The following is a 69,931-nucleotide window of genomic DNA, read 5'->3' as shown; positions in this document are numbered from 1 at the left end:
GTTGTGTTGTTTGTTAGTTAAGTGGGGTTGCATGTGCTTAATGTGTTATTTTCTGCTGGGTGTGGCTTTAGTTGAGCGGGTTAAAGTGAGGTGTGAAAGTCCATGGCTTTAAGTGACCTTCTTCCTGTATGTGCTATATTTCAAGTAGGTTTTCTGCCGTGTTTGGAATAAATTTTTGCATATTTCAAACCGAAACTATGGCCTTTCCTGACTCTTCTTCACTTTGCTGTTGCAATATGTACATTCAAGTTATTAAAGAGCAAAAAACCAAGAAATGTCAATACGAAATCACCTTCAAGGTGACTTTGATGATATATCTGTCTCTTTGGTCAGTCATGGCTTCCTCCAGCAGTCTCCTGTCTGAAGATCAGCTCCAGTGCTCCATCTGTCTGGATGTGTTCACTGATCCAGTCTCTACTCCCTGTGGACACAACTTCTGCAGGGTCTGTCTCAAAGAGTGCTGGGACAGCAGTTCAGCCTACCATTGTCGTGTTTGTAAGACAGAATTCCCAACAAGACCTGAACTGTCTGTGAACACGTTCATCTCTGGACTGGCTGCTCAGTTCAAGAAGTCAGTTCAGGTCAAATCCAGCAGAGCTCCAGAGAAACCTGGCAAATCTCAGGTGCTCTGTGACTTTTGCTGTGACACGAAAAATGCAGCTCTGAAGTCCTGCCTGATCTGTATGGCCTCTTGCTGCGACACTCATCTGGAACTTCATCAGACAGTTGCTTCATTCAAAAAACACAAACTGATGGACCCAGTGGAGAACCTGGAGGACTACATCTGCCAGAAACATGAGAGACCCCTGGAGCTGTTCTGTAGAGACGACCAGACGAGTGTGTGTCAGTTCTGCACTGAAGGAGACCACAAGACTCACAGCACTGTTCCTATAGAGGAGGAGATTCAAGTGAAGAAGGTGAGAGACATTCAGACAGAGAAATAATGACTCGTCTTCTTTTCACATAGTAAAATGTGTCTTGTTTTCATAGATTCAAATGGAAACGACACAGGCAGAAGTTCATCAGATGATCCAGGACCGATTAAATAAGATTGAGGAAATCAAACAATCTGTAGAGCTCAATAAAGTGAGTCTTAACTAAATTTCAATGTTTTTTATCAAAAATAAAAAGGATGTCAGGTCATAAAACAGAAACCGAATAAGTAAACGTTGCCAGTGACCTTTGACCTAATACTGATTTCCCCATGAACATGCTGCATTTCACCCGGTAAATCAACAAAGATCATAAATAAGATTGGACTGTCTAGAAATGCTATGAAGTGGTTTTACATGTGTGTAGCAGACAAAATACTTTGCTATTCTTACTAAGTTTGTATCTGGAAGGAATGATATTTATCATAGAGTACCTCAGGGGTTTATCCTTGGGCCACTTTTATTTTGCTTATACATGCGACTCACCTATATTATGAACGATCATGGAGTCAACTCCGTAGCTATGCAGATTATAGGCCAAATTATGCTTCTGTTGCACCTGTTGAAATGAGTGCTGAAGACCTTAAGTCTCACATAGATTGGTATAACTAAAACAGCATCACGACATAAAACTGTGGATCGTCTGAACACCAACTTTTTACAACAGTCTTCTATCCGTTATTATTTATTACTTTCTTCACTTTGTCCAATGTCCAATATTTTACTCATTCTATTATTATCAATTTGCTTTTCTCTAATGCTTGATTTAATGTAATATAAAGCACATTGAGCTGCATTTTAATGCAGTGAAAGCTGCTGTCAATATCATCATTGTTAGAAAAGCACAGAGAAGGAGAAAGCAGACAGTGTGGAGGTCTTCAGAGCTCTGCTGCGCTGCATTGAGAGAAGCCAGGCGGAGCTGCTTGAGGTGATGGAGGAGAAGCAGAAAGCAGCAGAGAGGCAGGCTGTAGAGTTCATTAAAGAGCTGGAGCAGGAAATCACTGAGCTAAAGAGGAGAGACACTGAGCTGGAGCAGCTCTCCCACACTGAGGACCACCTCCACCTCCTACAGGTCAGAGTCCCTCTGTTTCTCCATAGTAATGCAGTCCATCACAGGACAGCGCTGCCCATGCTGAGGGGTTTCTCCTCTCTCCTGCTGGACTGTAGGTTTACCCGTCCCTCTGCAGCCCTCCACCCACCAAGAACTGGACTGAGGTCAGGATTAACTCTCATCTGAGGGTGGAGCCTCTGAGGAGAGCTCTGTCACAGCTTCAGGAAGCACTCAATAATGAGAAGGACAAGCTTCCTGACATAAGTAAGTATTTAAAACAATTGGATGTTCAGCCGAAATGAGTTTGGAATAAAATGTGATTGTATGAAGTCATTAAGATCCTGATACTGGACAGTGTTTGTGGTTTATAGTAATGAAGTATTGGATTAAGAACATTTTGAACAAATGATCTTGTCTATTCTTTTCCAAACAGAACTGAAGAGAGTGCCAGAGTATGCAGGTCTGTGGGCTCTTATTGATCATATGACTAAATATGTGAGTCTGCGCTATTACATTCTGTTAAATGGGTTAAACTGTGTGTTTCTCTCTCAGTGGACGTGACTCTGGATCCTGATTCAGCTCATCCTAAACTCATCCTGTCTGATGATGGAAAACAAGTGGCACTTGTAAAAAAACAAAAGAATCTCCCCGAAAACCCAGAGAGGTTTGATCGTTGTGCCTGTGTGCTGGGAAAGGAGGGGTTCTCCTCAGGGAGATTTTACTATGAGGTTCAGGTCAGCGGAAAAACTGCGTGGGATTTAGGAGTGACCAGAGAGTCCAGTAACAGGAAGGGACAGATTATACTGAGTCCTAAGAATGGATATTGGACTGTGTGGCTGAGAAATGAGACTGAATATAAAGCTCTGGACTCTCCTCGTGTTCCCCTCTCCCTGAAAGAGGCTCCCCAGAAGGTGGGGGTGTTTGTGGATTATGAGGAGGGTCTGGTCTCCTTCTGTGATGTTGAGTCCAGGTCTCATATCTACTCTTTCACCGGTCAGTCTTTCACTGAGAAACTCTATCCGTATTTCAGCCCCTCTGACAATAAAGGTAAAAATTCAGCATCACTGATCATCACACCTGTTGAACATTAAAAATGAGGTTTATTTCAAGCATTACTGTGACAGAAGAACGTGTGCTGTGGCGCTGTAGACCATAATTAATAATAGGCCTTTTTATTGCAGATCTTCTTTTAATGAGATAATGAAATAATTTGCCTACATAGGAGTCACAGCTTTTTATACACAGATAATGTATCACTTTAGGCTCAGATAAAAATTCTGTTTCATCGATTTCTTTTTCATTAGCATATGCTGAATGTAAATATTCATGATGTTTATATTTTAGTTTGTTACACATTTCTAAAGTGTACATGTCAATATTTCAAATGAGCACAATGTAATTATGTGTTAAAATGAATCAAAATAAACTCGAATATCTCTTTATAATGTAAAAGCTACTTATCTAATTCTGTTCTTTTTCTCTCCGAGTGACACACAATGCAGCTGTGGGCATTTTAAACACGTCCACTTTGTAGTTCTACAGTTACAGACTGTAGTCCATCTGTTTCTCTGCACACACACACACACACACACACACACACACACACACATATATATATATATATATATGTGACCCTTCCTATTGGGTGTTCGTCTGCCCTTGGTCAGTGATGGACACCGGATTGGGATGATGCAGTTTTTATTAGCCTGTAATGAGTATGGCAACCACAGTATAAATTTCTCTTCATACTTCGGTCAGCGTACAACACGGCAGCATGCAACCATTCTACTGCCGAGACTGCAGTAGTCTAGATACATCTCCACAATAAACCAATGACCAAGACATATAATTCATGAAAATAATACAATTACCTTTACAAATTGCTACGATCGTATAGTGGTAGAAGTGCTTGTGTTTCCATATTATGTTCAGTTTTTTTTAAAGATTTATACAAGTCTACATTTTACATTCACATCAGGGTCAATTGTCACAGTATCAATATGAACTATATTTTACAGCTACATCATCCCTTTTTAAATTAGTGGAACATCAACAAAAAGGTAAAATATGAAATAGTGCCATCTGGTGGCGAACACAAAATATGGCACCCAAACCACATGGTGAAACTAAAAATAAGCTAGTTAAACCAGCTAGCATTGCTGTGCTCATTCATACCATGAAAATACATAAAAACATGAATAGAACATGTAGAACCTGTAATGAGTATGGCAACCACAGTATAAGTTTCTTTTCATACTTCGGTCAGCGTACAACTAAGGAAAGCTATTGTTAGCACAGTTCAGTTCAGGTTTAGCTTCGAATTTATAACTCTTTAAATAAAGCATTTTGGAAGAGCCCAACTAAGTATACTGGTCTCTGTGACATGTATTTCAACACAATAGGGACAAAAGTCGAGCACTACAACGCTTTACATAGCTTTTGCAGTTTTGCTGAGCTGAACATACAAGGCTGTACTCACCACTGCAGCATGCAACCATTCTACTGCCGAGACTGCACTGAATCACCTATATATACAGAAACTGTAATACGCTGACCAACCAGCGGGTGGTGCCAAAACCCATTTAGCAGGAATTTCATAACATAACATTAATACAACTATTGTACACCGTTACATATATATATATATATTTGTTACAGCTGTGCCTATATGTGTATATTGTACTTTGTGTTTCTTGTTCTTTGTGTCTTTGTATCCCTCCATGTCCCTAGGTGGAGCTGTCCCTAATTCTGCCAGAGACGTCCCTCCATTAAACCTAATAAAAAGGTGGCAAAAACCCAGACGAGGGAGCGAGAGAGTAAGCAGAGTGTGGAGAGAGAAACCTCTGATTTATGGCTGTTTTGTTGGCTGTGTGCTGCGTGGGTGCTGCGTGGGTGTTTGCTGTGGTTTTGTAACCTGAGTTCTGGGTGTTCAGCTCAGGTAGACTGTGTGTATAAGTAGTTTCTCTGTTCATTGTGTCTGTGCCAAAAGGGAGTAAGTGCCATTTTCGTTGCATGTACCTTTTTCCCCTGTTTCCCATTTAAGTTAGGGAGTTAGGTTAGTTGTCTGTCTTTTGTTTGATTTTGGTTTGCTTAGGGTAGTTAGGTTTTGTGGGTGGAGTTAGTGGGTTTGGTTTGTTATTTTGGCCTGGCTTGCCCCTGGAGAGATGGCTTGTTTGTAAATAGTTGAAAATAATTGTAAATACACTTTGAACTGAGTAATAACTTGTGTGGTTTTCATACGCCCCACTGTATTACATTTTCTGGCCTCATACCGCGCGGCAGGAACATAACATTTGGGGGCTCGTCCGATGTCTTTTCGGGTAGGGTTGTATTTGGTGTTCTTTTGCTCTCCTTGCCGTTGAGGGGCTTCTCCTGGCTCTTGTGTCCTTTGTGGTGTTGTGATGGTTGGGGTCTCTTTTTTTCCTGGTCCTTTGTGTTGGATTACTTTTGCCTAGTGGGACCTTGTCCTTGCGTGCTTTTTTTTGGTGGGTGTGGTGTGTTTTGTTTGCTTTTTTTTGTTGTGAAAATGGAGAGGTTTGTGTTGTCTCCGTCTGTGGAGGCTTTGTTGCGGTGTAGAAAGGCTGACTTCTTGTTGGTGGTGGAGTTTTAAAATATACCTGTGGCATGTACTGCTAGACAGGAAGAGATTAGAGAGACGGTAATTCTGAAGCTGTGTGAAGACCGGAGGTTGCCTGTGTCCCCTGATTCCCCTTGGGCTGTGGCCCAAGCTGCTGTATTACATGGGTTGGCCAGGGCAGTGTCGCTGTAGGGGATGGTGGTGTTTTGTCCATGGTGGTGGGTGCAGGGCATTTCACCAGGAAGTTCCCTGTGCATGGATCTAGTCAGGAGTCCTTCCTCAAGACAACCTGTCTTGAACTCTTCCAAGTTTGATGTCCGCAAACATCTCTCACCTTCTTTCAGGGACTCAGCGGTAGATTCCTATTTTACTGCTTTTGAGTGTGTAGCAGCCACTCTACACTGGCCCAAAGACATGTGGTCTTTACTTTTACAATGCAAACTCGTTGGTAAGGGACAGAAGGTGTGCTCTTCTTTAACTGTAGAGCAGAGCCTGGACTATGATAAAGTTAATGCGGCTGTACTCGGAGCTTACGAGTTGGAGCCTGAGGCCTATAGGCAACGATTTTGGTCTCACCAGAAAACTGCAGACCAAACCTTTGTTGAACTTGCTCATGAGAAAGTTTATTTGAGAAGTGGTGTTCTGCCTCAAAGTATTTGCTTTTACTGTCAACGCCCAGGTTACTTAATTGCCAACTGCACTGTGTGGAACAAAAAGAAAAACAAGCCCAAGGATGCCGCTTGCATTTCTGCTCCTGAATCAATGCCAAGTAAAGATCCTTGTGCAGTTGCCTTCCATCCATTTATTTTGGATGGCTTTGTTGCTTTGTCTGACAAAGAAAAGTGTCAAAAGCCAGTTAGCATCCTGCAAGATACAGGAGCAGCCCAATCTTTTATCTCCAGTAAGGTGCTTACTTTAACAGAGGGAACTTTTTGTGGTTCATATGTAGTTGTATGTACACCACATTTACTTAAGGTCAGAGTTAGTCAGTGAGATGGTACAGGTAGCTGTACAGGAGAAATTACCAGTTTTATTCTTGGTAATGACCTTGCTGGTGGCAAGGTGTTCCCTGTTCCTGACGTAGTACCTGAGCCTTCCCCACCTGCTGAGGAAGATGCATTACAACAAGAGTTTCCTGCTGTTTTCTCGGTGTCACTACTAGAGCCCAAAAGGTAAGAGGAAACTTACTTTTCCAATTGACCTCTCCAATCTATTTGCTGACGATACAGATCAAAAACTCACTATAGATTCTGTGAATAGCTGTGATAGTTTGTCAAAGTTGGTGCCTTCTGTCTGTCATGAGCTAACTCTCCGTTAGCGCGTCACTGCGAGCGACTGAGAGCGACTGAGAGCGACAGAGAGCGCGTCACTGCGAGCGACTGAGAGCGACAGAGAGCGCGTCACTGCGGTAAAGTTTGTTGTGCTATCAGCATTTAAATCAACAAGAAGCGGTAAGTGGCTAAATATCATGGCTTCTGCTGGTTGCTTCGTCTGCGCAGAGTGTGGCATGTTTAGCCTAACGCCCTTTTCCGCCTCTAGTGATAGCGATAGCGTTTGTACTAAGTGCCAGCTAGTTAGCTGTTTGGTGGAGAAGGTCGACCAGTTAGAAGTGCGTATCCGGGGATTATTAAGGGATAGGCAGCCAGAGGCAGCGTTAGCAGCCCCCGGTACCCTAGGGAGAGTTAGCACCCCTTCGACTCCGGCGTCAGAGCCCTCACAGCGGGGCGAATGGGTGACGACTCGGCGGTCTAGCCGGAAAGCTAAGGCTAATGCTAACGCTGAGGCCAAAGCTAGCCCACTGGAACACCACGCTCCTCCCATTCGCGTGTCAAACAGGTTTGCCCTGCTCAGTGAAGCACCCACTGTGAAGCCTGTTAAAAGCACTCTGGTCATAGGAGACTCGATTGTTCGACACGTGAAGTTAGCTACTCCGTTAGGGGCGCCAGCGGTTACAGTTAGATGCTTATCGGGAGCCAGAGCGCCAGACATTAGTGGCAACCTTAGATTAGCTGATAGGAGATATTCGAGGATAGTCATTCATGTAGGGGCCAATGATATCCGTCTGCGGCAGTCAGAGATAACTAAGGCTAATATTAAAGAGGTGATTAAACAGGCCCAGACGATGTCCGATGCCGTAATCTGCTCTGGCCCCATCCCAATGCGGCGCGGCGCTGAGGCCTACAGCAGGCTTACGGCGTTAAACTGCTGGATGTCCAAGTGGTGTTCCGAAAATCAAGTGGGCTTTATAGATGATTGGTTACGATTTGAGGGCAAGCCTGGTCTTATAGGTAGGGATGGTGTCCACCCCACGCGGGAGGGTGCTGCCTTACTTTCGTGCAGCATAGCACATAGTCTTTTAGTTAGTCGGCAGAGTAGTGTAAACCGCTGCTGACAATCCAGAGCCGGGACCAGGCTGCAGACAGACAGGCTAATCCGACCGTCTGCGATCCGCCTTGAGGCGTCACCTAAGATTAACCTTATTGAGACTGCGTCTTTGCCCCGAATTAAAACTAAATTTAATCACAGAAAAACTCAATCAGTCTGCTTAAATAACCTTATCAACATATATCCATGTTCTGATGATGGCACTAACACCTTCAATCTAAAACTTGGACTACTCAATATAAGATCATTAAACTCTAAAACAGTCGTCGTAAATGAAATTATAAGCGATCATAAATTTGACTTTTTTTGTCTTACTGAAACGGGTTAGACCAGATGAATATTTAGCTTTAAATGAAGCCACGCCTGTAGGCTATAATTATGCACATAGGCCAAGACTAACAGGCAAGGGAGGTGAAGTCTGTGTAATATACCAAAATACTCTCGATATTAGTCAGAAACAATGCAACACTTTTACTTCCTTTGAGGTCCTCTCTATTCACGTTACAAATCCGGTCACAAAAAAGAAGGCGTTTTCATTATTTAACATTTACAGACCACCAGGGCCCTACTCTGAATTCATAAAAGAATTTAGTGACTTCGCTGCAAACCTGGCTGTGTGTAATGATAAAGTAATGATTGTAGGAGATTTTAATATTCACTTTGAGAAGGTACACGACCCATTAAAAAGGGCATTTACCTCAATCCTAGACTCTGTTGGTTTTACCCAAAATGTAACAGGGCCTACACACTACTGTAGTCATACGTTAGATTTAGTTTTGACACTAGGTCTTAACATAGACCTAGAAGCTTAATATCTTACCGCAAACCTCAGCAATCTCCGACCATTACTTAATTTCATATGAGCTACGATTTAGCCATAACATATATACGTCCCCTCGTTATTCAACAAAGCGCACAATAAAACCATCTACCGCCCTACAATTTATAGAAAATCTCCCAGAGTTATCAACCCCAGTCTCCACTCCATCAGATCCAATTGAACTAGATTTACTAACCGATTATTTAGAAAATACCTTACGATCCACCTTAGAAAATGTGGCCCCACTTAAAATAAAAAGAATAAGGCAGAAAAAGTTCGCCCCGTGGTACAACGATAAAACCCGGACCTTAAAACAAACAGCTCGGAAATTAGAGCGGAAATGGCGTCATACCAAACTAGAAGTGTTCCACACTGCCTGGAAGGACAGCCTTATAGAGTATAGAAATGCTCTCACTGAAGCTCGCTCAGCATATCTGGCCTCGCTGATCGAGAATAATAAGTATAATCCTAGAGTTCTGTTTAATGTGATTTCCCAAATCACACAAAATCAGGCAGGTACTGAACCAGAAATCCCAGCAACTCTCACTAGTGAAGTTTTTATGGACTTCTTTAATAATAAAATTGATAATATTAGACAACAAATTCAACCCACAGTATCAAATTCAAATCCAGCTTGGCTGCCATCTGACTTGGCTGATATAGAACAAAACACAGCTGTAGAAAAGAGTCTGGAAACCTTTTACTCCCTCCCACAGCTGGAGCTAGAGAAGATGATCTCCTCTGCAAATTGCACAACCTGCACACTCGATGCAATTCCATCAAAATTACTCAAAGAAGTACTGCCAGTTATTATAAACCCTATCTCAACTATTTTAAACTCATCCCTTAGTCTGGGCCATGTACCCAAAGCTTTTAAACTAGCAGTTATGAAACCTCTGATCAAGAAACCAAATCTTGATGTCACCGTTTTGTCCAATTACAGGCCTGTTTCTAACTTACCGTTTATATCTAAGATCTTAGAAAAAGCTGTGGCCCAACAACTTAGTTCATATCTACACAAGAACCATATATATGAAAAATTTGAGTCTGGATTCAGGCCACACCATAGCACTGAGACGGCTCTAGTTAAGATAACTAATGATCTTCTCCTTGCCTCTGATCAAGGCTACATATCTCTCTTAGTGCTACTTGACCTTAGCGCGGCTTTTGATACAATTGACCACAATATTCTCCTAGAAAGGTTAGAAAACATGGTTGGAGTCACAGGGACGGCCCTATCATGGTTCAGATCTTACCTATCAGAACGTTATCAGTTTGTTAGTGTAAACAATTTATCTTCCAATTATTCAAAAGTGAGATTTGGAATTCCGCAGGGGTCTATATTAGGACCATTACTATTTACACTATACATGTTACCGTTAGGCACAGTTATAAGTAACCATGGCGTAAACTTTCATTGTTATGCAGATGATACTCAACTGTACATATCAGCCAAGCCTGATGACCAACACAGGTTAAAGAAAATGGAGGACTGTGTAAAAGACGTGAAAGGCTGGATGTCACACAACTTCCTCCTATTAAACAGTAACAAAACAGAGGTTCTCCTTCTGGGTCCAAAATTAGCAAGAAGTAAATCACCAGATTTAATCCTAAATCTCGCCGACTTTCCAGCCGCACCTGGATTAGCAGCAAAAAATCTTGGCGTTATAATGGATTCAGATTTATCAATCGATCAACACATAGGCAGCATCACTAGGACAGCTTTTCTACATCTTCGCAACATCGCCAAGATCAGAAATGCCCTATCCCTGCATGATGCAGAAACACTAGTACATGCCTTTATTACTTCTAGGCTAGACTACTGTAATGCGCTACTGTCAGGATGTTCGAGCAGGAATTTAAACAAACTCCAACTAGTCCAAAACGCCGCAGCCAGGGTCCTCACTAAAACTAGAAAATTTGAGCATATTAGTCCAGTGCTATCATCACTTCATTGGCTACCAATTAAATTCCGTATTGATTATAAAATCCTTTTACTGACTTATAAAGCCCTACATGGTCTTGCTCCTGAATACCTGCAAGACCTTATTTCTCATTATGAGCCATCACGACCACTCAGATCCCAGAGCGCTGGCTTATTAATAGTTCCTAGAATTCAGAAGGTTTCATCTGGGGGAAGAGCTTTTTCTTATAAAGCCCCCAAACTCTGGAATGATCTTCCAGAAACTGTTCGGGACTCAGACACAGTCTCAATCTTTAAGACTAGGCTGAAAACACACTTGTTCAGTTTAGCTTTTGGTAGGTAATGTTCCCCCTTAGATAAAGGCAGCAGATCCAGGGGTCCATGGACACAGGGAATTATAGTAAACTGAGACGCTGGTGCTGTCGTCCCGCTGCTCGCACGCGGTCACTCAAGTTTGTGGACGGTGGAGCGGAGGGATGCCGAACTGTTTCAGAGTGCTGCCGTGTCTGTGTGTCCTTCTGGTTCTCTCCTTTTAGTTAAGCTGTCATAGTCAGATCTGCCGGAGTCGTTAGCCACACTCTGTAAATGTTTACATTCCCTGTTTATGTACAAACGGATAGAACAACACTAATTACATTTACCTGCTTTTTTTCCGAGTATACAACCGCCAAAATGTCCGGCTGGACACTGAAGGACGACTGACTGCCGAGCCCCCCTGCTACCCACTTCAGACCAGCTGCCCACGCCCCAGCTACCACCAACTACCTTGAATGAGCTGCCCACCCTACGCTGATGTTCTCATAGACTCCTAGATATTCCTAATATCAATATTACTGCTGATAATATTAGTAGTATAATCACTTGTAGGTAGTTTGACCAGAGGAGGATGGGTCCCCCCTGGTGAGCCTGGTTCCTCCCAAGGTTTCTTCCTCAGTTCTGAGGGAGTTTTTCCTTGCCACTGTTGCCCCCGGCTTGCCCACTGGGGGGTTTCTGTACATTCTGTACATTCTTACAGTCCTGTTGAAACTTTGTCTTTTCTGAAATTCTGTAAAGCTGCTTTGTGACAACATCCGTTGTAAAAAGCGCTATACAAATAAATTTGATTTGATTTGATTTGATCTCCCTGTAACTCGTGCTAAGTTACTGATTGCTCAAGAGAGTCGCTTGCCAACTCTAGGTCTGCTGTGGTGGACCAGGGGAAAATTTATGAAGTCCCAGTTGCTTTTTTTCAAAATAATGAATTCTTAAAGAGAAAGTGGGCTCCTTTAGTAGCTTCAAATGAGTGGGACAGTATGTTTCAAATTGTGGTACCTGAGAAGTATAAGGCCCTATGTGCTAAGACTAGCCCATGATCATGTCATGGCCAGTCATTTGCATATCAAAAAACATATAAACACATCTTGCAGCATTTCTTCTGGCCTGGTCTAAAGACTGATATGGTGAAATTCGTGTCATGCTTGTCAGATTGCTGAGAAACCTAATCAAGGTATTGCCCCAGCACCATTGTGTCCTACACCTGCAGTAGGTGAACCTTTTTGAACATCTTTTGCTGGATTGCATCGGCCCTCTCCCCAAAACTACAAATGGTAATCCGTACCTACACTGTCGTGTGTGGCCATTCATTTTCCACTCATTTTCTTTGAGGAGCATCACAGCTAAGTCTGTCTCTAGAGCGTTAGTACATCTCTGCACTATTTTTGGTTTACCAAAAACCGTTCAGACTGACCAGGGAACCAACTTTACTTCCAAATTGTTTTCTCAAGTACTCCAACAGTTGAATGTAGAGCATCATACTTCATCAGCATTCCATCCAGAATCTCAGGGAGCCCTCGAGACTCTAAAAACTCGTTTGCAGACATTCTGTGTTGAGTCTGAAAAGAAGTGGGATGACTGGATACCCCTCCTTATGTTTGCTCTCCGTGAAGTTGTATGGGAGTCCACTGGTTTAAGCCCAGCTCATCTGGTGTTTGCACACACGGTGCGTGGTCCTTTTGAAATTGCTTAAAGACCAACTGTGAAATGGGTCTTGTTAAGATATGTGAACAGATTTTGTGAAAAACTTTATAAAGCTTGTGATGTCTCTCTTCTGCACAGTCTACCATGATTGTGACCTTTGACAAAAAGGCAAAGCCCTGAGAATTCAAACCCCATGACAAAGTTTTGTTGTTGCCCCTGCCTGGCTCTGCTGGTCTGTATTTTTCTGGTCTGTATGAGGTTCACAAGAAGTTGAGTGAAGTCAGTTATGTAATCTCTACTCCAGACTATAGGCATAAGCATAGTGTGTACTACATAAATATGTTGAAGCCATATGTGACCCGTGAAAGTACAGAGTGCCCTACACTAGCCGCAATGACAAATAGAATGTGGCTTAGATGTTTCCTCCTTCTCCTCAGGGTGAGGCCCCTGATTTGACAGTTCTATCTGGCCTGGCATGGTATCATGTTCAGAAAATCTGTCCCTATGCCTAGACACTCCACCACATTGTCCAAGTATTCTTTTACCACACAGAGGCCCAGCTCATTTCTGTCAAGCGTTGATTTCACCCTGATTGTCCCTGGCAAGCTGGTGCACCACATGAAAAAGACAGCAAAACTAATCAGCATATTCTGCTCTGATAATGCTGCCCTCCTCCAGCCCTGGTGGGCTCCCAAAATGCAGCTCAAAGGATTTCAGTTCATATCCAAACATAAGGAGAACCGGAGTGATCCTGGATGACTCCTGCACAACAGAGCAGCAAGCCAGCTAGACCAGGGGCAAATGTTAGTCCTGGTCATGCTTGTGCTGCTCAGTGACAGTGACCACCTGAGAAATGAGCATTCAGTTGAAACTCTTCACGAGACTCGAGAAAGTGGAGCACTGTGGACCAGGTGTTGTGGATGGCCAGCCAGTTGCAAACCTCAGCCTTGAGCGCTGACTCGAAGATGTGCCCCTGGTCACTTTGGAGCTCTTCCAGCATGGCAAATTGGTAGAAGAACTCCTACCAGCCGCGCCGCTGTGGTGACCACACTCTGATCTGGGACCGCATATGCCTCGGGCCATTTAGTGAAATAATCCATGACCATGAGTACATAGTGGTTAAACTATGCAGCCTCTGTGGCGGGAAAGGGGACTAGGATGCCCACTGCTACTCTCTATCGAGGTGCTGGAGTGGAGGGATTGCAGGAGAGCATGCAACAGCTGTGATGGCCCTTTCTTGGCTGTACACAGGTTACAACAGTTCACATAGAGCTCCACATCCACGTGGCAGCCTGGTCCATAGAATCTCTACTGCAGCTGCTTCAGGGTCTTGCCCACCCCAATACACTGCCAGATGTGCCTATGAGGCAATGGTTTCTCCCAAATGTGGTACAATAGCCCTTTGCATAAACAAGGCTGTCCCTTCCTGTGCAGACACACCTTGGTGGTAAGCTCCTATGGGGTTATATCTGTCCCTTCCGGGGTTTGCCCTGCCTGGAGCCAACCTTGCACCCAGTAGAGTTCAGCATCTTCCTCTTGGGGACAAAAGAACTCCACAGGGCTTATGGCATCCAGTCCTGTTCAGCTAGGAGTGACGGCTGCGGCTAGAGCACTCCTTGTTGCTGTTCCTGCCTTATCCTTAAGATGTACTGCCATTCCACAAAAGCAAATGCATGACTAGACGGGGCATCAGCTTTACTGTATAGATACCCAGCTATGTGCTGAGTGGAGAAATTGGGGCCATCTTGCTTACCTCCGCCCCCTCCGGACTCTTCTGCTGTGTAACACTGTGTTACTCACTTCTAAACCCAGTCACTGAGAATGAGCTTTGCTATTTCAGCTTCTGCAATGGCAGCATGTAGGCTAGCAGGTTTGACAAGTACACCATCAGCATGCACACCCGCTCCCCCTTCAGTCTTTTGTTTATCTGAGAGTTTCCAGATGGACAGCGCTGCTGGTACTTCTCCAAACTGCCACTATTGAACTGAAGAGGCATTCTTCACTCTTCAGAACTGTAAAGACTGTGTCTTTGCACTAATTAAGGCTTAAACTGTTTAAAAAAATGAGACTAACTGATTAAACAAGTAAAATCAGTTGCTTGTTTTAATTGAAATGAAAACCTGCAGCCACCCTGAACCTTCACAGATAAAACTGACCAGAGCCCTGAAAGAAGCAACTGTAAAATGATGCCAATTAGTTAATACCAAGCTACATACATGAATTTAATTCTTTTGTCTTTTTGTTTGATGTATTGAGCAAAAAGTCTAGTAATTCAGGTGGTGAATCTTTGCTGCCTAGTAGCCAAAACTTGTAAGTACAAGAAACAGTCACCATGCATACATGGGTGTGGCCTCAGGATGTCACTCGAGTGAAATGAAAGTAAAGCAGAGCTGTTTCATGAACAGAATTTAGTTCCGTACAACAGCACACAGTCTCTAACTTTAAGGTTCTCCAGTCTGGAGACTCGGGTAAAATCTACAAACAAACTCTGAAGAAGCAGAAAAGCAGACCAAAGGAGAGAAAGTGAAAGTGGTAATGAGTCTAAGTTTCTTATGGTCTGTTACTGAAAATATGTCCATTAATTTTTACCGTTCACTGTTCGTGTACTGTCAGTAATTTTTCTTATCTTTTTAAATGCTCTGTTACTTACTGGTATTTTACGCTTGAACCTGTGATCATTTGTTTAGCTACAGAGTTTAATTTAATAAGTAGAAGGAATCTGATCAGTTAGACTAATGTGACTGATTTAAGATGAATGAATAATTCAAGAGAACATCTTTTTTTCACATCATTGTTTTGACAAAAAAAATTCATGAAAAATGTAGGAAGTGGTCTTTGGTCTCAAATCTCCCTCATAGTGTTTCTGTGTCTCCCCCATCAGTCATGGCTACCTCCAGCAGTCTCCTCTATGAAGATCAGCTCCGGTGCTCCATCTGTCTGGAAATTTTCACTGATCCGGTCACCACTTCATGTGGACACAACTTCTGCATGGTCTGTCTCAAAGAGAGCTGGGACAGCAGTTCACGCTGCCAGTGTCCAGTCTGTAACACTGAATTCCCTACAAGACCTGAACTGTCTGTGAACACATTCATCTCTGGACTGGCTGCTCAGTTCAAGAAGTCAGTTCAGGTCAAATCCAGCAGAGCTCCAGAGAAACAAACCTCCAAACGTAAAAGGGTGATCTGTGACTGCTGCAGTGATAAAAAGCTGGAGGCTCTGAAATCCTGTCTGGACTGTGGAGTCTCTTACTGTGAGACTCACCTAGCACTTCATAAAACCACACCTAAACTGAAGAAGCACAAACTGCTGGACCCTGTGGAGAACCTGGAGGACTACATCTGCCAGAAACATGAGATACCCCTGGAGCTGTTCTGTAGAGACGACCAGACGAGTGTATGTCAGTTCTGCACTGAGACAGACCACAAGACTCACAGCACTGTTCCTATAGAGGAGGAGAGTGGAGAGAGGAAGGTGAGACATTCAGACAGACTTATTAGTGTTTTCTCCTGTTTTAGCTTAATAAAAATTCCTCATATGTGAGTAATGTGGATATAATGTGTGTCTATTATAAAGACTCAGCTGGTGAAGATACAGAGAGAAGTTCAGCAGAAGATCCAGAACCGACTGAAGAAGATTGAGGAAATCACACACTCTGTAGAGCTCAGTAGAGTGAGGCTCAATGGAATCTCAATAAGATTGAAGAACATTCTATTTCATAGCAATATAAGGGTTCTTTCTAGAACTTTTACTTTACTTTTTTAAACTCTGTTTCTGTAAACAATCTTTCACTAAAAGTGTTTCATTAGCCCAAAACTGGCTCTTCCATGGGAGTGTGCAATCTGTATTTTGTATTATGGGTGCACAGAGCTTGTGCAGGAAGTTGAGAGGTACCAACTAGATATAGCTGGGCTCAACTCCACCCACAGTGTTGGCTCTGGAACCAAGTTCAAACACAAAGATGTTCATAAGTGTACATGGTACCAGAGCTCCTTGGGTTAGAGCTCAATGATCGATTTTGTTGTCATTTCATCTGACTTGGGACCATATGTTCTGGACACTTGGGTGAAGTGAGGTGCTGAGCTATCAACCGATCACCATCTACACACTAGTGGTGAGAGAGGCCATAAAACTGCAGAAAGAGGCCTTTAGAGACTGGATGGTCTGAAGGACTCCCGACTGAGCAGATACCAACAGGCAAAAGGAGGTACTGACAGGCAAAAAAGGTGGCAGCCACAATGATGGCAGAAGCAAAATCCAGTGTGTGTGTAGGAGTCTGGTGAGTCCATGGAAAAAGACTTTTTGTTGGATTCAAGGAGGTTCTGGACAACTGTCTGGCGACTCAGGAGTGGTCGGGGTGGCTGCACCCAAGCTGTATTTGGCAGAGGTGGAGAAACTGACTTCAAGTGAGAATGTTGTCGATCAGTGGAAGAAGCACTTTGAAAAACTCCTTTATCCAGGAGACACGCCTCCCTCACGGGAGTCAGGGCTGGAGGCTTTTGGTGTGTCAAGCTCCATTTCCCTGTTGGAGGTCACTGAGGTAGTTGGCAAGCTCTTCAGTGGCAAGGCACCGGGGGTGGATGAGATTCATCCGGAGATGCTTAAGGTTCTGGATATTGTGGGGCTGTAATGGCTGATGTGCCTCTGCAATATTGCATGGACCTCAGGAACAGTGCCCTTGGACTGGCAGACCGGTGTGGTGGTCTGTATTTTTTTAAGAAAGGGGACCAGAGGGTGTGTGCCAACTATCGGGGTATCACACTGCTCAACCTCCCTGAGAAAGTCTAAGCCAAGGTGCTGGAAAGGAGACTTTGACTGATTTGAGTTGATTTGATTTGAGTTGATTTGACTGACTTTGAGTTGAACCTCAGATTGAGGAGGAACAATGCAGATTCCATCCCGGCCATGGAACAATGGACCAGCTTTTCACCCTCACAGAGTGTTGAGGGGGCATGGGAGTTTGCCAACTCAGTCCACATGTGTTTTGTGGATTTTGGGAAAGCTTATGACTGTGTTCCCTGAGATAACCTGTGGGAGGTCCTCTGGGAATATGGGCTGCTGGGGCTACTACTCTGGGCCATTCAATCTTGGTACTCCTGGAGTGAGAGCTGTGTTCGTATACTCTGCATTAAGTCGGACCCTTTCAGTGTTAGCGCTGGACTCTGGCAAGGTTGTGCCCTGTCTCCACTCTTGTTCATGGTCATCATGGGCAGTTTGTCAAGGCTGGATCAAATGGATGCCTACAGCGCTCACTGGAGCGGTTTGCATCGGAGTGTGAAGCAGTTGGTGTGCGGATCAGCACCTCCAAGTCCATGGAAAAGAATGGCATGCCCACTCCAGGTAAGGGGAAAGGACCTGCCCCAGATGGAGGAGTAAGTATCTCGGGGTCTTGTTCATGAGTGATGGGAAGAGGGATCATGAGATCAGGTGCAGGCTGGGACAGATGGCAGTAGTAATGCGGTCACTGTACCGGACTGTAGTAGTGAAGTGTTTACCGGTCGGTCTACATCCCAAGCCTTACCCATGGTCATGAACTGTGGGTAATGACCTAAAGAATGAGATCGCAAATACAAGCGGTGGAAATGAACTTTCTTTGCAGGGGGTGGGCTAAACTCTATTCGATAGGGTGAGTAGCTGGGCCATCTGGGAGGAACTCTGAGTAGAGCCGCTACTCATCCGCATTGAGAGGAGCTAGCTGAGGTGGTTTGGGCACCTGATTTGGATGCCCCTTGGACGCCTCCCGGTGGGGGTGCACAAGGCATGGCCTATCAGTAGAAGACCCCAGAGTCATCCTCGGACCCACGGAAGGGATTACATCTCCAAGTTGGCCTGGGAGCAGCTCCCTGGGAATGAGCTGGAGGAATTTGAGGGGGACAGGGTCGTCTGGGATTCCCTGCTCTCCCAACTGCTACCGCGACCCTATCTGGACTAAGCGGTTGACAAGGATGATGGTGATGACTGATAATGTGAGTAGATTATTACAGCAAATTATATTGTCTGTTATTCTTTCCCAACAGAACTGAGTAGAATTCAGCAATATGCAGGTTTGTGAGTTCTTAATGGTCATATGACACAATTTTTGGACTTTCTCTATTATATTTTGCTTTTTGTTAAAATGTGTTTACATTGTGTGTTTTTCTCTCAGTGGATGTGACTCTGGATCCTGATTCAGCTCATTGCCTCCTCATTCTGTCTGATGATGGAACACAAGTTACATTTGGAGACGAGCGACAGAATCGCCCTGACACCCCAGAGAGGTTTGATCGCTGTCCCTGTGTGCTGGGAAAGGAGGGGTTCTCCTCAGGGAGATTTTACTATGAGGTTCAGGTCAGTGGGAAGACTGACTGGGATCTAGGAGTGGACAGACAGTCAGTTAACAGAAAGGGAGCCATTAAAGCCAGTCCAGAGGATGGATACTGGATTGTGTTTCTGAGGAATGAAACTACACATAGAGCTCTTGATTCTCCTCGTGTTCCCCTCTCCCTGAAACAGGCTCCCCAGAAGGTGGGGGTGTTTGTGGATTATGAGGAGGGTCTGGTCTCCTTCTATGATGTTGAGTCCAGGTCTCATATCTACTCTTTCACTGGTCAGTCTTTCACTGAGAAACTCTACCCTTTATTCAGCCCTCACCTCAATAATGGAGGTAAAAACTCAGCACCACTAATAATTACACCTGTTAAACTTTAGAAATCAGGGTCTTTTTTCTGTAATTTGAAATTTTATATTTCGGAGGGCAGATAAAGGGTTTTTTTTTCTTTTTTTTTTTTAAAGGAGTAAATATTTGAAAGTTATGTTCAAGGTCAGTTATGCAATTTTCTAATACTGTTTATCATAGAACTTCTTTAAGTAAATCAGCTTCAGTTTGATCAAGAAATCATGTGGGAATCACAGCAGTTTGGCCTCCAGTACAGTTCTTTATTTGGTTTCTTCATATGTAAATGAATGAATTTGTGTTGTATGCGTCATTTTTCAGAAATGTACTCCAAATGCCAATAAAACTCAAATGAAATTTAATAAATTCTCTTTACTAAACTGATTTTCAACTTCAGTTGGAAGCTATAAATAAAATAAGAAATTATTGCTGATCCCAATTCTGATCCTGGAGATCTACCACATTGAAGAGCTTAGATCCAACACAAATGGCTTCATATACTCAGATGACCCTGAAAACCTTTGTTGCCTCCATCAGGTGAAGAGCTGGGAGAAGTACACAATTGCCTTACTTAAAAAGTACTTTACTTTAAAAAAGTAATTTAATAAAAAATGCTCAAGTTAAAATAGACGTATGACCTACATTTGTACTCAAGAATTAATATGCGTATGAATGTTTATGGCCCAAAGGCACATAAAAATAAAAAATAAAATATTCATTTAAAAATCATGTTTTTATAAAAACATATATTTTCATTTGTTTGTTAGAGGTACATGTTCAGCTCTGTCTCCTCATTATTCATCTACATCACTGTAATATTTCAACATCAATATTAAGACGCAAAGGTAAAATGAGGGGATGGAGGAAAAACAAGTCAAGGCACCATTTTCAATGTAGACAAATGTAGCATCATTATGCTGGTTATAGTGGCCTGTTCTGCCTCTCACTGCATAAAACAATAGCAACTGATGATTAAAACAGAAGTGAAGACGCTCTGGACTTTATCTTAAAGTTTTTTCTTCAAATTCCTGCCACTGTACAGATGAGTTAAGTTCAAGGTCATACCAGCAATTTCGCAGCACACTTTGATGATGCCACGCAATCTGTTTCTACTTTTAAGATGAAGTGATCCGCACCAGCTGACGAAGGAGAATGAGGACAGATTTGTTAAAACAAGAATAACACATTTTCATAGTTATTGTTTGTGTGAAAACTTGGCTTACAATAAAAATACGTGCACTGATGGACTGCTTTTTTACACACAGCACCCACCTTAAGCTCAAAGTTCAGCTTGTCATCAATTTCAGTACCAAGAAAGGTATGATACTGCACTAGCTCAACAGCCTGGTCATTCATCACTACAGAGGTGACTGTAGGATTTTTCTTAAAATCTACTGTCAGCTCTTCAGTTTTAGACACATTGGTGTCCTAGAAGGACAACTTGCACCAATTTGTGAGTTCTGTCACCATAGGACCATGACCAGAGTCATTACTGCGGAGAAGACTAATGACTTCATCATGAGAGGATGAATGTTTGTACAGCAGGTTTAAATGAAGTGTGTTTAAATGATTAAGCATATCGTTTTTTTTTTGTTGACCTTTACTGAAACAACTAAAATGAATGCTGGTCACTCCGTCATATGCTTTCTCTTAGTGGAAAGCACTAACCCAGTTGAACTGAACCCATACCCCTGACACAAAATAACAAATAATTAACATTTAGTTAAGCTCAACTTAACTAAAAACAACAACTCATGACATGGATTGGCGCTTTTTCTGTCTTCGAGTGGAAATCTGCATAACCGAGCTCCTATGCTCATGAGTGCAATGCACCCCTGTAGAAGCCAACACATATTTTCCCCCTTAAAGGTCAGTCATCCAAGTGACCCACGTTGCCAGAACAAATTCCTTTAAATGCACCAGAAAGTGTTAAACCTCAACCCCAGATGCTTCCAACTCCTCCTTAGGGCGAGGCCCCTGATGTAACAGTTCCACCTGGCCTGGAATGGTCTCCTGTTCACAGAGTCTGTCCGTATGAAATACAACAGTCTGCTGCCCTGCCTGTAGCCTTGCAGACCACTTTGCCCAAGCATTCTTTTACCACACAGGAGCCAAGCCCCAAGCAGCCTTGAATGCTGAGTTGAAATTGTGCCTCTGGTCGATGTGGAGCTCTTCCAGCATGGCAAATTGGTCCTCTACCAGTCACTCCGCTGTGGTGACCTGAAGCATGACCTGACTGCACTGAGCCCACATCAGCAGGCACAGTGAGTCATTTGGTGTTGATGCTGTGCAGTGTTCAAAGCCCACAGCAGTGATTGCTGCCACTGGGAGTAAGAGCAATACTGAGAGTTTCTGTTTTGTGGGGCTGCCCACAAGCTCGCCCTTGCAGCACCAGCTGGTGCAATGCCCCCTTTTTCTGCACTGCCAACACACTTTCCATGTTGCAGTTGCTTTGCTTATTTATTGCTTTCTGATGTGTAACACTGTGTTACTCACTTCTAAACCCAGTCATTGATGATGAGCCCTGCAGTTTCAGCTTCTGCAATGGCAGCATGTAGACTAGCCAGTTTGACAAGTCCGCTGTCAGCATGCACAGCCGCTCCCCCTTCCGTCTTTGCATGTCTGAGAGTGTCCAGACGGACAGCGCTGCTGGAACTTCTCCAAACTGCCACTATTGTACTGATGAGGCATTCTTCACTTTTCAAAACTGCAAAGAGAATGTCTTCTTGCAAAAGTACTCAAGGATGCACTAATAAAGGTTTAAACTGTTTAAAAAACTGAGACTAACTGATTAAGATATATAATTCAGGTGGTGAATCTTTGCTGCCTAGTAGCCAAAACTTGTAAGTACAAGAAAACATCACCATGTATACCTGGGCGTGGCCTCATGATGTCACTCAGGTGAAATGAAAGTAAAGCAGAGCTGTTTCATGAACAGAATTCAGTTCATACAGCAGGACACAATCTCTATCTCTAAGACTCTCCAGTCAGGAAACTCCGTGAGACTCTACAGATAAACTCTGAAGAAGCAGACAAGCAGACCAAAGGAGAGAAAGTGAAAGTGGTAATGAGTCTAAGTTTCTTACTGTCTGTTACTGAAAACACATCCAGCTGTTTATTTTTACTGTTCACTGTTCGTGTACTGTCAGTTCTTTTTCTTAACTTTTTAAATGCTCTGTTACTCACTGGTATTTTATGTTTGAACCTGTGATCATTTGTTTGGCTACAGAGTTCGTGATTAATAGTTAGAAGGAATCTGATCAGTTAGACTAATGTGACTGATTTAAGATGAATAAATACTTCAAGAGAACATCTTTTTAGTTTTCACATCATTGTTGTTTTGACTGAGAATTGTCATGAAATACGTAGGAAGTTTTCTGAGATCCAAAATCTTTCTCTTGGTGTCTCTTTGTCTCCTCCGTCAGTCATGGCTTCCTCCAGCAGTCTCCTGTCTGAAGATCAGCTCCGGTGCTCCATCTGTCTGGATGTGTTCACTGATCCGGTCACCACTTCATGTGGACACAACTTCTGCAGGGTCTGTCTCAAAGAGTGCTGGGACAGCAGTTCACGCTGCCAGTGTCCAGTGTGTAACACTGAATTCCCTACAAGACCTGAACTGTCTGTGAACACGTTCATCTCTGGACTGGCTGCTCAGTTCAAGAAGTCAGTTCAGCTCAAATCCAGCAGAGCTCCAGAGAAACAACCCTCCAAACGTAAAAGGGTGATCTGTGACTGCTGCAGTGATAAAAAGCTGGAGGCTGTAAAGTCCTGTCTGGACTGTGGAGTCTCTTACTGTAAGACTCATCTAGCACTTCATAAAACCACACCTAAACTGAAGAAGCACAAACTGATGGACCCTGTGGAGAACCTGGAGGACTACATCTGCCAGAAACATGAGATACCCCTGGGGCTGTTCTGTAGAGACGACCAGACGAGTGTGTGTCAGTTCTGCACTGAGACAGACCACAAGACTCACAACATTGTTCCTATAGAGGAGGAGAGTGGACAGAAGAAGGTGAGACATTCAGACAGACTTAGTGTTTTCTCCTGTTTTTGCTTAATAAAAATTCTTCATATGTGTGAGTAATGTGGATATAATGCTTTTTTATAAAAGACTCGGCTGGTGAAGACACAGGGAGAAGTTCAGCAGAAGATCCAGAACCGACTGAAGAAGATTGAGGAAATCACACACTCTGCAGTGCTGAGTAGAGTGAGGCTCAACTGAATCTCAATAAAGTTTGAAGAACATTCCTCCAATGGTTATGTTTCATAACAATATTAGGGTTCTTTCTAGAACCTTTATGTTATGTGGACATTCTTTAACCTCTTTTTCTGTAAAGAATTATTCACTAAAAGTTTATTAGCCCAAAACTGGCTCTTCTATGGGAGTGTGGAAAAAAATACCCTTTTTAGATTCTGTAATTTTATGAGTGTACTGCTGTTATTTTATATTCATACATGAACATTAATGCATTCTTCAGACTAAAGGTCCCATGTGGAACCAAAAGTGTCCTTTCCAAAATCACACAGAACGTTTAAATAGGCATTTCCTTAAAAACCCTTTTCCAAAACTAAAAGGTTCCTAAGATTCTTTAATAGCTTTGTGTTAAAACTTGACATTAATTTTAATGTAATGGACATAGAGGAGTAAGAAATTTAAACAAAGACCAAAATCAGAATAAGTTTTTGATTTTATGAACTGAACAACATAAAAATGCAGGGTATGAATATTAGCTAACATAACATTAACTAGCTCAGTAGTTTTCCTGCCAGCTAATGTTAATATTTCTATCAGTAGCTCACTAATAGCTTGCGAGATCTTTATGAACTTAAATGTTTCTTTTCTGAGACAAACATCTGCTCAGTGCAGTGTTGCTTGTAACATACATCAACTTGATGCAACCTGGACACATCATCAGTGATGTTACCTGGGGTCATGGAGTGTTTCGGGTCTTTTCAACATCATACACTCTCACCCTGGCAACCCAGCTGGGGTTGATTAGGCCCCAGCTTGTGTCCAGGTAGCGCTACCCCACCCACGGTTCTCCTCTCCTTATCCACAGCCACCTTGAGGCAACTTCTGCTGCCTCATTGGCTTCCTTAATGGCCCTTCGCTTACTGGCCCCTGTGATGCCCAGGGTATTGTAGGCCCAGCAGAGCGACTGGCCAGCGAACCCTCTGCATCCCACTTCAATGGGTGCTTGCCACCCGTTGTTCCAGCACTCCTCCACTAGCTCAGTGTACTTGCCCTCTTCCTCCCTCGTTGGCCTCCTCTATGCAGTCTTCCCAGGGTACTGTGAGTTCCAGCAAAACGATTTGCTTGGAGGTCTTTGAGATGAGTAGCATGTCAGGCCACAGTGTTGTAGTCTTCCTGAGGTCAACTTTCAGCTCCCAGTCTTGCGCTGTTGCTAGCAGGCCAGATGAGGTGGCCCTGGCAGCTGATAGTGGCTTCTCCCCAGCCCAGATGAAAGCAATGGTGTTCTTCACTTGGCAGAGGCGCTTGCAGTGGCCAATTCCACCGCTGACTGTGTTTGCTATGGCCTTCAGGACTTGGTCACGGTGCCAGCGGTAGTGTCCAGGGCATTTGAACAGCAGCTAAGGATGTGTTCCAGGGTCCCCCTCTTTAGCACAGTTTTCAGGCAGGTGACTCCACCAATCCCCAGCTGAACAGGTTAGATGGGCTCGGTAGTACTTAAATCAAGATATTTGACCATGTCAGCAATGCTGTTTTATTATGTTCATAAGACATGGAAACTGATTAAAACCTTTTTTCCTAGAAGAATATGCCTAAACCAAGAACCATTTGAGCAATTGTAATTAAAATTAAGCAACTGTTTCCTGATTTATTCCCTGTTAGAAAAGCTCAGAGAAGGAGAAAGCAGACAGTGTGGAGGTCTTCAGAGCTCTGCTGTGCTGCATTATGAGAAGCCAGGCGGAGCTGCTTGAGGTGATGGAGGAGAAGCAGAAAGCAGCAGAGAGGCAGGCTGAAGAGTTCATTAAAGAGCTGGAGCAGGAAATCACTGAGCTAAAGAGGAGAGACACTGAGCTGGAGCAGCTCTCCCACACTGAGGACCACCTCCACCTCCTACAGGTCAGAGTCCCTCTGTTTCTCCATAGTAATGCAGTCCATCACAGGACAGCACTGCCCATGCTGAGGGGTTTCTCCTCTCTCCTGCTGGACTGTAGGTTTACCCGTCCCTCTGCAGCCCTCCACCCACCAAGAACTGGACTGAGGTCAGGATTAACTCTCATCTGAGGGTGGAGCCTCTGAGGAGAGCTCTGACTCAGCTTCAGGAAGAGTTCAGTAAGGAGATGGAGAAGATTCCTGAGATCAGTAAGTCTTTAATAATCTGTAGAATTTGTTGATGTTCAGCAGAAATTAGTATGTTGGGGGATGTGATTTCACAAAGTCCTCAAGATGCTGGTACCAGAAATGAATGTTTGATGCAGGCAGCATATGACACATGATACATAGGTATTTAATTCTGGATCATTCTTTATTAGAAACTCTGATGATGATCTACCCTCATCACTGCACTGTGACATTTGGTGTTATTATTAAATTGTGAGTTTGTGGTTCATGAAAAACAGGCCTTTAAATCTGCAAAGTTTACATTGTAAGGTCAACAATATTGCCTATTACTCTTTTCCAAACAGATATGAAGAGAATTCAGCAATATGCAGGTGAGTGGACTCTGAAATATAGATAATATATATGAGAGTTTGTTCTAATAAATATAGATAATATATATGAGAGTTTGCTCTGTTCTATTCTGAATGTTGTCAAAATGGGTTAAACTGGGTGTTTCTCTCTCAGTGGACGTGACTCTGGATCCTGATTCAGCTCATCCTCAACTCATCCTGTCTGATGACGGGAAACAAGTCACATGTGGAGACAAACAACAGAATCTCCCTGATAAACCAGAGAGGTTTAATCGTTGTGCCTGTGTACTGGGAAAGGAGGGGTTCTCCTCAGGGAGATTTTACTATGAAGTTCAGGTCAGAGGGAAAACTGACTGGGATCTAGGAGTGGTCAGAGAGTCCAGTAACAGGAAGGGAGAGATTACAGCCTGTCCTGAGGATGGATACTGGACTGTGTGGCTAAGAAATGAGTCTAAATATGAGGCTCTGAATTTTCCTTCTGTCCCCCTCTCCTTGAAACAGACTCCCCAGAAGGTGGGGGTGTTTGTGGATTATGAGGAGGGTCTGGTCTCCTTCTATGATGTTGAGTCCAGGTCTCATATCTACTCTTTCACTGGTCAGTCTTTCACTGAGAAACTCTATCCGTTCTTCAGCCCTTATCTCAGTTATGGAGGTAAAAACTCAGCACCGCTGATCATCACACCTGTTAAACATCAGAAATGAGGTTCTTTTCTCTCTGTCTTTTGAAATTTTATACTTAAAAGGGCAGCTAAAGTTTTTGTTAGCAAATAAATAAATGAAGGCTGAACAGTTATGTTCAAGGCCAGTTAGGCAATATTCTAATACTGTTTATCATCTTCTTTTAAGTAAAACAATGACCCAGAATCAAAGTCTAGAGTATCAGCCTCATTTTGATGGATGAATCGTGTGGGAATCACAGCACTTTTTATACACAGAAGAAACTCACACAGCACTTTGGCCGCCGGCACAGCTCTTTTTTTATTTGCTTTCTTCGTATGTAAATGAATGAAGCCGATGAATGAAGTTACCTTTGTTTGTGGCATTTTTCAGAAATGTACTCCAAATGGCAATAAATTTTAAATGAAAATTAAGGGAATAAAATCTCTTCAGTACATGAACTGATTTTCAACTTCAGTTGAAAGCTATAAATGAAACAAGGAACTATTGGTGTAACCCAGGGGCTCCCAATCTTGCTCCTGGAGATCTACCACACTGAAGAGCTTAGATCCAACACACATGGCTTCATATACTCAGATGCCCCTGAAAACCTTCATTACCTCCATCAGGTGAAGAGTTGGCAGAAGTACACAATTCCCTTACTTTAAAAAAAGTACTAGTAGTTTAGTAAAAAATACTCAAATAAAAGTTGAAGTATGACCTACATTTTTTACTCAAGTAGTAATATAAAAGTATAAGCTCCCAAGCATACGTAAAAGTAAAAAGTAAAATATGTATTTAAATGTCATTTCTTATTCGTTTTTATGAAAAGCATATATTTTTCTTGAGAGTTAGAGGTGCATATCCATGAAACTGAGCATACATAATGTACAGGGCCAGAGCAGGACTTGTTTTCAGACCAGGAGTTACATGATGCCGACCAACATGCTCCAAACTCTACACACAGACAACGCACTATTGTCTAGCAGTGTCATTACCACAGGCTGTTGGCTACTCCTTACATCAGTGCAGTCATTATACATATATAAACAAACCTGATTCAAAACTACACAACCAATCAGAAAACTAGATTCAAATAAACCCAACAAACACTGCAGGACCTTTATATAAAACCTGCATCCACTCACACAACTTGTGCCCAGAGAAGATGGCAAAACAAGGTTAAAATTAGACAGATGAGATTTATACACAGTTAAACCTACAAAGCTTGAGATGTACAAACTTAAAACCTGGTAATTATTAAAGCCAAAAACACAGGTTACAGCAGGCAGACCCACTGAAGATGACATCAAACATGTGTGAAGATGAGAAAATACAACACAGCACACTTAAAAGGGTAAACCTTATTGTAGGTAAAAGCATATTACCATGGCAATATGAGCTGTTTTTGTCTTACCTGTAATAACTCGACGCACTGAAGTGATTTTAAGTGTTTGGTTTGACGTTTTCACAATACCCATGTCATCTTTGTAGTAAAAGAGCATTCTAGAAGTACCAAAATCACAGAAAAACTATGGCACCAATGTGTTTTACATAGTTTTCAGCTTGGGAGGAGTAGAAAACAACATACTTTCATGGACATATTTACTTTTAAATGCGACAGTAACATCTTTTAACGGCAATTGGAGTTTTAAATTCAAAACCTGGTGTGCTGATAATGAACTGAAGACTGAAAAACTCTGTAGAGCTGCTTGTCGTGTCAGCTAGTACGAAATTGGATGTTGTGGCCAGATTCCCGCTGTCAAGCTAATCTCTCTCTCTCTTATTAAGATTTCCATTCTACCTTAAAGCTCTGCAGTTACATGCCAGTTCAAGCATCTGAATGTACCTGCTACATTATTTAAGGTGGTACAGGAAATTAAGCCAAATTCAGCTTCGTCCAATCTCTGTCCATTGTATGAGTCTCAATTACAGTTAGCACACCTGGGCTGCACCACGTGAGACAAAGTTGAACAAAAGTTTTGGGGGCTCAGAATTGGGAAGGGGTAGTCTAGCAGGCATCCAGTATGTATTTTATCACCCCCATACCCCCCACAAAAAGTGTTACTTTTGGGTCAAGAATAGTTTTGATAGTGAAGTGCTTTTATGATTTATTTTAATTTATAATTTTATTTAATTTATGGTGGCGTCCGTATCTCCACCATATTCATACAACAATATTACTGAATGAAACTTAGACATGACCTTTCAAAACCACAAATTAAGTATTTACTTATAATTGTACAGATGCATTAATGAGGATTTGTACAGTATTATGGAAAAATTTGTTTATTCACTTTGTACTTTAAGTTCAAAATCAGATACTCAGCAAACAGGACTTATCTTAAGTTATACAGTGCCTAATTATCTAGACATATATTCACATGCATGAATGACTTACTCCGCCACGTACAAGCCAAAGCATGCAAGAGCCAAACCATCGTCATGGTAAAGTGGGAGTGGTTTCACGACGTCACTCAGGAGAAACGAAAGGGAGCTTCATAAACAGAAGTCAGTTCTTCCAGCAGGACACAAGTTCCAGTCTGAAGGTTCTCCAGTCAGGAAACTCAGTGAAACTACAGATAAACTCTGAAGAAGCAGACAAGCAGACCAAAGGAGAGAAAGTGAAAGTGGTAATGAGTCTAAGTTTCTTACTGTCTGTTACTGAAAACACATCCAGCTGTTTATTTTTACTGTTCACTGTTCGTGTACTGTCAGTTCTTTTTCTTAAATTTATAAATGCTCTGTTACTTACTGGTATTTTATGTTTGAACCTGTGATCAATTGTTTGGCTACGGAGTTCGTGATTAATAGTTAGAAGGAATCTGATCAGTTAGACTAATGTGACTGATTTAAGATGAATAAATACTTCAAGAGAACATCTTTTTAGTTTTCACATCATTGTTGTTTTGACTGAGAATTGTCATGAAATACGTAGGAAGTTTTCTGAGATCCAAAATCTTTCTCTTGGTGTCTCTGTGTCTCCTCCATCAGTCATGGCTTCCTCCAGCAGTCTCCTGTCTGAAGATCAGCTCCGGTGCTCCATCTGTCTGGATGTGTTCACTGATCCGGTCACCACTCCATGTGGACACAACTTCTGCATGGTCTGTCTCAAAGAGTGCTGGGACAGCAGTTCACGCTGCCAGTGTCCAGTGTGTAACACTGAATTGCCAACAAGACCTGAACTCTCTGTGAACACGTTCATCTCTGGACTGGCTGCTCAGTTCAAGAAGTCAGTTCAGGTCAAATCCAGCAGAGCTCCAGAGAAACGAACCTCCAAACGTAAAAGGGTGATCTGTGACTCCTGCAGTGATGAAAAGCTGGAGGCTCTGAAATCCTGTCTGGACTGTGGAGTTTCTTACTGTGAGACTCATCTAGCACTTCATAAAACCACACCTAAACTCAAGAAGCACAAACTGATGGACCCTGTGGAGAACCTGGAGGACTACATCTGCCAGAAACATGAGAGACCCCTGGAGCTGTTCTGTAGAGATGACCAGACGTGTGTCTGTCAGTTCTGCACTGAGACAGACCACAAGACTCACAGCACTGTTCCTATAGAGATAGAGAGTGGAGAGAGGAAGGTGAGACATTCAGACAGACTCATTAGTGTTTTCTCCTGTTTTAGCTTAATAAAAATTCCTCATATGTGAGTAATGTGGATATAATGTGTGTCTATTATAAAGACTCAGCTGGTGAAGATACAGAGAGAAGTTCAGCAGAAGATCCAGAACCGACTGAAGAAGATTGAGGAAATCACACGCTCTGTAGAGCTCAGTAGAGTGAGTCTTAACTGAATTTGAATAATTTAAAGAACATTCCCCAATGATAGATAGACAGACAGACAGACAGACAGACAGATAGATATACTTTATTGATCCTGAAGGAAATTTAGCAGCCAGTAGCAGACTCACAACACTATACAGTAACCGTAAAAGGGTGTAGACATATAATAAGAATAAATAAACCAGATCCAATCTACAGGCAGATATACAAATAGAAAAAAATACAACAATCTGTGATAACACCTGTAACCTGAGATGAGAGATGCAGTGCAATAATGACTGTACAAGAATTTACAGGTAACGGCATATAATGACCACAGAATCAATAAACAAATATGTGCAGATTTTGGTACCAAATAAAGTGTCTAATGTGCAAGATGCGCAGTGAGGTAAGCAGAAAGTGCAACGTGCAGATGAATAGAGCAACACAAGATAAGCATGAGATTCAGATTCAGTCCTCCTATCTCTCCTCTCTTCTCTGCTGGCCCCACTGGGAAGAGTTGAAGAGCCTGATGGCTCTGGGGCAAAGGATCTCCTGAATCTGTCGGTTGAGCTGCTCTGTGACAGCAACCTGCCACTAAACATGCTCCTCCTGTCTGTGATGATGGTGTGCAGTGGGTGGCCATCATCCTTTATAATGGAGAGCAGTTTGTGTAATGTCCTCGTCTCAACCACCTTATCTCCACTCTGCCAGCAAAACCCATTATTACTGCAGGAGATCCTTAACCACATGCAAACACAGAAGATGAACATTTATCTGTGTCCAGTAAAGTGCTCTCAGAGTTTAATGTGGTCATATCGCTCCCTGTTGCTGAAGGCCTGATCAAGATGGAGAGGAGAGTCCAGGCTTTCCCTCACTGGAGTTTCTCACAACAGTGAATATCCAGGAGCAGGAACTACAGTCGTGAGATTTCCTTACTACTAAATATTCAACTGTCAGTGGGATTATAACAAAGTGGAAGCTATTGGGAACGACAGCAACTCAGCCAGGAAGTGGTCGGCCACGTAAAATGACAGAGGGGGGTCAGCGGATGCTGAGGGGCTTAGTGCTTTGAGGTCACCGACTTTCTGCAGAGTCAATCACTACAGACCTCCAAACTTCATGTGGCCTTCAGATCAGCTCAAGAACAGCGTAGAGAGCTTCATGGAATGGGTTTCCATGGCCGAGCAGCTGCATCCAAGCCTTACATCACCAAGCGCAATGCAAAGCGTGGAATGCAGTGGTGTAAAGCGCCGCCACTGGACTCTAGAGCAGTATTAAGTATTATTACCAGTATTAAGATGTACACCTTCTACCTCGTACTCATACTGCTGTGGTCCATGCTGCTGTTATCTGTCCTCCCCTTTATGCACCTTCTATTTATTTTTTATTGTTTGTCACTTTGGGAGTTAACTGGACCGTGAGTACAATGTTTCATTCCACCTCATGTACCACATCTGATGTGAATGACAATAAAGCCTTATCTTATCTTATCTTATCTTATCTTATCTTATCTTATCTTATCTTATCTCTAACACGCAGCACCATTTGCTTCCTACCAGAAATGACGTCTGACATATGCAGCAGCAGGACCTATATCTTCAGCCAATTATGCCAAAGAAACTGGATAATCGTATTACAAATGAACAAAACATTTTTCAAATCCTTCCCTAAGCAGCCTAAATCTTCTTGCACTGCTAGGTCTTTTGAACAGGGATCTCATTCAAATTCGAATGTGTGTGAAGGCAGACGAGCAAATACTTTTGGAAATATAGTGTATATTTTATTGTAATGGACACTGAGGAGTAAGAAATTTAAACAAAGACCAAATTTAGAAAAGTTTTTGATTTTATGAACTGAACAACATAAAAATGCAGGGTATGAATATTAGCTAACATAACATTAACTAGCTCAGTAGTTTTCCTGCCAGCTAATGTTAATATTTCTATCAGTAGCTCACTAATAGCTTGTGAGATCTTTATGAACTTAAATGTTTCTTTTCTGAGACAAACATCTGCTCAGTGCAGTGTTAGCAACTTAAATCAAGATATTTGACCATGTCAGCAAAGCTGTTTTATTATGTTCATAAGACATGGAAACTGATTAAAACCTTTTTCCTAGATCAATATGCCTAAACCAAGAACCATTTGAGCAATTGTAATTAAAAATAAGCAACTGTTTCCTGATTTATTCCCTGTTAGAAAAGCACAGAGAAGGAGAAAGCAGACAGTGTGGAGGTCTTCAAAGCTCTGGTGTGCTGCATTATGAGAAGCCAGGCGGAGCTGCTTGAGGTGATGGAGGAGAAGCAGAAAGCAGCAGAGAGGCAGGCTGAAGAGTTCATTAAAGAGCTGGAGCAGGAAATCACTGAGCTAAAGAGGAGAGACACTGAGCTGGAGCAGCTCTCCCACACTGAGGACCACCTCCACCTCCTACAGGTCAGAGTCCCTCTGTTTCTCCATAGTAATGCAGTCCATCACAGGACAGCACTGCCCATGCTGAGGGGTTTCTCCTCTCTCCTGCTGGACTGTAGGTTTACCCGTCCCTCTGCAGCCCTCCACCCACCAAGAACTGGACTGAGGTCAGGATTAACTCTCATCTGAGGGTGGAGACTCTGAGGAGAGCTCTGACTCAGCTTCAGGAAGAGCTCAGTAAGGAGATGGAGAAGATGAGTAAGTAAGATCAGTATGTCTTCATTGCTGAGTAATAACTTGAGATTGAACAGAAATGTTTTTGTAGGAAAAAAATGTAGTTTGTGTTTTTCATTTTTAATGTGTGGTGATTTATTAAAGTAGATTATTACAGCAAATTATATTATCTGTTATTCTTTCCCAACAGAACTGAGTAGAATTCAGCAATATGCAGGTTTGTGAGTTCATGACAAAATTTTTGGACTTTCTCTATTATATTTTGCTTTTTGCTAAAATGTGTTTACATTGTGTGTTTTTCTCTCAGTGGACGTGACTCTGGATCCTGATTCAGCTCATTGCCTCCTCATTCTGTCTGATGATGGAACACAAGTTACATTTGGAAACAAGCAACAGAATCGCCCTGACACCCCAGAGAGGTTTGATCGTTGTCTCTGTGTGCTGGGAAAGGAGGGGTTCTCCTCAGGGAGATTTTACTATGAGGTTCAGGTCAGTGGGAAAACTGACTGGTATTTAGGAGTGGTCAGACAGTCAGTTAACAGAAAAGGAGCCATTAAAGCTAAACCAGAAAATGGATACTGGACTGTGATTCTGAGAAATGAGACTGAATATAGAGCTCTGGATTTTACTTCTTTCCGACTCTCACTGAAACAGGCTCCCCAGAAGGTGGGGGTGTTTGTGGATTATGAGGAGGGTCTGGTCTCTTTCTATGATGTTGAGTCCAGGTCTCATATCTACTCTTTCACTGGTCAGACTTTCACTGAGAAACTCTATCCATTCTTCAGCCCTTATCTCAATAAAGGAGGTAAAAACTCCGCACCGCTGATCATCACACCTGTTAAACATCAGAAATGAGGGTCTGTCTTTCTAAAGGAAAGTTACAGTTATGTTCATGGTCAGTTATGCAATATTCTAATACTCTTTACCATAGACCTTCTTTTAAGTAAAACAATGATCCAGAGTGAAAGTGCAAAATATCAGCTTCAGTTTGATGGATGAATCATGTAGAAATCACAGCGCTTTTTATACACAGAAGAAACTTTGGCCCTGGCACAGTTCTTTTTTATTTGCTTTCTTCATATGTAAACGAATGAATTTGTGTTATGTGTCATTTTTCAGAAATGTACTCCAAATGCCAATAAAACTCAAATGAAATTTAACTAAATAAATTCTCTTTACTAAACGGAATTTCAACAGTTAGAAGCTATAAATAAAAAAAGTAATTATTGCTGTAACCGTTGGGCTCCCCATCCTGATCCTGGAGATCTACCACACTGAAGAGCTTAAATCCAACACACATGGCTTCATACACTCAGATGCCCCTGAAAATCTTCATTACCTCCATCAGGTGAAGAGGTGGCAGAAGTACACAATTGCCTTACTTACCAGTACTAGTAATTTAGTAAACAATACTCAAGTTAAAGTAGACATAGGACCTACATTTGTACTGAAGTATTAATATGCGTATGAACGTTTATGGCCAAAAGGCACAAAAATAAAAAATTAATTTAAAAATAATTTCTTATTTGTTTTCATAAAAACATATATTTTTATTGAGAGTTAGATGTTCATGTTCAGCTCTGTCTCCTCATTGTTCTCCAACATCACTGTAATAATAATAATAATAATAATAATAATCTTTATTTGTATAGCACCTTTCATACATACATGCAACTCAAAGTGCTTTACAGAATAAATAAAAAGAAAACAAAGATAAGCAAAACACATTAAAAGAAATAAAGATAGAAGGAAACAAAATAAAATAATGAAATAAACTGAAAAAGATAAAATGAAAGAGATAGAACAGACAAAAGTTTCTTAACTAAAAGCAGATCTAAACAGGAAGGTTTTAAGATTACTCTTGAAGCTGTACAGGGATGTAATGCCTCTTAGCTCCTCAGGAAGAGAGTTCCAAAGCTTTGGGCCGTAGTGGCTAAAAGCACCCTCGCCAATCTTTAACCGGGTTTTAGGAATCACCAGTAGATTACTGTTTGAAGACCTGAGAGACCTGACAGGAACATATCTCACCATCATTTCACTGAGGTAAAGAGGAGCAAGACCATGAAGACATTTAAAAACCATCACCAGAACCTTAAAATCTATTCTAAAACTGACAGGTAACCAGTGCAGTGAGTGGAGTGCAGGTGTAATATGATCTCTCTTTCTTCTGCGGGTCAAGACCCTTGCAGCAGCATTCTGAACTCGCTGTAGGTGAGAGATAGAGCTCTTTGGGAGAGCAGATATATTTCATATAATATTTCATCATCAACCTTAACACACAAAGGTAAACTGAGGGGACGGAGGACAAACTCGCAAGTCCAAGCATCGTTTTCACTGTAGACAAATGTAACATCTTTATGCTGGTTATAGTGAGCTGTGCTGCCTGTCACTGCATAAAACAATAGAAACGGATGATTAAAACAGAAGTGAAGACGCTCTGGACTTTATCTGAAAGTTCAGAAAATATTTAGGATATTTTGGCAACTTAGGATGTTTCTTTAACACTGTTTTCTTATCTGGAAATAAGTGAAAGAACTGTTGTTCTGTAATGACTTCTGTCCTAAATTCAGTCTTAACTGAAGTTGTCTTGACAACAAAGCAGATAAGAGATGTTCTCAGACTTTAGAATATTCTGTAATATGGCCCCGGGTCTCAGCAAGTTGAGCTAGAAAAACACACAAACGTCTCATGAAGAACCCCGGGGGATGTCGAAGCTACATTTGGTGTGCTGCTGACCTTCACTGAAATACAGACGGAGACACTGGGCAACAATTGTGATGATCTCTAAGATCCTGACATGTAGAGCTGAGAGCGACAATGGTGGAAAAAAATTGGTTCAAAGTCAGAAACCTTCCAACTTTGCCCTCAGACATGTATGCACTGGAATTTCTAACTTTCATCTGAGAGAAACAGAAACTCTACTCCATTCTTTGGGCGGCACCTGGAATTGCAAGGGGGCAAATAGAATGCGACTTAGGGAACCATGTCTGCCTGAAGACCAAAAACAGAAGGGCCACTGGTCAAAATTAATATGATAGCTCTTTGATCTTTACAGACCATAGGTAATCTCTTCATCAGTAACCTGAAAGACAGAGAAAACAAAGAGAAAGAGACAGCAGAGAGAGAAAACAGAAATTAGGGAGAGAGACAATGCTAGAAAACGCAGACAGAGAAAGAGAGGAGCAGAACACCTGCCTGATTTATTCGTTTTCTTTATATGGAACTCCTGAACGGCTGTGTAGCATTATATATGACTATGTTCAAGGTTCGAGGATATTTTTCTTATTCCCGAAGGGGGAATTTTTTGTACAGTCAGCAGTATGCACCCAAAAACCTCGGACAAAAAATAAATAAAGAGTAAATCCAACATAAAAATCTCACAGGGTTAGGACAAAAGAGTTCTTAAGTCTGTTTGTCCTGTATATTGGCAAATTCCATCTGTTGCATTTTCCATTTGGAGGTATTATAGATGCCTTACAGAAGATAAATTATTTGGCTTATTCCACACAGAAACTAGCTAATGAGACTAGTGAAGCTCTCCACCTAGTAAATGATGAACTCCGTGCTTTGAGGGAAGTAGTGTTGGAAAATAGGAAAGTATTAGACCGGCTGACTTTAGAAAAAGGAGGGGTATGTCACATTCTCAATACCTCCTGCTGTATCTGCGTCCCAAATAACTATGAAAATATTAATAAATATGTAGCAGATCTACATAAACTCATTCCAAATCCTGATCCTGAAGGAGCTTTTCACAAGGCCTTTAACTAGGTTGGCAACGCTTTTGGAGGAGTGTTTTCTGGGATCTTACAGATACTGCTTCATTTTATATTACCCTTTGTAGCACGAGTAACAGTTGCTATTGTGATCTACGTATGCCTCAAGTCACTTTGGTGCTTAATGACTAAACTTCATCAGCATAGACCCACTTCATTTCCCCAATTTCCTGTATATGGACTGAAAGGGAAGAGACCCGTCTTTAGGACGTGAAGAAAGAGGAAAAAACTGGCCATATTTCTCTGGAAGATGAAAAGAATGGATGGTTTAAACTTGCGAGAACATACCCTTTTTAGTATGTTCTAAGGGAGGAATGAAAGAATTTATTGTTTTGAAGTTTGTTCTATCGGTGTTACATGTTTTGTGTTGTGTGTGCCTGTACTGTGACTGTATTTAGAACATTCTTCTGTCTATTCTCGTTTATCCCTATATGGTTGTGTTTGTCACACCTGTTACTTCTTCTGTTTGTGCTGGGCCTATTCTTGACATCCAGCACTATAACTGTGTTAGCCCGATGTCTTACGGACTAGCTGTATTTCTGTGGCCGCGCACACAACAGTAAACTCTGCAACAGACAACAGACCACGTTCCCTGGATTTCTGAAGGGTTTGAAATTCTACACTAGTCATATGCTTTCTCTTAATAGAAAGCACTAACTCAGTTTAACCGATCCCCGAACCGAACTAAAAACAACAACGAACATGGATTGTCCCATTTTCCATCTTTGAATGGAAATCTGCATAACCGAGCTCCTATGCCCATGAGTACAGTGCACCCCTGTAGCAGCCACCACATATTTCCCCTCTTAAAGGTCAGTCATCCAACTGACCCACATTGCCAGAAGAAAGTCCTTTAAATGCACCAGAAGTGCACCCCAGGGGCTTCCAACTCCTCCTTAGGGCGAGGACCCTGATGTCACATTACCACCTGGCCTGGAATGGTCTCCTGTTCACAGAGTCTGTCCGTATGAATTACAACAGTTTGCTGCCCCACCTGGACCCTTGTACACCACTTTGCCCAAGAATTATTTTACCACACAGGGGCCCAGCCCCACACCTGTGCTCCGGGTGGCAGTCGATGACTTAAGAAGAATTAGAGTGAACCCAGTTGACTCCTGCACAGTACAGCAGCAAGCCAGCAGGACCAGGGGCAAATGTTAATCTCAGTCTTGGTGGTATTGTTCAGTGACAGTGGCCACATAAGAAGTGAGCGTTCAGTTGAAATGCTTCACCAGACCATAACTCTGAGGGTGGAGTAGTGTGGACAAGGCCAACCAGTTGCAAACCTCAGCCTTGAATGCTGACTTAAAGTGTGCTTCTGGCCAAGGGGACCAGGATGCCCACTGATACTCTCCATCAGAGCGCTGGAGTGGTGGGATTGAAACAGATCATGCAATGGCTGTGAAGGCCCATTCTTGGCTGTACACAAATTACAACAGTCCATATTATATCTGCCCCATCCAGTGTTTTCCCTGTCTGGAGCCAACCTTGCATCCAGAAGAGTTCAGCATCTTCCTCCTGGCCAGAAAAGAACTCCTCAGGGCTTATGGCATCCTGTACTGTGCTGCCCAGGAGTGATGGCTGCAGCCAGAGCACTCATTGCTGCTGTTCCTTCTTTCTCCTTAAGATGCACGCAGTACTGCCATTCCTCAAAAGTATATGCATGACAAGACAGAACATATGAGTTACTGCATAAGTGCGCAGCATTGTGCTGAGTGGAGAAATTGTATTCCTATACTGCCATGATCGACCTCACCACCTGGCCCTTGGGTTTTTTGGTTACATCAACACTGAATGGTGTAAAAATGCGGCGCTAATCTCCAGTCACTGCTCACCGCTGGTGGCGTTTGCGATTGTCAGAGCCAGGCCATTTTATTTGCCTAGAGAGCCGAGTTCACTGTATGTATATGTCACTCCCAGTGCTAATGCTAACACCACACTGAACAAGCTGTACAATGCTATCAGCAACCTCCAGAACACAAACCCAGATGGATTGTTTATTGTTGCCGGTCATTTCAACCATGCCAATCTGAAGTCAGTACTCCCCAAATGTCATCCGTATGTGGACTTTGCAACCAGTGGGGCTAACGTGCTGGATCTTGTTTACACAAACATCCCCATACTGCGCCGAGCACTGCCCCCACTAGGGCTACTCAGACCACATCTCTGTGATGCTCATTCCAGCATACAGACCACTCATCAGAAATTCCAAACCAGACCAGAAGCAAATGAGAACCTGGCTGCCAGAAACTACCTTTGCTCTTCAGCACTGTTTTGACCACACTAACCGGGAGATATTCAGAGTAGCAGCAACTACTGGTGACTCCATCAACCTGGAGGAGTACACAGAATCAGTGACTGGCTACATCAGCAAGTGCATTGATGATGTTACTGTCACCAAACTCATCACAACTCACCCCAACCATAAACCATGGATGACTGCAGAGGTGCACATGCTGCTGAGAACCCACGACAAGGCTTTCAAGTCAAGGGACAAAGCAAGCCGCAGGGTGACAAGAGCCATGCTCTCTCGGGCCATCAAAAGAGGCTAAGCATGCCTACTCAAAGAAAATCCATGATCATTTTCAACACACTGCTGACACATGGTGCATGTGGCAGGGCATCCAGGGCATCACCACCTACAAGTCACCTCCATCTGCTTGTGTCAGTGATGCCTCCCTTCCAGACATGCTTAACAACTTCTATGCTCCGTTTGAGGCACAGAACAGCACGACGGTGAGGAAAACCAAACCCCCTCCAAGTGAACAGGTACTGTGTCTGTCCACTACTGATGTGTGGAGAACTCTATACAGAGTCAACCCACGAAAAACACCAGGATCTGACAGCATACTAGGCAGAGTGCTCAGAGAATGCACCAAACAGCTGGCTGATTTTCTCATGGAGATATTCAACATCTCTCTGAGCACTGCAGTCTTTCCAACATGCTTCAAGTCCACCATCATCATCCCTGTGCTGAAGAAGTTTCCAGTGTCCTGCCTCAATGACTACCGTCCCGTTGCACTCACTCCCATCATCATGAAATGATTCGAGAGGCTTGTCATGAGGCACATTAAGACCAGCTTCCACCTTCACTGGACCCACTGTGATTTGCATATCACCCCAGCCGATTATCAGATGACGCCACACACTCCACCACACTCCACCTGGCTCTCTCCCACTTAGACAATAAAGCTACGTCAGAAAGCTGTTCATAGACTTCAGTTCAGCATTCAACACCATCATCCCTCAGCAGCTGATTGGAAAACTGTGCCTGCTGGGCCTCTGTAACTGAATCCTGGATTTCCTATATGAGAAACCTCAGTTAGTCAGGATAGGAAATAACATCTCCAGCACTGCCACACTGAGCACCGGTGCCCCTCAGGGCTGTGTGCTTAGTCCACTGCTGTTTACTCTGCTGATTCACGACTGTACTGCAAAGTACAGCTCAAACCATATCATCAAGTTTGCTGATCACACAACTGTGGTGGGTCTGATCAGCAAGAATGATGAGTCAGCATACAGAGAGGAGGTGCAGCAGCTAATGGACTGGTGCAGAACCATCAACTTGTCTCTGAATGTAGACAAAACTAAGGAGAAGGTTCTTGACTTCCGAAGAGTGCGAGGTGACCACCCCCACTGAACATTACTGGCTGTGTTGTGGAAATTGTCAGGAACACCAAGTTCCTCAGTGTCCACATCACAGATAACCTCACCTGGTCCCTCAACACCAACTCCATAGCCAAGAGAGCCCAGCAGCTCCTTTACTTCCTGCAGAGACTGATGAAGGCTCATCTCCCCCTCCCATCCTCACCATGTTCTACAGGAGGACTGTGGAGAGCATCCTGAGCAGCTGCATCTTCACCTGGTTTGGGAATTGCACCACCTCGGATCGCAAGACCATACAGCGTATAGTCAGGACAGCTGAGAAGATCATCAGGGTCTCTCTCTCCCCTCCATCATGGACATCTACACCACACGTTGTATCCGGAAAGCCACTAGCATTGTGGACGACCCCATCCATCCCTCACACAGACTTTTTGCACTGCTGCCGTCTGGCAGAAGGTCCCGGAGCATCCGTGCCACCAATGCCAGATTCTGCAACAGCTTTATTCCTCAAGCAATCAAGTTGTAAAACTCACAAGGACTGAGCTAACCCCACCCCACACACACACACTTCACACACATACTCCACAAACACACACCTCTTTTGATGCTCTACCTGCACTATCTGGATCATTGCTGCTACACTGTGTTTTCACTGTTTTACTCTGGTTTTTCTACCTCAGTAACTGCTGTGTTTCTGTCATCTGACTGCTGTGTTTCTGTCATCTGACTGCGAGACTCACGGATCACAGCATGTTAAATATATCTGCACCTTATTCCACGACCTCATGTCCAGAATGAGTGCTGTCGGTGCTGCACTGTCCTGTCTGTTTACCGTGTCTAATGTCTGTTTATTGTATTTATTGTTAAAGTTTAATTCTTGTTTGCACACTTTGTCTGCACATTCGCACTTTGTACTTTTTGTTCCTTGTTGCACCGTGTTGTTCCTGGAGGAGCGTAATTTTACTCCACTGTGTACTTGTACATGGATGGAATGACAATAAAAACCTCTTGACTTGACTTGACTTGACATGCATGAATGACCTACTCCACCACCTACAAGCCAAAGCATGCAAGAGTGAAACCATCCTCATGACAAGGTGGGAGTGGCTTCATGACATCACTCAGGAGAAACGAAACTCATGCAGAGCTGCTTCATAAACAGAATCCAGTTCTTCCAGCAGGACACAGGTTCCAGTCTGAAGGTTCTCCAGTCAGGAAACCAAAGGAGAGAAAGTGAAAGTGGTAATGAGTCTAAGTTTCTTACTGTCTGTTACTGAAAACACATCCAGCTGTTTATTTTTACTGTTCACTGTTGTTTGTGTACTGTCAGTTCTTTTTCTTAACTTTTCAAATGCTCTGTTACTTACTGGTATTTTATGTTTGAACCTGTGATCATTTGTTTGGCTACGGAGTTCGTGACTAATAGTTAGAAGGACTCTAATCATTTAGACTAATGTGACTTTATTTATTATTTTAAGATGATTGAATAATTCAAGAGAACATCTTTTATTCTTCAAGTCATTGTTATAAAAAATGTAGGAGGTGTTTTTTGGTCTCAAATCCCCCTCATATTGTCTCTGTGTCTCCTCCATCAGTCATGGCTTCCTCCAGCAGTCTCCTGTCTGAAGATCAGCTCCGGTGCTCCATCTGTCTGGATGTATTCACTGATCCGGTCACCACTTCATGTGGACACAACTTCTGCAGGGTCTGTCTCAAAGAGAGCTGGGACAGCAGTTCACGCTGCCAGTGTCCAGTTTGTAAGACAGAATTCCCTACAAGACCTGAACTGTCTGTGAACACGTTCATCTCTGGACTGGCTGCTCAGTTCAAGAAGTCAGTTCAGCTCAAATCCAGCAGAGCTCCAGAGAAACATCCCTCCAAACGTAAAAGGGTGATCTGTGACTCCTGCAGTGATGAAAAGCTGGAGGCTCTGAAATCCTGTCTGGACTGTGGAGTCTCTTACTGTGAGACTCATCTGACGCGTCATAAAACTGCAGCTAAACTGAAGAAACACAAACTGATGGACCCTGTGGAGAACCTGGAGGACTACATCTGCCAGAAACATGAGAGACCCCTGGAGCTGTTCTGTAGAGATGACCAGACGTGTGTATGTCAGATTTGTGCTGAAGGAGACCACAAGACTCACAACACTGTTCCTATAGAGGAGGAGAGTGGAGAGAGGAAGGTGAGAGACATTTATAAAGAATTATTAATACTTTCTCCTTTTATTGCATAATTCAAATTCCTCATATGTGAGTAATGTGGATATAATGTGTGTCTTTATAATAGACTCAGCTGGTGAAGATACAGAGAGAAGTTCAGCAGAAGATCCAGAACCGATTGAAGAAGATTGAGGAAATCACACGCTCTGTAGAGCTCAGTAGAGTGAGTCTCAATGGAATCTCAATAAGATTGAAGAACATTCTATTTCATAGCAATATAAGGGTTCTTTCTAGAACTTTTACTGTATGTGGACGTTCTTTAAATTCTATTTCTGTACAGAATCATTCCCTAAAAGTGTTTTATTAGCCCAAAACTGGCTCTTCTATGGCAGTATGCAAAAAACCCTTTTTAGATTCTGTATTTTTATAAGTGCCCTGCTGTTGTTTTATATTCAGACATGAACATTAATGCATGAATATAATATTAATGCAAATGAAATTACACGGAAGGATCCGTTTTGGTTCCCCAAAGAACCTTAAAACAGACGTTTCTTTAAAGACCCATTTCCAAAACTAAAAGGTTCTATAGATTCTTTTGATTCTTTAATAGCTTTGTGTTAAAACTTGACATTAATTTTAATGTAATGGCCACTGAGGAGTAAGAAATTTAAACAAAGACCAAAATCAGAATAAGTTTTTGATTTTATGAACTGAACAACATAAAAATGCAGGGTATGAATATTAGCTAACATAACATTAACTAGCTCAGCAGTTTTCCTGCCAGCTAATGTTAATATTTCTATCAGTAGCTCACTAATAGCTTGTGAGATCTTTATGAACTTAAATGTTTCTTTTCTGAGACAAACATCTGCTCAGTGCAGTGTTAGCAACTTAAATCAAGATATTTGACCATGTCAGCAAAGCTGTTTTATTATGTTCATAAGACATGGAAACTGATTAAAACCTTTTTCCTAGATCAATAGGCCTAAACCAAGAACCATTTGAGCAATTGTAATTAAAAATAAGCAACTGTTTCCTGATTTATTCCCTGTTAGAAAAGCACAGAGAAGGAGAAAGCAGACAGTGTGGAGGTCTTCAGAGCTCTGGTGCGCTGCATTATGAGAAACCAGGCGGAGCTGCTTGAGGTGATGGAGGCGAAGCAGAAAGCAGCAGAGAGGCAAGCTGAAGAGTTCATTAAAGAGCTGGAGCAGGAAATCACTGAGCTAAAGAGGAGAGACACTGAGCTGGAGCAGCTCTCCCACACTGAGGACCACCTCCACCTCCTACAGGTCAGAGTCCCTCTGTTTCTCCATAGTAATGCAGTCCATCACAGGACAGCACTGCCCATGCTGAGGGGTTTCTCCTCTCTCCTGCTGGACTGTAGGTTTACCCGTCCCTCTGCAGCCCTCCACCCACCAAGAACTGGACTGAGGTCAGGATTAACTCTCATCTGAGGGTGGAGACTCTGAGGAGAGCTCTGACTCGGCTTCAGGAAGAGCTCAGTAAGGAGATGGAGAAGATGAGTAAGTAAGATCAGTATGTCTTCATTGCTGAGTGATAACTTGAGATTGAACAGAAATGTTTTTGTAGGAAAAAAATGTAGTTTGTGTTTTTCATTTTTAATGTGTGGTGATTTATTAAAGTAGATTATTACAGCAAATGATATCGTCTGTTATTCTTTCCCAGCAGAACTGAGTAGAATTCAGCAATATGCAGGTTTGTGAGTTCTTAAAGGTCACATGACTAAGTTTTTGGACTTTCTCTATTATATTTTGCTTTTTGGTAAAATGTGTTTACATTGTGTGTTTTTCTCTCAGTGGATGTGACTCTGGATCCTGAATCAGCTCCTTGCCTCCTCATTCTGTCTGATGATGGGAAACAAGTTACATTTGGAGATGAGCGACAGAATCGCCCTGACACCCCAGAGAGGTTTGATCGCTGCCCCTGTGTGCTGGGAAAGGAGGGGTTCTCCTCAGGGAGATTTTACTATGAGGTTCAGGTCAGTGGGAAGACTGACTGGGATCTAGGAGTGGTCAGACAGTCAGTTAACAGAAAGGGAGCAATTAAAGCCAGTCCTGAGGATGGATACTGGATTGTGTTTCTGAGGAATGAGACTCTCCTTCTGTCCCCCTCTCCTTGAAACAGACTCCCCAGAAGGTGGGGGTGTTTGTGGATTATGAGGAGGGTCTGGTCTCCTTCTTTGATGTTGAGTCCAGGTCTCATATCTACTCTTTCACTGGTCAGTCTTTCACTGAGAAACTATACCCGTTATTCAGCCCTCACCTCAATAATGGAGGTAAAAACTCCGCACCGCTGATAATCACACCTGTTAAACTTCAGAAATAAAGACCACTTTCTTATGTCAGAGAAACTTACTGTAGCGAAAAAATCCCACAATACACTACATGATTAATTAATGAATGGTTAAATGAAAAAGTAACTAATTAATTGATTAATAAGCAGATCAATAGACTTGAACATGTTCACTGTAAGTCAGCTGGACAGTGTTCTAATACTATTAATCACAGGTCTCCTTTTCATGACCTGAAACAATAATGAATATTTGAATTATGTAGGAACCACAACCCTTTTATTATACACCAGTTAACTCGCTCAACAAGTTGGCCGTTGTTTCATGAAGCTCTTTTTCTTGCCTTTGGTGGATGTTTATATTCATGAGGTTATTATTTTTGTTCGTGGGACACTTATGAAAAATCATTTAAATGTTATTATTTTGTAAAACTGATCAAATTAAAGTGGCGGGTGGTGCTGTCGCCTCACAGTGAGGAGGGCCTGGGTTCGATTCCCCGGCCGGGTGACCGGGGTCCTCTCTGTGTGGAGTTTGCATGTTCTCCCCATGTCTGCGTGGGTTTCCTCTGGGTTCTCAGGTTTCCTCCACACAGTCCAAAGACATGCAGTCAGGCCAATTGAACATGGTAAATTGCCCTTAGGTTTGAGTGAATGAGTCTGTCTCTCTGTCTGCCCTGTGATGGACTGGTGACCTGTCCAGGGTGTATCCTGCCTTTTGCCCAATCACAGCTGGGATAGGCTCCAGCACCCCCCAAGAGCCAGAAGGAGAAGCAGCTTAGAAGATGTGTGTGTGTGTGTGTGTGTGTGTGTGATGAAATTCATTTAATTTTCTTCATAAATGTAATAAGCAAAATTAAACTTCATCCTTAGTGAAAGACAATAAACAAAAAAAGAAACAGCAACATTGTTTATGGACACGCATTGTTCATTCTTTAGTACATTCATGTTGTCTATGTATATATAATATAATATATATAATGTAATGAATTCATTGTTTAATTATTATGATATATTCATATTAGCATATTAGGAAGTTCTACAAGCATATCTACAAAAGAGAGAATGTGAGATGAGGAGGGTTTTTCATTTAATAGGTTTTTACTATACATGCATAGATAAATGACATGATGATAATTTTTTTGTGCCCTTTATTTTCATTAAAAAAAAGAAAAAAATAAGTAGATGAGATTAAATAGTGCAACAGTACATCTTTTATATGAAACCATTTTCAATGCATCCATATAAAATTAATTTTAGTTTGTTTTTGACACCAAAAGTCTAAAAATTTTAGGTGGGGCCTGACATATATGTGGATTACAAAAAAATAACATAAAAGGTGATTTAGCTATGTAAAATTCTAAAGTAGTTTGACATGATTTCATCATGTATCAAATAAAAAAATACAAACCTGCAAAATAAGGCAAATCGAAAAGTACACAGCTCACTAAAAACTTTTGTCCACGAGTTTTTGCTTCCTCAAATGTCAGGCAGCACAACCGAAAAACAAATGATATTTATTTTGGCATGCTTTTACAAAGGAGGGGCCAACATATTTCAACATAAAGATGACCCCGAGTGACCTTAGAGGTGCAAAGCCAAGTTCAACAGCCCTTTTAGAAATTCTGTAAAACAAAATGTGATTTTTGAGTTGTGGTCAGAATGGTGCAGTTTACCACGTCAGTAGGTGTGACCACAGTAAAACCATGAAATGTGTCATTTTTATAATAATGTTTATATTGTGTGATAAAATAAAAGAATAAACTTAAGTTCAAGGACAAAAGTCTGTACATTTGTCTAAGTTGATGATTGTTTTAATTTGGAATTTGTCTGAAAAGTCAGGTGGTACAGCCAGTAAGTCAAACGGTGCAACCAGGACAGTGCAGTTTTAATAACTGGAATAAGCAATTAAAAGCTCTGAAACACTAAATATATTAAGACATAAAATGTACATAGACATAAATTACAACAATATATGCATATATGAAAATGTACTATGTTCTTTTTAATTCATTTAATTTACAATTTGCTAAAAAGTGTCATTTTGAAAACCTGTTATCAATCATCTAAATATATATATATGACTTTCATTTTTCCATAAGTGGCAGTAAAGTAACAGTTTACCCATGACTGAATAAACTACTCTGAATAAACCTGAGTTGACATATAAACAACCATTCCAGAGTGAAGAAACAAGCTAATGAAATAAATCTGAACCTTTGTATAAGCATTATATGTTATTTACACACTGAAAATTGTACCACAAAAGAATATTTCTTGATGAAAACTGACCCTTCAAAACTACACATAAAATAACAAATTATAAATGTATCTTTTTCTCACTAATGACATGTTTAAAGTTTTTTTTTTTTTTTTTTTAGAAAACAGTTATTTGCTTTCACTCCTTATATTTTTCAGCTCCAAAAAACAATGAGACAATCAGGATAACTTTACTAGCCTTAATAGGAGTCGCTCATCCTAAATCTAAAAGGTTGCAGGTTTTCATTCAAGCCTACCAGCAGCACACCTCAACTAGTCAGTCACTTGAAAATAACAACCGCTGATTAAACAAGTTAAATCAGGTGCTTCTGCTTGATTGGGCTGCAACTCTGCTGCCTCACTGACCCTTTACAGATAAAAGTGTCAAAGATATTGTTAAATACTTCAATACAAATACAAAATATTTGGATTTTTACAAGGATGAATAGCTTTTGAAATGAGTTTAATACAGAGAGCAGTAGGTGCACTTTGGAATCCTGTAATTCAGTTGGTAGATATCTGCCACCTAGAGGTCAAAACGTAAAAGTACATAAAACAATGACCCTGTATTTGTGGGAGTTGCTTCATCATGTCTCTCAGCAGAAACGAAACTAATGCAGAGCTGCTTCATAAACGGAAGTCAGTTCTTCCAGCACGACACAGGTTCCAGTCTGAAGGTTCTCCAGCCATGTGCATTTTGCTATAAGGTAGTACAGTTGGTAAGTATCTGTTGGCCAAAACATGCTAAAAATCTCATTATAAAAAGGTAGGAGTGGCCTCACGATTTCACTCAGGAGAAAAGAAAGTAAAGCAGAACTGCTTCATAGTTTGTTGCAACTGGACACAATTTTCAGTTTGACGGTTCTCCAGTGAAACTCTACAGATAAACTGTGAAGAAGCAGAAAAGCAGACCAAAGGAGAGAAAGTGAAAGTGGTAATGAGTCTAAGTTTCTTACTGTCTGTTACTGAAAACACATCCAGCTGTTCAGATCATTTCTGTCCGTCACTGTCGGTCACGGTTTGACTGTTTCTTACATTTTTAAACTGACCTATTAGTTGTATTTACCAGTTTGTGTTTAAGGTAGAATGTGAATCTGGTCAGTCATGAATGTGATTGATTTAAGATAACCACATACTGAATGAGAACATCTCTTTTTTCTTCATGTCATTTTTGTTTTGGCTAAGAATTGTTATGAAAGATGTTGGAAGTTTTCTTTGGTCTCAAATCCCCCTCATGGTGTCTCTGTGTCTCTTCTCTGTCAGTCATGGCTTCCTCCAGCAGTCTCCTGTCTGAAGATCAGCTCCAGTGCTCCATCTGTCTGGATGTGTTCACTGATCCAGTCTCTACACCATGTGGGCACAACTTCTGCAGGGTCTGTCTCAAAGAGTACTGGGACAGCAGTTCACGCTGCCAGTGTCCAGTCTGTAAAGAGGAATTTTCCGAAAGGCCTGAGCTGCGTGTGAACACCTTCATCTCTGCACTGGCTGCTCAGTTCAAGAAGTCAGTTCAGCTCAAATCCAGCAGAGCTCCAGAGGAACACCCATCTAACCCTACAAAGGTTCTGTGTAACTACTGCAGTGAGGAAAAGCTGGAGGCTGTAAAGTCCTGTCTGGACTGTGGAGTCTCTTACTGTGAGACTCATCTGACGCCTCATAAAACTGTAGCTAAACTCAAGAAACACAAACTGATGGACCCTGTGGAGAACCTGGAGGACTACATCTGCCAGAAACATGAGAGACCCCTGGAGCTGTTCTGTAGAGACGACCAGATGTGTGTGTGTCAGTTCTGCACTGAAGGAGACCACAAGACTCACAGCACTGTTCCTATAGAGGAAGAGATTGGAGAGAAGAAGGTGAGGAACATTTAGACAGAATTATTTAGACAGAACTCTTTCTTCATTAAAAAACTCATATGAATCAGTGGTATTTTTATGATTTCTATGATAAATTCATAGGATCAAATGGGAAAGATACAGGCAGAAGTTCAGCAGATGATCCAGAACAGACTGAAGAAGATTGAGGAAATCAAACACTCTGTTGAACTCAATAAAGTGAGTCTTAACTTAATTTTAATGCTTATTCACTCTGCAGGCGTTACTGAATGCTCATAATAAACCCAATGGAAATCAATTGATCAAACTAGGTACAGTCTTTTTAATGAATTTGAATTTGAACTGTGAAATCAATGAAAAGTTTCAGAATACTAATAAAAACAAAATATCAGTCCTAGTCATCTTGGACATTAGAATGCATTAAATGCATTTGACACTGTAAATAACTGACAATCATTCAATTAGACATTCTTGATGACTGGACTGGACTGTCTGTAAATGTTCTGAAGTGCTATTTCAAATATTACACACTATTTGCTAAATTTGTGTCTGGAAAGCGTGGCATTTTCTGTGGAGTACCTAAAGTGTCTGTAATGGGGCCACTTTTATTTCACATGCTGCTACTCTTCTGTATTTTGAGTGAACACAGGACAGCCATGGGCCATCTAATTAATTCCAGGGCAGCAAATTCTACAGCAAACTCATTTTAGAGTTTAACCTAAGTTGTTAACATGAGTAAACCTTTAGAAACATTTGCAACAGGCCTTTCTTCTCACTGCATGATGCTAAGACACTGATTCATGCTTTTTTTCTTTCATTTAGATTTTTATAAAGCACTGTACACCTGCTAATCTGAAAAAAAGTACAAATTGCAGCTGATACAGAATTGAGAACTTGAGCATTTAAAATACTTTTATGAATGAAACTTGCTACATTTCTAATATTAATGTAATTGTTATTGCCTCCTGTTAGAAAAGCACAGAGAAGGAGAAAGCAGACAGTGTGGAGGTCTTCAGAGCTCTGCTGCGCTGCATTGAGAGAAGCCAGGCGGAGCTGCTTGAGGTGATGGAGGAGAAGCAGAAAGCAGCAGAGAGGCAGGCTGAAGAGTTCATTAAAGAGCTGGAGCAGGAAATCACTGAGCTAAAGAGGAGAGACACTGAGCTGGAGCAGCTCTCCCACACTGAGGACCACCTCCACCTCCTACAGGTCAGAGTCCCTCTGTTTCTCCATAGTAATGCAGTCCATCACAGGACAGCGCTGCCCATGCTGAGGGGTTTCTCCTCTCTCCCGCTGGACTGTAGGTTTACCCGTCCCTCTGCAGCCCTCCACACACCAAGAACTGGACTGAGGTCAGGATTAACTCTCATTTGAGGGTGGAGCCTCTGAGGAGAGCTCTGACTCAGCTTCAGGAAGAGCTCAGTAAGGAGATGGAGAAGATTCCTGAGATCAGTAAGTCTTTACTGGTTATTAAAACATTTTGATGTTCAGCAGATGTGAGTTTGAACGAAGAAGAATTTGGAAAATCTTTAAGATCCTGATACCAGAAATTAATGTTGAGGTATTTAAATTAAATTAAATTGAATTCAATTCTAGTAACTGATGAGATTGTCCTTTATTCTTTTCAGAAATAAAGAGAATTCAGCAACATGCAGGTGTGTAGGCTGTAACTGATCTCATGATATATATGAGTAAAAAATATGTCAGTCCGCCCAATTATATTATGTTTTTTTGAAAAAAAAAAGGGCTGAAATTTTCTTCTTTTCTCAGTGGACGTGACTCTTGATCCTGATACAGCTCATCCTAAACTCCTCCTGTCTGATGACGGGAAACAGGTCACATGTGGAGACAAACGACAGCATCTCCCTGAAAACCCGGCGAGGTTTGATTATTGTGTCTGTGTCCTGGGAAAGGAGGGGTTCTCCTCAGGAAGATTTTACTATGAGGTCCAGATCAGCGGGAAGACTGAGTGGGATCTAGGAGTGGTCAGAGAGTCCAGTAACAGGAATGGGCAGATTAAAGCCAGCCCTAAGAATGGATACTGGACTATATGGCTGAGAAATAAGGCTGAATATCATGCTCTGGACTCTCCCCCTGTCCCCCTCTTCTTGAAACAGGCCCCCCAGAAGGTGGGGGTGTTTGTGGATTATGAGGAGGGTCTGGTCTCCTTCTATGATGTTGAGTCCAGGTCTCATGTCTACTCTTTCGCTGGTCAGTCTTTCACTGAGAAACTCTATCCTTTCTTCAGTCCTGGTCTTAATTATGGAGGTAAAAGCTCAGCACCGCTGATCATCACACCTGATGAACGTTACACATGAATAGAATATCCAGGACATCTCAAAATGAAGGGGATGCACATTTACGATGGAATCAGATTGGCAGACAGTGATTCAGTTTCAGCCATAAGCTGTGGGGGAGGAGGGGGAAACCTGTCAGGCCATGTCACCAATATGTTCGCCGTCTTGAGCTTGAGTTTTACAAATGGGTAGGTAGGTGTGTGTCACATCAAACGGGCAGAGAATCTCACCAGAAAAACAGTGGTGTGCTTCATGTCAACGTAACTTCATTGGGTCTCATGCTGAAGCAGTGATTTTACATGAAACCGGAAAATTGACCATAAGGTGTATAGAATGTGTTCAATATGCGGTCCACCATGCTCGAGCTGTCCTTTCCTCCCATTCAAACTTTCCAGCTGAATGCTAGAACAAGCATCAACGATTCTGTCTTTAAGATGAACAACACTCTTCACAGAGTAAACAAATGCCTTGACATGACCCCACAGATAGAAATCCAAAGGGTTAAATAAGGAGATGGTGGTGGCCACTCGATTGGACCCATACGACCGATCCACTTTTAGGGAAACTGCACGTCATGCATTTAATAACCTTGTGTAACGGCTTGTGCTTAATGTTCCGCCAAAGAAGTAAGGATCACACAGTTCGGGCACCTCACACACCACACCATGCCGTGACTTTAGGTGAGAAAACCAAATTAGATGGGTCGGTCCAGTGAGGGTTTAGTGTCAGTGATGCTGTTTCTTGTCCTCTCCATTCACAGATCTGCTTCATCACTGAACAGCACTGAACAGGGTTTACGTGAAGTTGTTGCGTCACCCGTTCTACAAACGCTGTCCGATGACCTGTGCTGTCCTCAGTCAGATGTTGCAGCATCTCATTTGAAATTTTGTGAGGGTGCCATTTATGGTCAGACAAAGTTTGTTGAACTGAGGCTAAGCCTCAGTTGGTTGGGTGATGTTGGTTGAAGTCTTCTGTGATGACACGTGTGCTTCGTCCCCCGGAAATGAGGACCATTTTAACATGTTCTGCTTGGGATAACGCCACTCTTCACATCGCCTGTACAGAATAAAAATCACTGTTTTAACATGGAAATGAATAAAGTTACGTTGACGTGAAGTGTATCACTGCTTTTCTGGTGAAATTCTCTACCCGTCTGATGTCACACACCTACCGTCCCAGTTGAATCCAAGACGGCGGCATTCAGGATGACCACCTTGTTGGTGACATGGCCTTACAGGTTCCCCCAAAGCGTGTGTCTAAAACTGGATCACCGTCTGCCAATCCGTTTTCATTTTATGTGGGTGTTTCCTTTCTTTCGATACACGCTGTATTTCCACAAGTCCAGTTTATACTGTCAGATTATATTCTTCAGTTTATGGCAGAGCATAACTAAATGTATGTAAAAACAAACACACTACACAATGAAAGCAGTGTATGTAATGAAAAGTGCAAGAACAGAATAAATAAATGAATCACTGGAGACATTTATTGTACAGTGTTAAACTGTTTATCATTTGTCTCGATCTAACTAAATGAAACAGGGATGGAATCACGTTGCCGTTGGTCAGTATGAATTTGACCGATGAACCATCTAGGAATCACAGTCCTTTCATAGACAGATAAAACTCAGACACCTTGGCCTCTCATAACAAAACTGTCGGGAACCCTTTTTTTTTATTTGTACACATAGAATGTGAATATTAATGTGGTTATTAATTTTTATTTGTGACCCTATTTATGACATCACTTGCTCACTCTGTGCCACAACTGCACTAATTAACAATCAGCAACAGTTCTTACAGTAAAGGGGCCTTCATTTCCATTATTTAAATATTTAAATCACAGCGCCCAAAATTTAACATGTGGCTAGTATCTTGAAGAAATGTCTTCTCAAATACTTTTATTTTAATTATTATCAGCCTCAGGCCTTTTTACATCCATCCATCCATCCATTTTCTAACCCGCTTCTAACTCAGGGTGGGGGGGGGGGGGGGGGGTCCTGGATCCTATCCCAGCAGTCATCGGGCGGAAGGCAGGATACACCCTGGACAGGTCGCCAGTCCATTTTACATTCAGTAACAAGTAATTCATTTTGTATTATATGTATCTTTTTCTGGTCATGTGTGTTTGTATTAAACTGTTGATTAAAAACAGATCAAATATAAGAGAAAATTGAAGAGACCAGCTAAAAACCTACCGCACCTAATTTCATGCCACACCTAATCTATTTCACATTCATTCAACAGTTCTTAACATACAACCACCAAATCTTATTCATATCACATTACCTATTATTATGTTATATTTTCAGCTGTGGAAGACACAGGCAGAAGTCCAGCAGATGATCCAGGACCGACTGAAGAAGACTGAGAAATCGTACACTTTTTAGAACTCAGTGGAGTGAGTTGGATGTGAACCTCAGCTAAGCTTCACTCTGTACTGCCCCTTTATACATAAGAAATGTTGCTATGCTCTAAAAATAAAAGTGGCCTGTGGAGCTAAAACGGTTCTTGGGGGGGAGTCTACAGGATAACCATCGTTGGTTTCCTAAAAAACCCTTTCAATGGGTGTTTTGAAGACTCATTTTTCATTGGTGCCCAAAAAACCATTTTAACATTTACATTTATAGCATTTAATAGACCATCTTATTCAGAGCAACTTACAAAAATGCTTTGTTGTCTACCCAGAGAATTTATCTTTGCTGGTTACCAACAGGTTAGAGCGAAAGCTCGTCCTGAGCTCAGACACTGCTAGAAACAAAAGCCTATATTGATACCCAGAGAAAAGAAACAGAATTAGACACAGTGCAATACAATACATTTCAATAAGTATTTAACTCAGTGCTCACTTAAGTGCTTTATGAAGAGACAGACTTCAGTCTGTGTTTGAAGGGCGTGATGGGCAGTCCTGGGCTGGAGGTTAGGGAGCTGGCCCTGTGACTGGAAGGGCGCCGGTTCAATCCCCAGAGCCGACAGCAAGAAACCTAACCCACAACTGCTCCCCGGGCACTGTGGATAGGGCTGCCCACCGCTCTGGGCAAGTGTGCTCACTGCCCCCTAGTGTGTGTGTATTCACTAGTGTGTATGTGGTGTTTCACTTCATGGATGGGTTAAATGCGGAGGTGGAATTTCTCCGTTTGTGGGATCAAAAAAGTATCACTTAACTTAAGACCATGAAAGACCAGTGGGAGTTAAATCAACCACCTGGGTGCCAGAACAGAGAACAGTCTTGATGCTCATCTTCCACACATTAAGGTTTGGGGGTCAAGCTGAGCTGTACTTGAAGCTCAAATGGTTTGAGGTACAGTTGGAGTTTTGACCATTGCCATTAGGGAGGGGCTGGTCTAATGGCATCAGGGTTTTAAATCTGTTGCAGGCACCAACAGGAAGCCAGTGAAGGGAGCACGTCAGCGGAATGACGTGACTGAATTTAGGAAGACTAAAGACGAGCCGTGCTGCTGCATTCATGAGTTACAGAGGCTTGATGACCTGCAAAGGAAGACCAGTCAAGTGCGAGTTGCAGTAGTCCAGCTTTGAGGTGACAAGAGACTGAACGAGCACCTGGGTGGCCTCTCGAGTGAGAAAGGTTTGAATCTTCAAGGTGACAAGAAAAACCTGCATGACTGAGTCAAGTTCGCGATGTGAGCTGAGAACGATAACTGGCCATGCAGAATCACACAGAGTCTTCTTACATCTTCCGATGGAACAATCAGAGAGTTGTTGAATGGGATGGCAAAATTATGATGAGGACAAAGTCCTGCTAGGATTGAGCTTCAGGTGCTGAGCTGCCAGCCATGAGGAGCTGACATGCCGAGATGTGACTGGAAACCTGGGTGTCAGAAGGTGGGAAGAAAAGCATTAGTTGGGTGTCATCAGCATAGCAGTGGAAAGAGAAGGCATAGAGGATGTTACATCACCAAGAGAACAAGTGCTGGAGGAGGAGATGATGTGCCTGAGCAAGTCCCCAGGTGAGTGGTGCCGGAGTGACTGGTGTGCTGGCAGAGCTGGAAGAGGACTGGGAGTGAACGGCCGGTGGTGACCTCCCTCGTTAGTTTCACTGTGTTGCAGTGCCGTTCTGCTCTGTTCAGTAAAAACAGACATATGGCATCCTTTATGCTGACGCCACAGTATACTGGAGATGTTTGAAGTTTGGGGATGAAATAAGTGGATACTGCACGTCCCTGGAATCAGTGAGAGCGTGTTTATAATTTTGAAGGTGTTATATTTTTTTTCTGGGAGTTTAGCTCAGTCAACTTGGTTACTTGGTGTACTTATGTAGCCACAGTGTGCATCCCAGGGAAAAGAAGGGTGAGCAACAGCAGATGTTAGTATATGGCGCCATCTGCTGGTGGAAGGATGTAATAACTCTGATTATGCTCTAAGATGAATCAATCAGGCTTACTTTGCAGAGAGACGAGTAACCAAGACTGTTGACTAATGTTCAAAAGAATATTATTATTATTATTATTTCAGTAGCAAGTACAACATGGACAAAAAAAGATATCAAGAGCAAATTTGGGGCAGCTAATTTGGGGCTGCTTTCCATCTGGATTTCACTGCAGACGCTCTTGTGGCTCCCACAGGAGTCATTGTTTGGTCTGGAGTCTCTTCAGTTTTGAAGGTTTTAGTGCCTCATTTGAAATGAACCCACTGCACTCTGTGGCCTTTTGGATCCGTGAACAGCAATAACACTGATCCTTGCTTGATTTTCTGCTTCTGTGTCAGCAGTTTATCACTTTGAGTTTAACTCAGGTTGCTGATGCTCAGACAGAAATCAAACACAGATCTTCACTGTTATTTTAAGGCTCATCTGTCATTTTTAGACACCGCTCGAGCAGCAGGGACGATATGAACGCAATGACAGTCAGTAAAGAGTCAAAGGTTCAAACAGGCTGATTATACTGACAGTACAGTGCTGATGTGCTGCTAGAAGAATAAAGCCAGCTCCACTGATGAATTTCCCTCATTTGATCATAAAATGCGTCCCACCAGCAGTGGTTCGGTTGGAAGCGGACAGTCTTATAAGTAATGAGCAGTGGTGGACGAAGTACACAAACCATGTACTGGAGTTAAAGTAGAGACCCCCAAAGTAAAATATTGCTCCAGTAAAAGTAGAAGTTCCTCCCTTTAGACCTCCACTTGAGTAAAAGTACTAAAGTATTCACCTTCAAATGTACTTAAGTATAAAGTAAAAGTACTAAAAGAGTAATTCTGGCTCTGATGTCCTGTTATCATTTTTATAACCAGACTGGCTACATGAACTCATTTCAGGTGAAAGTCCTCCAGCGTCTCTCTTGGTAAACCAGTCTTTTAATAGAACGTCATTAATTAGTGACGCTGACGTCTATTAAAATGATCAGAAGCACAAAACACTGAAGGTAAACAGTTTCCATCAGGGAGAACCGAGTGGCTCTGAAATCACTTTTTACACACAAGCAAAGTTTCAGTTTCAGATTTATTTACAACTTAGTTCCAAGTTTAAGTTGAATAAAAACTGGCTTTAAACTCAGGATCACAGATGAGCTCCTTTACTATGTTGATCTGTAGCCTCTGTTCATAAACATAAACCAGACTCATTTACTATAAAATTAAATGGTGTTTGTAGAAATTCAGAAAATAGTCAGTCACGACTGCATATGTGGACATATTTCTATATTGTTGTTTTCTTTATTGGTTGGGCTCTAAGGTTCAGCTGGTAGAACGTCAAGATGATCAGTCATGTTGATGCGATGGGTTTGAGATGGAACGCATGAGAATGTCTTTTTTGACAGTGACACTGAAACCAGAAAGTCATGATAGGGTTTCATTTATTGGCTATTATTAAGAATTATTATGAATGTGATGTTTTCTACAATCTTAAATCACCTTCACTATGTCTTTGTCTCTCCTCTGTCAGTCATGGCTTCCTCCAGCAGTCTCCTGTCTGAAGTTCAGCTCCAGTGCTCCATCTGTCTGGATGTGTTCACTGATCCAGTCTCTACTCCTTGTGGACACAACTTCTGCAGGGTCTGTCTCAAAGAGTGCTGGGACAGCAGTTCACGCTGCCAGTGTCCAGTCTGTAAAGAGGAATTCTCCAAAAGGCCTGAACTGCGTGTGAACACCTTCATCTCTGGACTGGCTGCTCAGTTCAAGAAGTCAGTTCAGCTCAAATCCAGCAGAGCTCCAGAGAAACCTGCCAAATCTCAGGTGCTCTGTGATGTCTGCTGTGAAAAGAAAAGTGCAGCTCTGAAGTCCTGCCTGACCTGCATGGCCTCTTACTGCAAGACTCATCTGATGCCTCATAAAACTGCAGCTAAACTGAAGAAACACAAACTGATGGACCCTGTGGAGAACCTGGAGAACTACATCTGCCAGAAACATGAGAAACCCCTGGAGCTGTTCTGTAGAGACGACCAGACGTGTGTTTGTCAGTTCTGCTCTGAGACAGACCACAAGACTCACAGCACTGTTCCCATAGAGGAGGAGAGTGGAGAGAAGAAGGTGAAGAACATTTAGAAAGAATTATTAACCTTATTTGCTTTTCCATTAAAAGAAATTCTCAAACGATATTGTTCTAATTTGTTTATTTATCACAGATTCAAATGGGAAGGACACTGGCAGAAGTTCAGCAGATGATCCAGGATCGACTGAAGAAGATTGAGGAAATCAAACAGTCTGTAGAGCTCAATCAAGTGAGTCTGAGCTGAATCCTATTGCTTATTTACTCTGCAGGCATTTCTGAATGCTCATAATAAACACAATGAAAATCAAATCATCAAACTGCACAATCTTTACAATCAATTTGAACTGTGAAATCTATTAAAAATTCCAGAACATTAATATAACAAAATATTATTTCTTCTCCATTTGGACATTATGGTGCATTAAATGTACTAGATAACTGAAGATCAGTCTGTTAGACAGTTGAAAACTAGACTGGGCTGTCTGTAAATGTTCTGAAGTGGTTTTACAAATATTAAACAGTATTTTGTTGCTCTTGTTTAATTTGTATCTGGAAAGTGTGACTTTTTTTATGGAGTACCTCAAGTGTCTTTCCTGGGGCCCCTTCATACATGCTGCTACTTTTCTGTATTTTAAGTGAACATGGGACACCCAATAGGACATTTTTCAAAAAAATCCATGGTGTTAAATTCCACAGCAAACTAATGAGAAAATTATATCTGGCAATGAATGGTTTGTTTTGCTAGTCATTGTTTCTATTCTTCAAGCTACCTCAATTGTAGATTGTGTACTGACAGCATTGGTTAAACTTTAGAAACATTTCTCAGCCTGCATTACGCTAAAGCGTTGACTTTTGCTTTCCTTTTATTTTGATAAAATGATTGTACAGCACCAAAAAGCTCTGTATTAGAAATTTCATTATTGTTGTCTCCTGTTAGAAAAGCTCAGAGAAGGAGAAAGCAGACAGTGTGGAGGTCTTCAGAGCTCTGCTGCGCTGCATTGAGAGAAGCCAGGCGGAGCTGCTTGAGGTGATGGAGGAGAAGCAGAAAGCAGCAGAGAGGCAGGCTGTAGAGTTCATTAAAGAGCTGGAGCAGGAAATCACTGAGCTAAAGAGGAGAGACACTGAGCTGGAGCAGCTCTCCCACACTGAGGACCACCTCCACCTCCTACAGGTCAGAGTCCCTCTGTTTCTCCATAGTAATGCAGTCCATCACAGGACAGCACTGCCCATGCTGAGGGGTTTCTCCTCACTCCTGCTGGACTGTAGGTTTACCCGTCCCTCTGCAGCCCTCCACCCACCAAGAACTGGACTGAGGTCAGGATTAACTCTCATCTGAGGGTGGAGCCTCTGAGGAGAGCTCTGACTCGGCTTCAGGGAGAACTCAGTAAGGAGATGGAGAAGATTGATGAGCATGGTGAGTATTTACTGATCAGTAGGAGTCCGTGAGGATGAGGTTTGTTTTATACAAGTAATGTTAGTTTTCAGTAAGTCATCAGGATTCTAATACCAGAAATGCATATTTATTACAGGGGGTATTAAGATACTTGGATTCTGGCTAATTCTGTGTTTAAAAATCCCCCTTATGTTCTTCACGGATTAATTTGGTGTTAATATTCCTGTGCTGCTTTGTGGTTCATGCTGAACAGACATTTTGATGAACAAAACAAAGTACAACAGTTTTTGTCCGTTATTCTTTTCCAAACAGAACTGAAGAGAATTCAACAATATGCAGGTTTGTCTATTCTCACTGATCACATGACTAAATATATGAATCTGCTTGATTGTGTGATGTTTAGTGTTAAATTGGGTTAAACTGTGTGTTTCTCTCTCAGTGGACGTGACTCTGGATCCTGATTCAGCAAATCCCTTCCTCATCCTGTCTGATGACGGGAAACAAGTGAGACTTGGAGACAAACGACAGAATCTCCCTGATAAACCAGAGAGGTTTGATCGTTGTACCTGTGTGCTGGGAAAGGAGGGGTTCTCCTCAGGGAGATTTTACTATGAGGTTCAGGTCAGAGAGAAGACTAAGTGGGATTTAGGAGTGACCAGAGAGTCCAGTAACAGGAAGGGAGCAAGTACAATGAGTCCTGAGGATGGATACTGGAGATTATTGCTGAGGAATCAGACTGAATATACAGCAGCAGATTCTCTCTCTGTCCCCCTCTCCTTGAAACAGGCTCCCCAGAAGGTGGGGGTGTTTGTGGATTATGAGGAGGGTCTGGTCTCCTTCTATGATGTTGAGTCCAGGTCTCATATCTACTCTTTCACTGGTCAGTCTTTCACTGAGAAACTCTATCCATACTTTAGTCCCTGTCTCAGTGAAGGAGGTAAAAACTCAGCACCGCTGATCATCACACCTGTTAAACTTCAGAAATAAAGATTAAATGTTTGTGTAAATCCACTTTATTATGTCAGAAAAAGTAACTGTTGCATGGTGGCACTGCAGAGCACAACTAAATGTATATTATTAAATAAATCTCAAAATACAATATCCAATTAATTAATGAATGAAATAATAATTTAGATAAAAATATATAAATGAATGACTCTCTAGACAGGGTCAATCCATTGTTAGCCAGTACTGCAGTCCTAACTGTTTATCACTGGTGTCATTGTAATGAAATGATGATAAAGTGCAGAGTGTCAGTATCAGTGTGATTGATGAGTCTCGTAGGAATCACAGCTCATTTATAAACAGTTAAAACTCACGCTTTACCTCTTTATCACAAAGCTCCTTTTACTCATGTATATTGAATGTAAATATTTATGAGTTTATAGTTTTGTTAGTGGGACTCTTATCAAATTGCTACCAATGTCAGTAAATTTTAAATTCATTAATATTATTCTGATCAAATTAAATGTATTCTGTTAAAAAAAAAAAAAAACTCAAACTGATTTTCATGGTTTAGTGCAAGACAATAAAACGGACATGGTGTCTAAACGTTACATTCATTTTGTCCATGTTTATTTCTTTTTTCTATCTGTTTAAAGAATGACAGCTTAAAGTTTACAATTAAATCACAGAGACAGAGAGAGAGAGAGACAGAGAGAGAGAGAGCAAGAGAGAGAGAGAGTAAAGGGTAAAGGGAGTTAGCGTGCTAACTAGCGATTAGCTATAAGCAGTCTTTCATGACAAGCATTCGCTGATAAAGAAGCCGATTCCATTCAATGCAGCTGGTAAACATTTTATTAATAATTCATATTGGGGGACAGTTGTGGGCTGGAGGTTAGGGAATCAGCCTCGTGACTGGAAGGTCGGTGGTTCGATCCCCAGAGCTGACAGGACATGACTGAGGCGCCCTTGAGCAAGACACCTAACCCCCAACTGCTCCCCAGGCGCCGTGGATAGGGCTGCCCACCGCTCTGGGCAAGGGTGCTCACTGCCCTCTAGTGTGTGTGTATTCACTTCACGGATGGGTTAAATGCGGAGTTATTAGTCCCCCAATGTGGGACTAATAAGGGTCAGTTAATCTTAATAACAGACAGTGTTTTTGTGATCATAACCCAATAATGTTCTGAATGCAGAGCCTCTTAATCAAAGACATAAACAAAAGCCCAGTCCAGCAAGACCTGATGTAACAGTGCAGAATCCTCCCAGAGTCAAGTTTATTACAGTAGCATCCCATTCTTAATCCATGGGGTTTAATATGATGTCAGCTCACCCTTTGCAGCTATAACAGCTTCAACTCTTCTGGGAAGGCTTTCTACAAGGGTTAGGAGTATGGTTATGGGAATTTTTGACCATTCTTCCAGAAGTGCATTTGTGAGGCTGTCTGCAGGCCTAGGGGCTTGGTTTTATATACCTGAGGCCATTGAAGTGATTGGAACACCTGAATTCAATGATTTGGATGGGTGAGTGAATACTTTTGGAAATATAGTGTAGGTGTATTTGCATTCTGTGTTATATATCTGGTGGAGAATTTACACCCAACTCTACCTCACTGTGCTCACTACAGTGCTGCGAGCATTTTTCACTGACTTCAACAACTACTCATCAGGTGAAAAGTACAGAACAGTCACAGTTTCAGTTTTCCAGTTTACTGATAGATGTTTCAGACTCTTAATCTCATTTGATCAAATATCTGATTCAGTGATGCGTTCATAAGTGAACTTCTTGGCATCTTCTCCATCAGTGAGATTACTGCAACATGCAAAACCACAACAGCGGCAAAGTGAAACACAGTACTGAATTCCCCAAACTGGGACAAAGATGGTGTGAACTATAGTTGAAATGACTCCCCTTTGAGAACACAGTCATCTGGTTAAGGTGTTTGTGCTCAGCTGATGGTGAGGCTCACAGACCAATCCAAACCGGATGTTCTTTGCATTTGCTTTTGGCTTTGGAAATGAGTCAAATCGGGAATTGGTGTATCCACTGTTTCCTTTTAGAACCGTATCTGGAGAATAAAAGACATAAATTAATTAAATTAACAATAAATGCTGGCGTGCTGAGACCAAGATAACGGTACTGAACCTTGTAAGCATCAAAGAGAAGCACAGATAAACAGCAAAGTCAAGCTTATATTAGACTCTGCTTGCTTAGATTTAATGTAATAACACTTTCATTTAGTGAATTTAGCATCTTTGGTACCAGCTAACCAACTCACAAAGACACTGATTGTTCTGTGGTTCCTTCAGTGGTTCTGAAGTTCTGTTGGTGTTTCTGTTGTTTGGAACAGACAACCAAGGCACTAATGAACACTGTCCAGCCACTATGCTAGGAACATCATGCTGATACTGGGTTGGACTCCCTTTGCACTCAGAACAGCCTGAATTATGTGTGACAGGGATTCAAGAAGGAGCTGGATTCTCCTGCTCTGCCACATCCTAAACGTTCTCTATTGGATTCAGATCTGTGGAGGACACTGAAGTTCACTGAACTCGCTGTCATGTTCAGTTTGAAATGACTCAGGCTTTGTAATAATGTGTGTTAACTGGCTGGAATCGATGCCATCAGATTCTGTAAGAGTAGAACTTTCACTGGAGTCTCGCCAATATTTCCAAACGTGCAGTGTTGTGGTTATAGTTAAAGCTGGGATATTATGGCGTTTCATCCTCCTGTTGAACAGAACATCAAGAGTAATCTAGCTGTGGGGAAGTTTGGGGGGTCAGAATTGGGTCGGGGGCATCCAGCAGGCATCCAATACGTCTTTTATCAACCTGGTGTTTCCACAGTGTGCCTTGTGTAGGCTAAACAATGCATAAAAGAGATGAAGTAAAGTATTTGGTTCACTTACACTGTAACTTAACACTGCCTATGTCTCTACAAACCATCAGCATACTATCAGATATACAGCAGGACTATATGGACTCTGCACTGTGTGTAAGTTGCAGAGCACAGACTTGTCTTGTGCCTCTAAGGAAGTGTAACAGCTTTATAAAGGAGAATATATTTGTGTGTTGTTACTTTTAGGTCATGAATAGTTTGATTAAAAACTTTATTTTATATGAGGGTCCTCAAAACTAAGCGAGGGCACAGAACCAAAACCTTTGCACACTGTTAAGCAACATTTCTGGCTGTTGTTTGAGCTGTGACTGCATTCATTAAACCATTTGTGAATTTTGCTAAGAGGAAATTGAGTCTGTGTATCTCCACCATAGTCATCATCATCATCATCATCTTAAACTGCTTAATCCAGACAGGGTCACGGTAGCAGTTCAGAGAGCAGAGAATCCACCACAACGTCCTCCAGCTCAGTCCGGGCCACTCCAAGCCACTCCCAGGCCAACCTGATGATATAATACCTCCAGCAACTTCTAGGACGACCTTGGGGTCTAGTCCCAGTAAGCCGTGCCTGGTAAACCTCCACTGGGAGGCGGCTAGGGGGCATCCTGAAACTTGACCATGACCCGTTAACATCACAAATAAAGTACTTACTTAAGAATTTAGAGATTAATTAATAAAGAATTTTACTGCATTATGGAAAAACTTGCTCATTCACTTTTCATACATTTTGAGATTAAAATCAGATACTCAGCAAACGAGCATAACTAAGATAAAGTGTTTAATATATTATAGAATTGGTAAATTATATTAACACATTTTCCCATAGATGAATGACTGATTCATATATATTTACATATTTGTTTTGATATATTAGAGAAACATATTGGGATGATGTAATTCAGATGGTGAATATCCGCCACCTGCTGGCCAAAACCTGCAAGTACAACAAACTGTCACCATGTGTACATGGGAGTGGCCTCATGACGTCACGCAGGAGAGACCAAGGTAAAGCAGAGCTGTTTCATAAGCAGAATTCAGTTCATTGCAACTGCACAATATCTTCAGTCTGGAGGTTCTCCAGTCAGGAAACTCAGTGAAACTCTACAGATAAACTCTGAAGAAGCAGAAAAGCAGACCAAAGGAGAGAAAGTGAAAGTGGTAATGAGTCTAAGTTTCTTACTGTCTGTTACTGAAAACACATCCAGCTGTTCAGATCATTTCTACCATCACTGTTGTTCGTGTTTTGGAGATTATTTATCTTTAATCTTATTAAAATGCTTATTAAAAGTCTGTTATGTTTAGCATTAGAAGCTGTGATCGTTTGTTCAGCTACAGATTCCTGATTAACAGGTAGAATGTAAAGCTCATCAGTCAGACTAAAGTCACTGAATTAAGATCAGTACTTTTCCTAAAACGTCCCTTTTTGTTTACATTGATTTATAGAAACATTGAAAAACACAATAGTTTATATGCATTGACTAAGAAAAAAGTAGGAAATTTTCTTTGGTCTTAACTCTCCCTCACGGTGTCTCTGTGTCTCCTCCATCAGTCATGGCTTCCTCCAGCAGTCTCCTGTCTGAAGACCAGTTCCAGTGCTCAATCTGTCTGAATGGGTTCACTGATCCAGTCTCTACTCCATGTGGACACAACTTCTGCAGGGTCTGTCTCAAAAAGTGTTGGGACAGCAGTTCACGCTGCCAGTGTCCAGTCTGTAAGGCAGAATTTCCAACAAGACTTGAAATGTCTGTGAACACTTTAATCTCTGGACTGGCTGCTCAGTTCAAGAAGTCAGTTCAGGTCAAATCCAGCAGAGCTCCAGAGAAACCTACCAAATCTCAGGTGCTGTGCGATGTCTGCTTTGAAAAAAGTGCAGCTCTGAAGTCCTGCCTGATCTGTATGGCCTCCTACTGCAAGACTCATCTGGAACCTCATGAGAGAATCGCTTCATTTAGGAAACACAAACTAATGGACCCTGTGGAGAACCTGGAGAACTACATCTGCCAGAAACATGAGAGACCCCTGGAGCTGTTCTGTAGAGACGACCAGATGTGTGTGTGTGTCAGCTCTGCACTGAGACAGACCACAAGACTCACAGCACTGTTCCTATAGAGGAGGAGAGTGGAGAGAAGAAGGTGAGGAACATTTAGAGAAATGTTAACTGTTGTCTGTTTTTTTTTTGTGTGTGTTTTTTTGTGCATAAGGAACGTTGCTCCAATGAATGTATGGTATTGTTACACTTTGCCTTTTTTATAGACTCAGCTGGAAAAGACACAGGCAGCGGTTCAGCAGATGATCCAGGACCGACTGAAGAAGATTGAGGAAATCAAACAGTCTGTAGAGCTCAACAAGGTGAGCCTTAATCAAATCAAATCAAATTAATTTGTGGTGCTTTTTACAATGGATGTTCTCACAAAGCAGCTTCACAGAATTCCAGAAAAGACAGTTTTAACAAGAATGTAAAAAATGTAAAACCCCCCCAGCGGGCAAGCCAGGGGCAACAGTGGCAAGGAAAAACTCCCTCAGAACTGAGGAAGAAACCTGTGGAGGAACCAGGCTCACCAGGGGGGACCCATCCTCCTCTGGTCAAACTACCTCCAATTGATTATACTACTAATATTAATAGCAGTAGTATTAGTAGTAGTAATAGCTAGGAGTCTATGAAAACATCAGTGTAGGGTGGGCAGCTAGTCCAAGGTAGGTGGTGGTAGCTGGGGCGTGGGCAGCTGGTCTGAAGTGGGTAGCAGGAGGGCTCAACAGTCAGTCGTCCTTCAGTATCCGGCCGGACATGTGGGCGATTGTATACTCGGAAAAAAGCAAGGAGAGGGAATTAGTTTTATTCTGTCTGTTTAATTGAATTTCAACAATGTCTTTCTGTGTGAAAAAAATTCAGTCAGGTTTCATTTCAGGTCACATTACAGAAACTATTCTGGTAAAAGTTGTCAGTGACAAATGACAGAACAGTTAGGAAAATACAATATCAGTGCAGGTCTGTTCCGGACTCTTCTTCTGCAAAGCCATGCTGTTGTGGTGGATGCTAGTGTAGCTTAGCATTGTTTTGCTCAAATATGCAAGGGCTTCTTTGAAAAAGACGCTGTTTGGATGGCAGCTTATGTTGCCAATACCTGTATATTTTGTTCAGAATTAATGATGCCTTCCCAGATGTACAAGTTACCCATGTCATGTGCACTAATGCTCCACCATACCATCATGGAAGCTGGCTTTTGAACTGTGTACCAATAAAAAGCTGGGGGGTCTTTAGCATGGAGGATACATTGTCCATGACTTTTTTTTATTTATTGGTCCACAGTACACTTTTCCACTTCACCTTAGTCCATCTCAAATGAGCTTGGGCCCAGAGAAGTTGGCAGCGTTTCTGGATACTGTTTATATATTATTTCTTCTTTATTATTTCTGCTTTAACCTGAGTTTGTGGATTGCACGGTGAACTGTGTCATTGCGTTTTATTTATATTTACAATTATTAACATTATACACAGCATCCCAATGGTTTTAGAGTTGGGGTTGTTCAAAGACAACATATCAAATCTTGAAACTGAGACATTTTATTGTTTTTTTTTTTTTTATATTTGCCCATTTTTATTCGATGCCAACAATATGTTCCAAATAAGTTGGGGCAGGGGCTTGTTTACCACTGTGTTTCATCACCTCCTCTTAACAACACACTGTATGCATTTGAGTGGTCTTTAACCGATGTGATTCGTCGAACCACAGGATGTTTCCACTTCCCCTCAGTCCATTTTAAATGATCTCAGCCCAGAGAAGGTGGCAGTGTTTCTAGATTCTGTTTATGTACAGTTTGTTCTTTTTTTTAAGAGTTTTATCTTGCATTTGTGAGTTCACAGACAGTGGTTTTCTGAGCCCATGCCGTGATTTCCAATACAGAATCATGTCTGTTTTTAATGCAGTGCTGCCTGAGCTGCAAAGATCACAGCCAGCCAATACTGTTTTTTTAATGATATCATGTGCTGTAGATGATGAAAAGTAAAAGTTCTTTGCCATTTTATATTGAGACACGTTCTTTTTAAACTGTTGCTCTGTTTGATTGTGCAGAGTTTCACAGACTCATCATCATCTTTACTTCTGCAAGACTCCGCCTCTCTGAGGTGCTTTTTATACTCATGCTTTACATAATCATGTTACTGACCTGTTACCAATCAACCACCAGTTGTTTTTTAACATTACACAACTTTACCATCCTTTTGTTGCCTCGTCCCAACCTTTTTGGAACATGTTGTTGGCATCAAATTTAAATGGGCAAATATTTTTCAAAAAACAATAAAATGACTCAGTTTCAACATTTGTTATTATGTCTTTGTACTATTTTCAACTAAAATACAGGGTTTTTAATGATTATGTAATTGTATTTTGTTTTTATTTACATTTTGCACAGCGTGCTAACTTTTTTGTAAATGGGGTTGTAGATTGGACAGTCTGAAAATATTCTGAAGTGATATTACCTGCATATACCTGTCAACACTATACCTATGGAGACAATAGGCTACTTTACATTTCTGTTGCACCTGGTGAGCTTTTGATATATTGGTTACTGCTTATCTAGTATAATAAGCTATTATAAAACCTTCTAAAATGTAAAATTTTAACTTTGTTTCTAAACTATGGAATTCTCTCCTGCAAGACATCCCGCAGATATCTTTAGTTAGAAATCTACATTAAAAGGCCTTTTCTGCACTAAAATATCACATTTCACTCAATTTCTTTCTTCCTTGTATGAATATTTTACTTTCTTTACTATTCTTTATTCTTCTTTTATGATAAAATGTTCTTTGTCTGTCAAGCATTTTGAGTACTTTCAATGTATGAAACCTGCTTTGTTAATATTACAATTTTTAGTTTTACTCTCGCCTGTTAGAAAAGCTCAGAGAAGGAGAAAGCAGACGGTGTGGAGGTCTTCAGAGCTCTGCTGCGCTGCATTGAGAGAAGCCAGGCGGTGCTGCTTGAGGTGATGGAGGAGAAGCAGAAAGCAGCAGAGAGGCAGGCTGAAGAGTTCATTAAAGAGCTGGAGCAGGAAATCACTGAGCTAAAGAGGAGAGACACTGAGCTGGAGCAGCTCTCCCACACTGAGGACCACCTCCACCTCCTACAGGTCAGAGTCCCTCTGTTTCTCCATAGTAATGCAGTCCATCACAGGACAGCGCTGCCCATGCTGAGGGGTTTCTCCTCTCTCCTGCTGGACTGTAGGTTTACCCGTCCCTCTGCAGCCCTCCACCCACCAAGAACTGGACTGAGCTCAGGATTAACGCTCATCTGAGGGTGGAGACTCTGAGGAGAGCTCTGTCTCAGCTTCAGGAAGAGCTCAGTAAGGAGATGGAGAAGCTTGATGCGACTGGTAAGTATTTACTGATCAGTAATATTTAAGATGTTCAGCAGAAAAGACAGTTTAGGAAGTCACTGAGGTCCCGATACCAAATACGAATGTTTAGTAAATGAGGCATTTAGACATTTAATAATATATGGATATTTAACCCATCCATGTTTATTACTGCACTATATCATTTGGTCTTCATATTAAAATTCTCTTTTGTTTTTAATGCTTATCAAGTAATCAATTAAGTACAGTTTACAATATAATAACAAACGTTATTGTCGTTTATTCATTTCCAAACAGAACTGGAGAGAATTGAACAGTATGCAGGTGAGTGACCTCTCACTGATCACATGATACAGTGCAAATGTTTTCAGTAAAATAATGTTTTGTTGAATAAATCATCACGTCCTCTAAAGAGAACAAATTTAATATGGCATTTTACTGATAATGTTAGTGTGTGTGGTCTGTTCTTTGTTGGGTTTGGGGGGAAAAAAATATACCATAAACTTTAAAAATGTTCCATAACTGTTACTCAGGCCACATTTTAGTTTTTTACCTTTTGTAATTGTTATTTTGAATGTGCAGAGGTGTGTTCTCTATAGAGAACGTGTTGAATTATTTTTACCTCGAAAATCAACAAAACATGAAATTTGACACTGGGTGTCCAAACCTTTGCAGATGTATATACAAGTAAATGTTCCGTTAATGTTAATGTTAATGTTTATGTGTTTCTCTCTCAGTGGACATGACTCTGGATCCTGATACAGCAAATCCCTTCCTCATCTTGTCTGATGATAGAAAACAGGTCACATGTAGAGACACAGAACAGAATCTCCCCAACAACCCAGAGAGGTTTGATGATTGTGTCTGTGTGCTGGGAAAGGAGGGGTTCTCCTCAGGGAGATTTTACTATGAGGTTCAGGTCAGAGGAAAGACTGACTGGACATTAGGAGTGACCACAGAGTCCAGTAACAGGAAGGGAGAGATTACACTGAGTCCTGAGGATGGATACTGGATTGTGGTTCTGAGAAATGAGACTGAATATACAGCAGCAGATTTGGCCTATGTCCACCTCTCCTTGAAACAGGCCCCCCAGAAGGTGGGGGTGTTTGTGGATTATGAGGAGGGTCTGGTCTCCTTCTACGATGTTGAGGCCAGGTCTCATATCTACTCTTTCACTGGTCAGTCTTTCACTGAGAAACTCTATCCATATTTCAGCCCCTCTGACAATGTTGGAGATAATAACTCAGCGCCGCTGATCATCACACCTGTTAAACATCAGAATTGAAGTGATTTTCTCTAATAAAGCATGTTTATGTCACAAAATAATTTCAATGATGACATTACAGTGCAGAGTGTCAGAATAATGAGTTTGACTGATGAATCACGTTGGAATCATTAGATGTTAATGTAGGTGCCCTCTGCTGTTTGAAGGCTGTAATAAGAATCAGAATACTTTATTGATCCCAGAGGGAAATTGCAGTTATTACAGTTGCAACTATGTATGTAAAAGAATAAACACTTTAATAATTTAAAGTAAATAAGAGAAATTTTCAATATGTAAATGTTTAAATTCTTACGAATACAGTAAAGTGGAAGTAACTGTGATAATAAATATGAAACATACTGTGAAAAGCAGTTCAAATTATTGGACCTT

The 69,931-nt window shown here is 41.8% G+C and overlaps 6 protein-coding genes and 2 pseudogenes across 8 annotated transcripts in view; all 8 read left to right on the top strand.

Annotated features, from left to right (window-relative positions):
• The window catches only part of LOC108441975, a 16,502-nt gene extending 13,133 nt beyond the window's left edge, over positions 1–3,369 (top strand). The window contains exons 8-13 of the mRNA XM_037533311.1: positions 149–917; positions 991–1,086; positions 1,771–2,004; positions 2,100–2,247; positions 2,417–2,443; positions 2,536–3,369. Of these exons, the coding sequence (XP_037389208.1) occupies positions 149–917; positions 991–1,086; positions 1,771–2,004; positions 2,100–2,247; positions 2,417–2,443; positions 2,536–3,074 (1,813 nt within the window). The 3' untranslated portion in view covers positions 3,075–3,369. The remainder of the gene's footprint in view (positions 1–148; positions 918–990; positions 1,087–1,770; positions 2,005–2,099; positions 2,248–2,416; positions 2,444–2,535) is intronic.
• Positions 3,370–15,074: 11,705 nt separating this feature from the next.
• LOC108441974 (E3 ubiquitin-protein ligase TRIM47-like) lies at positions 15,075–18,848 on the top strand. Its single transcript, XM_037534097.1, has 5 exons — positions 15,075–15,177; positions 15,527–16,116; positions 16,219–16,314; positions 18,660–18,686; positions 18,788–18,848. Exons 2-4 carry the CDS (start codon positions 15,529–15,531, stop codon positions 18,663–18,665), a joined length of 690 nt encoding a protein of 229 aa, XP_037389994.1. The 5' UTR covers positions 15,075–15,177; positions 15,527–15,528; the 3' UTR covers positions 18,666–18,686; positions 18,788–18,848.
• A 3,427-nt stretch (positions 18,849–22,275) lies between these two features.
• On the top strand, positions 22,276–27,009 carry LOC108441968 (E3 ubiquitin-protein ligase TRIM39-like). Its single transcript, XM_037534143.1, has 7 exons — positions 22,276–22,358; positions 22,720–23,309; positions 23,409–23,504; positions 25,152–25,385; positions 25,481–25,628; positions 25,952–25,978; positions 26,112–27,009. Exons 2-7 carry the CDS (start codon positions 22,722–22,724, stop codon positions 26,657–26,659), a joined length of 1,641 nt encoding a protein of 546 aa, XP_037390040.1. The 5' UTR covers positions 22,276–22,358; positions 22,720–22,721; the 3' UTR covers positions 26,660–27,009.
• Positions 27,010–29,148: 2,139 nt separating this feature from the next.
• Positions 29,149–34,070, top strand: LOC119261555 (E3 ubiquitin-protein ligase TRIM39-like). The gene is made up of 7 exons (XM_037533961.1): positions 29,149–29,247; positions 29,609–30,198; positions 30,301–30,396; positions 32,581–32,814; positions 32,910–33,048; positions 33,215–33,241; positions 33,332–34,070. The coding sequence occupies exons 2-7, from the start codon at positions 29,611–29,613 to the stop codon at positions 33,877–33,879; spliced, it is 1,632 nt and encodes a 543-aa protein (XP_037389858.1). The 5' UTR covers positions 29,149–29,247; positions 29,609–29,610; the 3' UTR covers positions 33,880–34,070.
• A 7,497-nt stretch (positions 34,071–41,567) lies between these two features.
• LOC119261554 lies at positions 41,568–45,336 on the top strand (annotated as a pseudogene).
• A 1,945-nt stretch (positions 45,337–47,281) lies between these two features.
• LOC108441970 (E3 ubiquitin-protein ligase TRIM39-like) lies at positions 47,282–52,741 on the top strand. Of its 3 annotated transcripts, none has more exons than XM_037533896.1 (7): positions 47,282–47,838; positions 48,395–48,984; positions 49,087–49,182; positions 49,936–50,169; positions 50,265–50,412; positions 50,589–50,615; positions 50,731–52,741. In XM_037533896.1, the coding sequence occupies exons 2-7, from the start codon at positions 48,397–48,399 to the stop codon at positions 51,276–51,278; spliced, it is 1,641 nt and encodes a 546-aa protein (XP_037389793.1). In that variant the 5' UTR covers positions 47,282–47,838; positions 48,395–48,396; the 3' UTR covers positions 51,279–52,741. The 3 variants fall into 3 exon arrangements, with proteins under 3 accessions (XP_037389793.1, XP_037389786.1, XP_037389789.1); XM_037533889.1 differs by having other exon boundaries at positions 47,282–47,850; XM_037533892.1 differs by lacking the exon at positions 47,282–47,838 and adding an exon at positions 47,857–48,065.
• A 2,037-nt stretch (positions 52,742–54,778) lies between these two features.
• Positions 54,779–60,146, top strand: LOC108441967 (E3 ubiquitin-protein ligase TRIM39-like). Its single transcript, XM_037533852.1, has 7 exons — positions 54,779–55,224; positions 57,153–57,736; positions 57,832–57,927; positions 58,636–58,869; positions 58,965–59,112; positions 59,404–59,430; positions 59,531–60,146. The coding sequence occupies exons 1-7, from the start codon at positions 55,200–55,202 to the stop codon at positions 60,076–60,078; spliced, it is 1,662 nt and encodes a 553-aa protein (XP_037389749.1). The 5' UTR covers positions 54,779–55,199; the 3' UTR covers positions 60,079–60,146.
• Positions 60,147–64,000: 3,854 nt separating this feature from the next.
• LOC119262374 lies at positions 64,001–69,562 on the top strand (annotated as a pseudogene).
• The last annotated feature ends 369 nt before the right edge of the window (positions 69,563–69,931 follow it).

The sequence above is a fragment of the Pygocentrus nattereri genome, chromosome 2 (genome assembly GCF_015220715.1).
Source record: "Pygocentrus nattereri isolate fPygNat1 chromosome 2, fPygNat1.pri, whole genome shotgun sequence".
Taxonomy (NCBI): domain Eukaryota; kingdom Metazoa; phylum Chordata; class Actinopteri; order Characiformes; family Serrasalmidae; genus Pygocentrus; species Pygocentrus nattereri.
The sequence above is the reverse complement of the archived record's forward strand: the minus strand, read 5'-3'. Positions and strand labels throughout refer to the sequence as shown.

Bases quoted from the DNA above. Each gene is read 5' to 3' on its own strand.
- LOC108441974 (XM_037534097.1), top strand. From the start codon at position 15,529: ATGGCTACCTCCAGCAGTCTCCTCTATGAAGATCAGCTCCGGTGCTCC. The intron at 16,117-16,218 runs GTGAGACATTCA...TCTATTATAAAG, and splicing joins AGGAGAGTGGAGAGAGGAAG to ACTCAGCTGGTGAAGATACA.
- LOC108441968 (XM_037534143.1), top strand. From the start codon at position 22,722: ATGGCTTCCTCCAGCAGTCTCCTGTCTGAAGATCAGCTCCGGTGCTCC. The intron at 25,386-25,480 runs GTCAGAGTCCCT...GCTGGACTGTAG, and splicing joins ACCACCTCCACCTCCTACAG to GTTTACCCGTCCCTCTGCAG. The intron at 25,979-26,111 runs GTGAGTGGACTC...TTTCTCTCTCAG, and splicing joins GAGAATTCAGCAATATGCAG to TGGACGTGACTCTGGATCCT.
- LOC119261555 (XM_037533961.1), top strand. From the start codon at position 29,611: ATGGCTTCCTCCAGCAGTCTCCTGTCTGAAGATCAGCTCCGGTGCTCC. The intron at 32,815-32,909 runs GTCAGAGTCCCT...GCTGGACTGTAG, and splicing joins ACCACCTCCACCTCCTACAG to GTTTACCCGTCCCTCTGCAG. The intron at 33,242-33,331 runs GTTTGTGAGTTC...TTTTTCTCTCAG, and splicing joins TAGAATTCAGCAATATGCAG to TGGACGTGACTCTGGATCCT.
- LOC108441970 (XM_037533896.1), top strand. From the start codon at position 48,397: ATGGCTTCCTCCAGCAGTCTCCTGTCTGAAGATCAGCTCCAGTGCTCC. The intron at 49,183-49,935 runs GTGAGTCTTAAC...GCCTCCTGTTAG, and splicing joins ACTCTGTTGAACTCAATAAA to AAAAGCACAGAGAAGGAGAA. The intron at 50,413-50,588 runs GTAAGTCTTTAC...TATTCTTTTCAG, and splicing joins GGAGAAGATTCCTGAGATCA to AAATAAAGAGAATTCAGCAA.
- LOC108441967 (XM_037533852.1), top strand. From the start codon at position 55,200: ATGATGTGCCTGAGCAAGTCCCCAG. The intron at 57,737-57,831 runs GTGAAGAACATT...TATTTATCACAG, and splicing joins AGGAGAGTGGAGAGAAGAAG to ATTCAAATGGGAAGGACACT. The intron at 57,928-58,635 runs GTGAGTCTGAGC...GTCTCCTGTTAG, and splicing joins AGTCTGTAGAGCTCAATCAA to AAAAGCTCAGAGAAGGAGAA.